The 66,843-nt window shown below is 40.2% G+C and overlaps 1 protein-coding gene across 3 annotated transcripts; it reads right to left on the reverse strand.

Annotated features, from left to right (window-relative positions):
• Positions 1 to 9,559: 9,559 nt before the first annotated feature.
• ZNF484 (zinc finger protein 484) lies at positions 9,560 to 42,514 on the reverse strand. Of its 3 annotated transcripts, XM_030293324.1 has the most exons (5): positions 42,425 to 42,514; positions 37,243 to 37,287; positions 28,776 to 28,902; positions 21,380 to 21,472; positions 9,560 to 14,482 (listed from the first exon to the last, which is right to left on the reverse strand). In XM_030293324.1, exons 2-5 carry the CDS (start codon positions 37,255 to 37,257, stop codon positions 12,168 to 12,170), a joined length of 2,550 nt encoding a protein of 849 aa, XP_030149184.1. In that variant the 5' UTR covers positions 37,258 to 37,287; positions 42,425 to 42,514; the 3' UTR covers positions 9,560 to 12,167. The 3 variants fall into 3 exon arrangements, with proteins under 3 accessions (XP_030149184.1, XP_032451518.1, XP_032451517.1); XM_032595627.1 differs by lacking the exons at positions 37,243 to 37,287; positions 42,425 to 42,514 and having other exon boundaries at positions 9,560 to 13,928; positions 14,313 to 14,482; positions 28,776 to 28,997; XM_032595626.1 differs by lacking the exons at positions 37,243 to 37,287; positions 42,425 to 42,514 and having other exon boundaries at positions 28,776 to 28,997.
• Between the last annotated feature and the right edge of the window lie 24,329 nt (positions 42,515 to 66,843).

A 66,843-nucleotide genomic window follows, 5' to 3' on the forward strand; every position in this document is an offset into this window, starting at 1 on the left:
ATCAGACTGAACAATTGGGCTGGGTAAGAAACATGAGTAAATGCTAAGTATACTGGATGAATCTTTGAGGAGTAAATCAATACCTTATGCCTTCTGATATGATGAACTTAGAATACAGAATCATTTCTATGGTATCCTTGAAAAAAGTTACTCAAATCTAGTCATGAATAAACATCAGACAAAAACAGTCTGAGAGACATTCTACAAAATAACTGGTCTGTACTCTTCATTAAAAATGTCATGCAGGGGGCATCTGGTTGGCTCAGTAGGTTGATGGTCTGACTCTTGGTTTCAGCTCAGGTCATGATCTCATGGTTCGTGGGATCAAGTCCCACATTGGGCTCTGTGCTGACAGCATGGAGCCTGCTTGAGATTCTCTCTCCCTCTCTCTCTCTGCCCCTTCCCTGCTTCTATCTCTCTCTCAAAATAAATAACCACTTTAAAAAATGTCATAAAGTACATAAAAACTACATCACATAAAAAGACAAGAGTTGTAGTAGATAAAAGGAGACATGATAACTGAATGTAATACATGATCTAAGATTTTCTTTAGCAATAAAGTATGTTATTTGAACAAATGGCAAAACTTGAATAAGGTCTGTGGATTGGATAATATTGGATCAATATTAATTCCTGCTTTAGTAGTTATGTTGTGGTTATATAGAATGTCCTTTTTTAAGGAAACACAAACTGAAGAATTTGGGATAAAGAGGAGTCATGTCTACAATTTACTGTCAAAATTTTTTTTAACACTAAAAAAATTTTTTTTTAAGGGGCACCTGGGTAGCTCAGTTGGTTAAGCATCTGACTTGGGCTCAGGTCATGATCTCACAGTTTGTGAGTTTGAGCCCCACATTGGGCTCTGTGCTGACAGCTCATAACCTGGAGCCTGCTTCCTTTCTATCTGCTCCTCCTCTGCTCACACTCTGTCTCTCTCTCTCAAAAATAAATAAACATTAAAAAAATAATAAGTAAATAAATAAATAAATAAATAATAAATAAATAACTTTTAAAAAAGTGATATGTTTATGTGGGGAGAGGGTTGAAGTACATGGAGTTAAATTTTAACATTTGGGAAATCTAGGTGAAGAATACATGGGAATTTTAAGATGTTTTTCAAATTTTCTTTCAGTCTGAAATTATGTCAAAATAAAAATTTTAAAGAAAAAAAAGTATAGCTGAATTATCACTAGCAAAATCAACAGAGAAATGACAGATTAGTAAGAAACATGCAAGGCATACAACAAAGGAATCCTGTCCGAAATATATAAAATCAACAAAAAAAAAGAAGATAATAGGCAAAGAAAATATGCAGGCAGTTCACAGTAAAATAAATAAAAATGGCTTCTAAACACACACGCACGCACACACACACACGCACGCACACACACACACGCAAGAACCCCACCACGTTCATATTAAAATATGGTTAAGGGATGCGTGGATGGCGCAGTTGGTTAATTGTCAGACTCTTGATCTTGGCTCAGGTCATGATCTCACAGTTTGTGAGTTCGAGCTCTGCACTGGGCTCTGTGCTAACAGCACAGTGCCTGCTTGGGATTCTGTCTCTCTTTCTCTTTGCCCCTCCCCAGCCTATTCTCTCTCTCTCTCTCTCTCTCAAAATAAATAAACTTAAAATATGGTTAAAATATGTGCATAGTTACCTTTTTCTCATTTCAGACTCAGAAAAAATTTGACAATCCTTTAACTTCTATAAAGTTAAAATATCCCCAACCCAAAAATCTATGTAAAAAGTATACTGTATACTTTCTGACATGTAAAAACATTAGCTACAAACAAATGCCCATCAAAATGTGATAGGGTGGGGCGCCTGGCTGGCTCAGTCAGGAGAGCACGTGACTCTTGATCTCAGGGTCCTGAGTTTGAGACCCATATTTGGTGTGGTGATCATTTTTTTTAATATGAAAAAAATGTGATGGAGTAAATAATAATGGTACATCCATTATCAATGCATATATAGAATATATACAAGTAACATTTAAAAATGTGATACAGATATGTGTACTAATATCCAGAGTAATTAGCCAGCCATGCTGATTTTCTGCTTAAATTCCAAAGATTAAAATTGGCAGAGGAATGTGGGGATTGCATTTACTGCATATTCTCTTGTAATGTTTTAAATTTTAAGCAAGTGCATATATTATCAGTAATAGATGAACTATATTTTCTCATAGAACTAAATGATATAGCTGTTGTTTTAACAGAATCTATTCATTCTGCAACTGAAATCTATTAATTCTTTCTTTCCAATGTTGATATCAATATTTGCATTTTCTCATCTTATTTCATATGCCATATTTTCTAATACTATGTTAAACAATAATGGCACCAGTTGAAAAACCTAATTGCTGATTTTTAAAAGTTTATTTATTTTGAGAGAGTGTGAGTGGAAGGAGCAGAGAAAGGAGAAAGAGAATCCCAAGCAGGCTCTGCTCTGTCAGAGAAGCCCGACACAGGGCCCAAAATCCCAAACTGTGAAATCATTGACATGAACCAAAATCAAGAGTCAGACACACTTAACTGACTGAGCCACCCAGGAGCCCCCTAACTACTGATTTTAATTCAACTATTTATTTCTCCTTAAAATAATTTGTTGTTGCTATTAGCAAAATAACTACATTTGAGTAGTTTCTAACCATGCCTATTTTATTAGTAAAGAATGATGAATTGATCAAATACTTTTCAGTAAATATTGATATTAAACCTATTGTCTTAAACCTATTGTCTTATGTATTTATTTTTTAATTTGTAAGTTTATTTATGAGAGAGACAGAGACAGCATGAATGGGGGAGGGACAGGTAGCGAGGGAGAGAGAAAATTTCAAGCAGGCTCTGCACTGTCAACACAGAGCTCGATGTGGGGCTTGAACTCATGAAACCTCGATATCATGACCTGAGCTGAAACCAAGAGTTGGAGGCTTAACCGACTGAGCCACCCAGGCGCCGCTCCTTTCTCTTTTTTTATATGTTTATTTTTGAGAAAGAGCAAGAGCAGAGAAGGGCAGAAAGAGAGGGAGACAGGATTGGAAGCAGGCTCTGTGTGGGGCTCAGGAACTGTGAGACCATGACCTGAGCGGAAGTCAGAGGTTTAACTGACTGAGCCACCCAGGCGCCCTGCCTTTCTCTTTTAACTTAGGTTATTCTCACTGATATCCCATCACTTTTGAATTTCAGGATTAAAATCATTACTAGTTTTTATTTTATATACTGCAAGATTCATTCTATGTGCTAAAATGTTACGAGTGTTGCATCTGTGGTCATAAGCTACAAGAGTTAATAAATAATTCCTTATTTTTGCATTATATTTAGTATGATGGCTTTATAGTGATGGCGTATTTTTAAATTTCAATGAAGCAATGAAAAGAAATAAAAATATATTGGGAAATGCTACCTCTAGGATTTGGAATAATTTGAATTAATAAAATTATCTGGTCTCTAAACATACCAAAATCAGATATGAATCCAACTTTTCATGTTTTTTTAAAAATCAGCTTTATTGATATAATTTACATACAATAAACGGCATCAATTTAGTGTTCAATGCATTTGACAGTTGTGTACATTTGCAAAACCACCAACACAATAAAAATACAAAACATTTTCATTATCCTAAAAACATTCCTTGTTCCCCTTTGATGACCATCCCTCCCTTCACCCCCAGCCCCAGGCAACCACCAATCTGATTTTTGTCACTGTTAGTTTGCATTTCCAGCATTTCATATAAATGCAATTATTCAGTATGTTATACCTTTATGTATGGCTTCTTTTACTCAAAATGACTTCAATTTATCTGTGCTGTTGCACATGTCAGTAGTCATTGCTCCTTACTGCTGAATAGCACTGTAGTAGTCATTTATGGATATGCAACATTTTGGATATTTATTCACTTGATGATGGACATGTGAGTTATTTTCAGTTTGAGGCTATTATGAATAAAACTATCCACAATCAAGTATAAGTCTGTATGGGACATAAGTTGTTGGTGCTTTTGGGTTAAATATGGGGAGTGGAATGACTAGGTTGTAATGGTAGCTGTATGTTTTCACTGCTTAAGAGCTTGAAAACTATTTTTCAAAGTGTTTCTGTCATTTCAAATTTCCACTTGCCACAAATGAGTTCCAGTTGCTGCACAACTTCCAACATGTGATGCTGCCAATCATTTTGATTTTAGTCATTGTAATGAGTGTATAGAGGTATCATTGTGATTTTAATTTGTATTTCCTTAATGGCTAATGTTGAAAATGCTTTCTTGTCCTTCTTGGCCACACCACATCTCCTTTCATGAACAACCTTTGAATTTGTTGCAATTTTTTAATTAGATTATTTGCTTTCTTATAATTGGGTTGTAAATGTCCTTAAATTTTCAGGATACAAATCTTTTGTCAGATATCTATTGCACATATTCTCTCCCATCCTGTATCTTGCCTTTTCATTTTGTTAGTAGTGCTTTTCAAAGGATGAGTTATTAATTTTGAAAAGTCAAATTTATCTTTTTTTTTTCTTTTATACTTCATTATTTATGTGTCCTATTTAAGAAATCTTTTCCTAATGTCCTGGTATATTTAAAAAAATTTTTTTAATGTTTCTGTATTTTTGAGGGACAGAGACAGAGCATGAGCTGTGGAGGGGCAGAGGGAGAGGAGACGCAGAATCTGAAACAGGCTCCAGGCTCTGAGCTGTCAGCACAGAGCCCAATGCGGGGCTCGAACTCACAGACTGCGAGATCATGACCTGAGCCGAAGTCAGACGCCCAACCAAGTGAGCCACCTAGGCGCCCCTGTCCTGGTATATTTTAAATGGTTGCTCTGTATAATGATATTTAGCATCTATTGTAAGGTTATCAACTTTTTTCATTTCCTTTTTGATTTGGATCAATTCCCTCTTGCCAGGAAATCATTCATTTACTCTAGGTAGTATTCTCTCTCTTGATCCTATTAATGGATACAATATCAATTGTGCTTCTTCTTACTCATTTCAAATCTTAATGTAAATTTGCTATCTCTTTACCTTATTTAACCTTATGTGGGGGATCTACTGGGGTTTTAAAATATTTTTCTACTTTAAAAGAAAAAGGACGGATTACTTTATACATCTTGATGCCTGAATAAATTTAGGCACGCTTTCAGATACAAGAGAAACCTAGAATAGAATGGCTTATGTAAAATCTGCTTATTTCTATCACCTAGCAAAAGTCTGGAGTTAACTTGCTATTAGTGTTGACTAAATATTGTCACGACCAGTGTCTCTGATTCTTTCCCCTAGGAATGAGAGAAGGTTGCCATGCCACTGCCCCAGGCATCATGTGCAAGGACAGAAGGTGGGTAAATTAATGGCAGCAGCTAAATCTGTCCCTTTTTAGGAAAGCAAAGGTTTTTCCGGAACACACCTATCAGTGTTTTGCTTTTCCTGGCCTGAGTCAGTCACCGGGCAAACTAACAGCTTCAAAAGATGCTAACAAAGTAAGCAATAAGGGAAGAGGATTGGAATTGCTTAGCAAACGCAACACTGTCTAAAACTGTGAAAGTGGCTATCCATGCCCAAGAAACAAATAATCACTTTTCCTAAAGATACACAACATATACCAAAAAAGACACTTAAAAATCTTCTAATATGTGAAGCTTAACTAAGACTAGAAACTCAGAAACTATAATAGACAGACATATTTAAACATGTAAAAAATAAAATTGTGTGAATGAGAAAATATATACAAAGTCAAGAGTCAAGCAATAGTTTTCTTAAGAGTTATTACCATTGACATACAAAAAGCTGTTACAAATTGACAATCCAAATAAATAAATAAATAAATAAATGGTGTATAAAAAGGCAACTCACAAAAGAGCAAGGTATATGGCCAAGAAACACTTAAAGAGGTACATTAATATGTAAATCAAAAGTAGTTATCACTTTGAAATCAGAAAACTTCTCCAAGTTAAAAAGTAACCACTATTTTTAGTATAGGGGAAACCGTTTTATACACTAATGTTGGAAATATGAAATGCAAGTATTACTCCACAGAGATCTGGCAATTTCTTTAAATAAGAAAACACAGATGGGGCGCCTGGGTGGCTCAGTCGGTTGAGCATCCGACTTTGGCTCAGGTCATGATCTTGCTGCAGTTCATGAGTTTGAGCCCCGCTTCAGGCTCTGTGCTAACAGCTTAAAGCCTGGGGCCTGCTTTGGATTCTGTGTCTCCCTGTCTCTCTTCTCCTCCCCGGCTCACACTGTCTCTCTTTCAAAAATAATAAACATTTTTTAAAAATTAAAAAAAAACCACACTCATACGTGTGCACGTATATTAATGGTCTATATGACCAAGTAAAAAGAAAACTATGAAGTTGACAACCATTGCTCATATGGTGACAGACTGTTGCAGTGGCTGGAGTTGCTAGAAGAGTGGACAAAGTCCAAAATTCAATAAATACAACATGTCACATTTACATAGTTTTATGTGTGTCTACACGCACTTTTAATTAAAAGAAAGGCTGATGTCTGGTGGGGACACTTCTGTCAATGAGTTGGCATTGTTCCCCATTGGGGTCTTCATTTGGTGGGCTCCTCTCCTGAGTATTGTCTTCTCCTACCTCTATATTACCTCTACTGCCTTGAGGATCCGCTCCTTAGAGGGGAGGCAAAAGTCCTTCCTACTATGGCAGCACCATGTTCACATTCGTATGGCCCCCTCACTCACTGGGGGAAGACCAGCTGGTCTCCGTCCTGTATGGTGTTGTCATTCCCGTGCTAAACCCCATCATCTGCCCTTGAAAGAATAAGGGCATCAGAAAGGCCTTGAAAGTGGCGGCAGAAAAGGTAGCAGCCTTCAAATCTCATTTCCCTTGACTTGTACTGTTTCTTTTTCTATGATGATTAGTAATAGAAAATTACCCTACTGACACAATCTGGTTGTTTCTTGCCAACATTACTAATAAAACTCTAAGAATTAAAATTTCAATGATAAAACAAATGGGGCAAAATGTTAACAATAGATGAATTTGGGTAAAGGGTTACTATCTATTTTTTGTACTCTTCCTATTCTTGAAACACTTCTATCTGTTCTATGTTTTAAATGATTTCCACATAAAAAGTTTAAAAAGTTTTAAAAAAGGCAATTATTGGGCTGGCCTATTTGTCCCCACTGGTTTGAGACACAGGCATGAAATTTAACCAATAAACAAAATGAATTATATTTCTTGTGAAATTTGCTTCTATGGGAATACTTCTTCCTGTAACAAATTTAGTATCCTCCCAGTATGAAGTTTATGGCATTTTAAGAAAATGATGTATTTGGGTGCATCTGGGTGGCTCAGTAGCTTGAGCACCCAACTTCAGCTCAGGTCATGATCTCACGGTTTTTGAGTTTGAGCCCCGCATCGGGCTCTGTGCTCTCAGTTCATAGCCTGGAGCCTGCTTCAGATTCTGTGTCTCCCTCTCTTTCTGCTCCTCCCCCACTCACACTCTGTCTCTCTCTGTCTCTCAAAAAATGAATAAATGTTAAAAAAAATTTTTTTAAAGAAAATGATGTATTTGAAAAGAAAATTTGATGTATTAAGAAATGATTTAATTCTTCTCCATTGTCTATGATGTCCAGTAAGATACAACTCATGGACAAAGACTTTTTGACATACAGCAACTCTGTAGGATAATTTACAATTGGTTCAAACTTACATGAGAAGCCTTTCTCATTTTCAGAAAATACATAATTTCACTCATGCACAAATACTGAATACTGAAAACTGATTTCTGAATGAAGATATTTTCACACAAAGTGCATTAATTTTGTCTACTTCCAGCAGACATTTTATGATGATTTCTACGTGGTTCTTCAAGGAATTGCTTTTATAGGTTTCTCTCTCCAAAATGAGTTTCCGGGAAACAATAAGCTTTTGGCCTGTTGTTTCTCTCATGTGTGAATTTGCTGATGTTCAGAAAGCTGACTTTTCAGCAGATGATTTTTCTGGTTATTGTATACATAAGGTTTCTCTCCAGCATGAATTCTGTTATATAATGAAGTAATGATTTGTGAATGAAGCCCTACTCACATTTACTAAGATAGAAAACTACTCTCTCCTATGAATCATCTGATATATAAATGTTGGTTTGAGTTAAGGTTTTCTTACATCTACTGAATTCACAGAATAAGATTCCTTTTAAAAATTAAAGTACATTGCTAATTAAATTTACATTGTAAAACTTTTTAAAAAGTTCTGCTGTAAATACAAATGAACTATATTATAGTTCTGGCATAAAAAGATAATGTCTAATTCACACTACTCTCCTTCTTGCACATGCATCCAATCTATACTATCCTTGGAGTTCCATCTAAGTAAATTAGCTCCCCCCATTCCACCCAGAACTGTTCCATCATCCATTCCCCAATTTCCAGTGCCCCTTCAAATATATAGAGGCCCACAAAAGGAAGTCTTCCTTTCTCCTAGATGTTACCATGTTGACAGAAGGTAACATATCTTCTTTTTTTGGCTTAGTAATGTAGAATTGTTGCATGTATGTATGTATTTATAAAGTTTATTTTGAGAGAGACAGAGAGAGAGACAGAGAGAGAGAGAGAGAGAGAGAGGAGGAGGGACAGAGAGGGAGAGGGAGAGAAGAGAGAATTCCATAGGCTCTGTACCGGCTATGCAGAGCCTGATATGGGGCTCAAGTTCACAAACCATGAGATCATGACCTGAGCCAAAACCAAGAGTTGGACACTAACTGACTGAGCCACCCAGGTGCCCACATTTTTAAAAAATGTGCCTGGGAATAAACAGGTTGAGAATCACTATCTCAGTGATCCTTCTAAATTAGTCTTTAAAATCCTTATTTTCAAACCCCTGGGCTCATACACCAGCCTTCATTAACTTAATTTCCTATTCATTACCCAAAGGAAAAAAGCCACACTATTAAAAAAGAAATATGACAGTCTCAATCTCCTTTTGCCAAAGATTGGCAGCTACCATAATAAAGTCTGATACCACCACAGTCAGTTTTCTCTTAGGTTTCAAAGTTTACAAAATCTTCAACAAAACAGTAAATGCCTTAACTTTTAGCCACAAAAATAGGGAATGGTGTCACAAATCAGTGCATTTTCACTTTTAAATTAGCTTGGAAAATTCTGGTAATTTAAAAAATATATTTCTGGACTCCACACTCCTTAGAAAGGAACAGTTATTGGGGTGCCTGGGTGGCTCAGTCTGTTAAGCGTCCAACTTCGGCTCAGGTCATGATCTCACCATTTGTGAGTCTGACCCCACTCAGGCTCTGTGCTGACAGCTGGGAGCCTGGAGCCTGCTTCAGATTCTGTCTCCCTCTCTCTATCCCTGCCCCGCCTCCACTCTGTCTCTCTCAAAAATAAATAAACATTAAAAAAAAAAAAAAACTTTAGGGGGGCCTGGGTGGCTCAGTCGGTTGGGTGGCCAACTTCGGCTCAGGTCATGATCTCGCGGTCCGTGAGTTCGAGCCCCACGTCGGGCTCTGTGCTGACAGCTCGGAGCCTGGAGCCTGTTTCAGATTCTGTGTCTCCCTCTCTCTGACCCTCCCTGTCTCAAAAATAAATAAAACGTTAAAAAAAATTAAAAAAAAAAAAAGAATAAGAAAAAAAAACTTTAAAAGAAAGGAACAGCTATCTCAGGGCATTGAAAACTTCTGCTAATGATTAGACAGAGCAGTACAGACAAGTACTTCCTTTGAGAACTAAAAATGGTGGAAGAAAATATTAAATATACTTAATTTTGTGATGGCACTGGAGAGCTACCAGGAAGTGAGAAAATACAGGAATAGGATTAGAGATAAGACATAACCTCTGGAGTCTGGGACTATTAAAAAGAGGTGTTTGCTAATTTTTAAAGCAAATACCGAAGAAGAGAGGTTAAGACAGTTTTTAACAAATTTATGGACTTAATGGGACAAATACTAAAATTAAGTTCCTTCACAGAATGAGGCACCTAGAAAATCTCTCCAAGTCCTACATCTCTAGGGTGAAAAAACACCAGACAAGCCTTCCCTGGGACTGGAGGCCAGTCTCACACTCTCAGTACAAGACTGGACGAAGACAGGCAGGGGTGCTTATGCTCTTGCCTAGTCCTACCTGTTAGAGTCAAAGGCAAATTTTCTCTGGAAGATGATACCATCCAGACCACCTCAGTGTCTCTGCAGTGCCTAATATATAGTGCCTGGTAGCTGATTTAAAATGACCAGGTATAGGGGAAAACAAGCATTACCAAAATCTGAAACAACGAATGGAAAAAGGTTTACAGAGGGTCTAAATAATGGGGCAATCTCTAGACAAAGCAGAGGAAGGCATGAAGCAGAAGCATACTTGGTATATATAATAGCAAGAAATTTCCCAAAAGGTAAAGAAAAAAACCACCAAGCTACAGATTTAAAAAAAAAAAAAAAACACAGCAAACCCCAAACAAGCACACAGAAAATCACACCTAGGCATGCCACTGTGAAATGCTGGCAGCCGAAGATAAGACAAATTTTGAAGGAGGGAGAGAAAAGGGAAAAAAAAAGCACATTATCTTCAAAGGTACTTACATTGAAAGCTTATTTTCAAAAAAAAAAAAAAAACAGGAAAACATATATGGATTAATATAAATGAACATGGACTCAAATGACTGACCACATCAACTACACACAAAATCCAAATGCATGACATTAATACCATGTAAACCAAGAGGGAAATAAAGGAGCTAATGTTCTAGCTCCTCACCTCATCTGGAAAGTGGAGAGGGGACTCATTTATTTTAGCCTTCAATGAGTGAAGTATGCATACAGTATTAACATCTGATGCAGTAAATTTTAAGGCAAAAAAGAACATCAGTAGCAATAAAAACAGACATTTCATAATAATTAAGTTTCAACTGACCAGAAAGAGTATAACAACTCTAAATCTGAATGTATGTAAAAACAAAGACTCAAAATATAAGAAAAAAATGGGTTGATCTACAGGAGAGACAAATTCACAAATATTCTGGAAGATGAAACACTGCTTTTAGAATCTGTTAGAAAAAAAAAGATTTAAAAAAGTCTGTAAGAATACAGAGGGTCTGCAAACACAATCGGATTAGTTTGTAGACACTGGGAGGGGACAGAGAATTACTCTTGCGAAAGTGCAACCCTGTCTTCTTAGAAAACAAACTCAAATGTGAACAGTAGTGTCCCATAGTCACCTGGCACGTAATGGACATGCAGAGAATGTACCAACAAAACTTCCATGGAAGGAAAGAATTCTAGGTTTTGAAACCCATTTTCTTAATTTGTCTCTTTTCCAAACAGAAATTTTAAAAAATATAGACTTCTGTGGATGAGGCTGACAGTCCAAAGTGCTGACCTCTGGATCTGTGACCTGAGTCCCATGGCCTCAGGGCCAGTCCTGAGGTGACAAGTAAGGAGTCTGTGGGGCTGCTGTCTACCTCATTGGTCACTCTGGGGACACAGCTGGGATAACTTTATGCCTCTTGGGTGTGAGTTACCTAGGCCATGGCAGGGAATTAATAAATACAGGAACATATTGGTTAATAACTAAAGAGGCCTATGAATATTCAAGTAGGCCTGTGGTTCTGATTACCAATCTCAAAGTCAAATAAAAAAAGTGTTTATCCAAATTTCCACACACTAGTAGATACTATAAATAATAAATAAGAGTGGCTTCTTCCAAAAGGGGGGGGGGGGGAAAGTCCTTTCTTTGTGTCTTTAATGTCAATTTTCACAAAAAACCTCTGGCTTCTCTTCATTATAGACCTGAACTGTCTACACTTTTGCCTTGATTTCGGCGTCCTTGGACGATGAAAAAATTTTTTTAGCTCTCTGCTCATTAAGAACTTCCTTTAGTCAATATCGAGTATTTTGGCTACCCAGGGCGTGAGAAGCTCAACAGCCCTGAACTTATGAAGCTGCTTCTCCACAACATGAAACAAGAAAGACTAAGTCCTCTCCTTGCAGATTTGCTATTATTTCCAGGGGCTTGACAATTCCAGTACCTGTCCAGTAACTACGTGTGGCCATCACACATCGCTTAAGCTCTTCCTCCCAAGTATCTCCCGCAAACGTGTAGCTGGACATCAGCTCTGTAATCCAGACATTCCTACTTCTGACCAGAAGTAAGGTGGCTTTGGTTACCTCCTGCTTCTTAGTCACATGGTAGCCTCTCATTCCTTGGTATCCCCACACCATGATTGTGGCACTGGACATGCTACTTCCCCAGTGTCAGATTTCTGATGTATCCTGAGCTGTGGCCTCCAGTTTAAGGCTTTCTTAAAGTCACTGCCTTTATAGGTCTTTTGTTTAGTATGAATTTTCTGGTGTTTAATAAGATTTGATCTGATAGTGAAGGCTTTTCCACACTCAGCACATATAAATGGTTTCTCTCCTGTGTGAATTCGATGATGCTCATGGAGTTGTGACTTCTTAATGAAGGCCTTCCCACAGTCACTGCATCCATAGGGTTTCTCTCCAGTATGAATTCTCCGATGCCGATTTAAGTGTGATTTCTGGATGAAGGACTTCCCACATTCAGTACAAATATAGGGTTTCTCTCCTGTATGAATCCTCTGATGCATAATTAGTGTTGATTTTCTTGCAAAAGCTTTCCCACATTCGCTGCACTCATAGTGTCTCTCTCCAGTATGAGATTGCTGATGTATATGGAGGCCTGACTTCCGAGTGAAGGCTTTTCCACAGTCACTACATTTATAGGGTTTCTCCCCAGTATGAATTTTCTGGTGCGTAAACAGATTCGATCTGTCAGTGAAGGCCTTTCCACACTCAGCACATCTGTAGGGTTTCTCTCCTGTGTGAATTTGCTGATGCACATGGAGTTGTGACTTCTTAGTAAAGGATTTCCCACAGTCACTGCATTCATAAGGCTTTTCTCCAGTGTGAATTCTCTCATGTGTAATAAAATGTGACTTGTGGAAGAAGGCCTTTCCACATTCAGTGCAAACATAAGGTTTTTCTCCTCTGTGAATTCTCTGATGCATACTTAGTGTTGACTTCTGGATGAAGGCTTTCCCACACTCAGTGCATTCATAATGTCTCTCTCCAGTGTGGCATTTCTGATGTATCCTGAGCCGTGACTTCCAAGTGAATGATTTTCCACAATCACTGCATTTATAGGGTTTCTCTCCAGTATGAATTTTCTGGTGTTTGATGAGATTTGACCTGTCAGTAAAGGCCTTCGCACATTCAGTACATATATAAGGTCTCTCTCCAGTATGAATTTTCTGGTGTATAATGAGATTTGTCTTGTGAGTGAAGACTTTCCCACATTCTGTACATATAAAGGGATTCTCTCCCGTGTGAATTCTCTGATGCACATGGAGTTGTGACTTCTTTATAAAGGATCTTCCACAGTCACTGCATTCGTAAGGTTTCTCTCCAGTATGAATTCTCTCATGTGTAATAAAATGTGACTTCCGTATAAAGGCTTTCCCACATTCAGTACATACATAGGGCTTTTCTCCCGTATGGATTTTCTGATGCATACTTAGTGTTGATTTCCTTGTGAAGGCTTTTCCACATTCAGTACATTCAAAGTGTTTCTCTCCAGTATAATTTTTTTTATGTATATTGAGGTTTGAATTCTGAGAAACATTTTTCCCACATTCACTGTATTCATAGGGTTTTTCTCCAATATGAATTCCCTGGCATCTGAACAGATCTGACTTCTGGATAAGGGCTTTTCCATATTCACTGCATTTACAGTGATTCTCCTCAGTGTGAGTTTCCTCATGACTTGACTTGAGGCAAAAGTCCTCCTCATATTCAGTGCATCTATAGGGTTTCTCTCCTGTAGAAGCCTTCTGAGGTACAGCAAGCTGGGGCTTCTGAGTGAAGACTGTCTCATATTTGCTGCATTCATGCTGTTTCTCCTCAGTATAGATACTTTGATGTGCAAAGAGGTGTGACCCCTGGGTGAAAATTTTTACAGAATCAGAAAATAAATTGAGATTCTTCCCAGTATGAATTTTGTGATGTTGAATGAGAGCTTGCTTATGACTCAGAAGTTTCTTACACTGATTATATTCACAACCATTCATTTCTGTATGAGAATTCATAGGAGTGAAAATATTACCATATCCAATAATCTTATCAAGATTTTCTATTGCATTGTTTCTATAATTACATAAGCTTACAATAGGCTTCAAACTCCTTCCAAATGAGTCATAGTTCGGGAGTCTTTTTCTTGCAGGAACAAGGTATGTGTTTACATGATCAGTTTTCCCAGTGTCCTTATATTCACAGTCTCTCTCATTAGCTACTGTTTCCTTGTCAACAAAGGCGACATGACTTACACTTTTGTTCTGGTATTCCTCACATCTCTCCGTCTGTTTGTCATCTTGCCACAATTCTTCTAAAATGGAATAATATGGGTCATCTCTTGTAAAGAGATTAATTCTCTCAAACCGTATTGAAACTTCTTCAGATGTTCCCTGCTGTAAAGTTTCAAAACCAATATCCCCATCTAAAAAAGAAGGAAAAAATAAAAGACACAAAGAAGAGTTAAGAACATAGAAGGGATAATATATACAGGTGATTTAGGGTGAATACAGAGAACTGTGAGAAGCTTATATAAATTTAACAAATATGTATGCAAATATATAAAACATAAATAATACAGGATTTGTAATAGATTTATATGTGGGACAGCAGTAAAATGAACCCTTACAGTACATTTATTAAACAAGCAGTGGCAGCTAGATGTGCCAGGCACCGTCCTAAGTTCTATACTACCTCACGTAATCATCACACCCTTTCGCGCTTGGTGTCACCCTTGTCTTTATTTTACAGACGAGGAAACTGAGCCACAGAAGAGTCAGGTAATTTGCCTAGATCAAATGTTTAGGAATTGGAGAAGATGAGCCTCAAACTGAAGCCATGTCAGCTCCATGTACATTAGCAGAAATACACAGTAAGGTGTCAGAGGGGCAAAGTGACAAACTATGTGGCTTAAAAGAAGCGTATGGGTCTAGCTTCTTATCATCCTCATTATTCTTATCCTATCATTCTAGTTATCCTTCATCCACTAATCTCCCACTTTCTCTTTCCCTATTAATCACTGTGCCCTAAACAGCAATTTATTTATGCACAGTGAAACTACTGCAGCTTCAGTCATTCTGACTTAGCCAAATGGCAAAAAATATCCATGATTCGATTCTTTGTTCTGGTTTGGGGTGCAGAGATACATGCACTCAACAGGAGGCATATAACAGCAGACAGGGGTGGCTTTCTGAAGCAGGGCCTGAAAGCTGTCAATCAAAACCTGTCCTCTTCCTTTCTTTGGTTTACAAACCCACCGAGAGAAGAATTTGTCATGTGTTAGATAATAGGCAGTAACGTCAGTTGGGATCCATATACCTATGACAGGATAAACGTGGTGTTTTGAACAATGAAATCTATTAGTAGCACCTAAGATGAACTAGTAAAAAAATATGGAGGTAGCACATCCAAGTAAGGTTAGAATAAACTAAAGGCTTGAAGAAATATAGACATGGTTTTGAGTAAGAGGAGGAGGGCATCTAAGTGATATTTTCTAAAAGAGAAAAGTTAGTAAAAAGAGCAGAAAGAATTATTTGAGAAGATGTATCACAGGGAAAGTAAAGAACCACAATAGAACATGATGAAATTTTGAAAGGTGAGCTATCTACTCTTAGCATGCTGCACTGGACCTGCTCTTCCTTCATATAAGCGGCCACCAGATGGACCCTTAAATGCAAAAGCCATCAGTCATTCCCCTGAGTATTCTATACAAGGGCCGATGCTTGCTTGAGACACACAATCAACAGTGACAGCATTAAGATTCGTTTCCCTGAGCCGAGCCTAGTGATGATCACAATGTATGCTGGAATTGAGACCCTTCATTTCAATCTGAGACACACAACTGTCTCTAAATGGCAATTATAACTTTCAACTTGGGTTGGTTATACATATGACAGAGGCTCATAGGACTCAGCAAATGTAGCATAAAGCAGCAAAGTTCTAAGTATGTAGTCACCAGCAGGCAGGTGAAACTGATAGCAAAAGAGAAAAAAAAAAAAAAAGACCCCTGTGGCACTGGTGATCATCTTGACATCCTGCTCACTGCACCAACTGTTAAGCTGCCTGCAAAGAAAGGATGGACCCCCACCCCAAATTTGGTTCAGATGTCAAGACTGAGGATGTAATACACACACCAAGGTATGAACAGGTTCATTACTTAGCACAAGCAGTCAGGCTGACCACTCCTGTGCAGCTTCCCACCAGCACCGAGGGAGGGAGCACCTGTGCTTTCTTGTAGATTTGCCCAGATGTGGGGCAGAAGGCAAGGAGAGAGGGGTGAGGCTTAGGAGATGTCAGCAGTCAGACATCAAAAATGAAGTCAGATGTGACACCTAAAGCACAAGCCACAAAACCAAAATCAACAAGTGGAATTGTATCAAACTTAAAAGATTCTGTGCTCACAGCAAAAGAAACCAACAACAAAATGAAAGGAAAGCATACAGAATGGGAGAAGATATTTGCAACCATGTATCCAATAAGAGGTTAAAATCCAAAATAGATTTAAAAAACCCTGTAAGACTCACTAGCAAAAAACCAAATAACCTAATTAAAAAATGGGCAAAGGACAAGAATATTCTATCTAGCAAGGCTGTCATTCAGAATAGAAGGAGAGGGGATGCCTGGATGGCTCAGGTCATGATCTCACAGCTCATGAGTTCAAGCCCTGCATCAGGCTCTGTGCTGACAGCTCAGAGCCTGGAGCCTGCTTCAGATTCTGTGTCTCCAGCTCTCTTTGCCCCTCCCCTGCTTGTTCTCTCTCTTGTTATTTCCCTCTCACTTTCTCTCTCTCTCTCTCTCAAAAAAATAAACATTAAAAAAATTAAGAAAAAAAAAAAAAAAGAATAGACGGAGAGATAGAGTTTCCCAGGCAAACAAACTTAAAGGAGTTCGTGACCACTAAACCAGCCTTGCAAGAGATCCTAAGGGGTACTCTGTGAGTGGAAAGCAAAGACCAAAAGTGATAAAGACAAGAAAGGAACAGAAAAATCTGTAGAAACGACAAAACAAGTAATAAAATGGCACTAAATGCATATCTACCAATAATTACTCTGAATGTAAATGGATTAAACGCTCCACTGAAGATACAGGATGTCAGAATGGATAAAAAAATAAGACCCTACAAGAGACTTGTTTTAGACGTAAAGATAGCTGCAGATTGAAAATGAGGGATAGAGAAACATTTCCCATGCAAATGGACCTCAAAAGAAAGCCACAGTAGCAATATTGTTATCAGACAAACTAGATTTCAAACCAAGGGCACTATATCATCATAAAGGGGCCTATCTAACAAGATCTAACAATTGTAAATATTTATGTCCCCAACATGCAGGCACCCAAATATATAACACAATAACAAAAGTAAAGGAACTCACTGATAATGATACCATAATATAGTAGGGGACCCTAACACCCCACCTACAGAAAGGGACAGATATCTAAGCAGAAAATCAACAAGTAAGCAATGGCTTTAAATGACACACTGCACCAGATGGACTTAACAGATATATTCAGAACATTTCATCCTAAAGCAGCAGAATACATACAGTTCTTCTCAAGTACATATGGAACATTCTCCAGAATAAATCACGTTTTAAAATACGTGGAAACAAATGAAAATGAAACACGATGGTCCAAAACCTTTGTGATGCAGCAAAGGCGGTCCTAAAAGCAAAGTATATACCAATACAGACCTACCTCAAGAAGAAAAATCTCAAATACACAACCTAACTTTACACCTAATGGAGCTAGAAAAAGAACAACAAGCAAAGTCTAAAGCCAGAAGAAGAAAGGAAATAATAAATATTAGAGCAGAAATTATATAGAAACAAACAAACAAACAAAAAAGACGATACAATGGATCAGTAAAACTAGGAGCTGGTTCTGTAAAAAAAAATTAATAAAACTGATAAACCCCAAGCCAGACTTATCAAAAAGAAAAGAGAGGACTAAAATAAATAAAATCACAAATAAAAGAAGAGAAATAACAACTAACACCAAAGAAATACAATTACAAGAGATTATGGAAAACTATATGCCAACAAATCGGACAACCTGGAAGAAAAGGATAAATTCCTAGAAACATAAACCACTATAACTGAAACAGGAAGAAACAGAAAACTTACACAGACCTACAGCCAACAAAGAAACTGAGTCAGTAATCAAAAAACTCACAACAAACAAAAGTCCAGGGCCTGATGGCTTCACAGGGGACTTTTTTTTTTTTTAAGTTTAAGGGGAAAGTGGGTGATGGGCATTGAGGAGGGCACCTGTTGGGATGAGCACTGGGTGTTGTATGGAAACCAATTTGACAATATATTATATGTAATATTTAAAAAATTCTCTCTCTCCTCTTCTGCCCCTCCCCCACTTGTGTTTTCTCTCTTTCTCTCTCCCTCTCTCTCTCTCTCTCTCTCTCTCTCTCTCTCAAAAAAAAAAAGATATATGACAGGCTGACTGGTACATGAAAAGATGCTCACTCATCATCAGGGGAATGTGAATTAAAACCACAATGCGAGGGGCACCTGGGTGGCTCAGTCGGTTGAGCATCCGACTTCGGCTGAGGTCATGATCTCACAGTCCATGAGTTCAAGCCCTGCATCAGGCTCTGTGCTGACAGCTGAGAGCCTACAGCCTGCCTCGGATTCTGTCTCTCTGCCCCTCCCCTGCTCATGCTCTGTCTCTCTCTCTCAAAAATAAATAAAAACATTAAACACACACACACACACACACACACACACACACACAATGCAATATCACTTCATGCCTGTTGGAATTTCCATCATCAAAAAGACAAGAGATTACAAATGCTGGCACAGATGTGGAGAAGAGGGAACCCTTGTGTACTGTTGGCGAGAGTATAAACTGGTACAGCCACTGTGGAAAACAGTACAGAGGATCATCAAAAAATTAAAAATAGAACTGTCATCTGATCCAGCAATTACACTTCTGGGAATATATCCAAAGGAAACAAAAACACTCATACAAAAACATATCTGCAACCCCACATTCCCTGCAGCAATATTTACAATAGTCAAGACATGGAAACAACCTAAGTGTCCATTGATGAATGAATGGATAAAGGTGTAGTGTACATATACAACAGAATATTATTCAGCCATAAAAAAAATGAGGAAATCCAACCATTCGCAACTACGTGGATGGATCTGAAAGCATTACGCTAAGATAAGTGACAGAAAGATAAACACTACATAAGTGATAATCTCACTTACACGTGGAATCGAAAAAAACCTAAATTCATAGAAAGGAAATCAGACTTGTGGTTACCAGAGGCAGAGGGTAGGAGAAGGGGACTGGAGGAAGGTGGTCAAAAGATACAAAACTCCAGTTATAAGCACCAAGGACATGATGCACAGTATGGAGACTAGAGCTAACATTCCTATACAGCATGTAGGAAAGTTGTTGAGAGTGATCCTGAGTTCTCATCACAAAGAAAAAACAATTCTCCCTTTTTTCCTTCTTTTCTTTTTATTGTATCTATATGAGCAGATATTGTATCTATATGAGCATGTATAAACAACATGATGGTTTGATTTGCATATACTGTGAAATGAACCATAGGTTTATCTGAACCTATGGTTCATTTCACAGTATATGCAAATCAAACCATCATGTTGTTTATACAGTGATATATGTCATGGATTTCTCAATAAAATTGGAAAAATAAAGTCAGAATCTATTAGATATATGATGAGATGTTCAAAATATTTTATTAGAGAAACACAAATTAAAGTTAATAACTAGAAATTATAATCTATTGGATTAGCCAAATTATTAGAAATTCTTAGAAACTGGGGCAGGGATGGAAAGAAACTGATTCCTTGTACACTCATGGGACTGTAGAAAAACACATTCAATCTAGAATAATGTGGTCATACTTCATCAAATAAAATATTGTAACCCAATGATAAAGAAGCCCCATTACTCTTCCTCAAGAAATTCTCATTACCAAAGAATAATTCATGAAGAAATTTATTCCCGTACTAATTGTAGTAGCTGGGAGGCTGGACAAGTAAAATGTGATGTCTCTCCACACTATGGGATGCTATGCATCAGTTAGAAGCAATGAACTAGATGGGGCACCTGGGTGGCTTAGTCGGGTCAGCATCCGACTTCAGCTCAGGTCATGATCTCATGGTCCATGGGTTCCAGCCCCGTGTCGGGCTCTGTGCTGACAGCTCAGAGCCTGGAGCCTGCTTCGGATTCTGTGTCTCCTTCTCTCTCTGCCCCTTCCCTGCTTGCACTCTGTCTCTCTCTCTCTCTCTCTCTCTCAAAAATAAATACACATTAAAAAATATTTTAAAAAAAAGAAGCAATGAACTAGAAAAACACATTGCAACATGAGCCAATTTAGTGCTAAGAGGAAAAAAAAAGAAACTGAGTAGGACATATAGCACAGTACCCAGAGTACCATTTCTACAAATTAAAAATACCAACAATTTAAATTTTACAAACACTCACAAATTCAAGGTTTGAGAGCCAACATATCAATTACATTAGAACAGTTACCTTTAAGGATAAAAACAAATATGGGGACTGAGAATTAAAAGAGAGAAATAAAGAAACAAAATGGGGGAGGGGAATGTTAGGTACACTGATAATGACATTAACTACAAACCAAGGAATATAATTAACTCAATTTCCTGTAAACAAAGTACAGAAACTTTTTGTAAAATGTCAAAATAAGTAAATTAGTTAGAAAGGTGAAGTCAGTGTTGTGTTACACTAGCCAAGTAAAAAGAAAATGTCAGGAAACAGAAACTAATGTCATAAATAGTAAAACGCTGCCCCCCAAATGTAGTAATGGTACTCTCTAAGTCAACAGCTGGAGGAGAGACATGGGACATGATACAGGAGGGCACCTCTAAGTGACAATTCAGAAGCATTAAGGGGAAAGAGAGAAAATGAAAAGAAACCAGCAATAGTGTAACCCACAGTAATTTTTTAAAAAGGTAAATCAATGAGTATCTAAATGTGTAAGAGAAGAATTTAAGACCATGATGTGATGGAGGTAAAGAGAATAGAAATGCTAGAGAAAGGGAGAAAAACCATAAAGCAGGATCCTAGATCCAAATTAAGAGCAATTATAGAACATTCCCTCCTAGAAAGTCAAGGAAAGAAAAGGACACTGATACGGGAAGGGGCCTTAAGGTAGGAATGGCCTTCAGATATCTAGGGACTGCACCCACACCACCATGCAGTTCCAAAAGTGCAGAATGTTACAGAAATGTCCTACTGACAGTGCCCCACAAGCCCAGCTGCTGCCCATACAACACACTCTCCATGCTCGCAGTCCCCTACTCACTGAGACAATTGTGACTTGAAATGTCACCATCCAGCACACATGGCTCTTCTTGTTCCAAGTTGAAAATGACTTCTGGTTTCGGAACTTGACACCCTATCAACAGAAAATGACAAAAGACTTGCTTTCAGAGGCCATTCAATGAAGCATTCCGTTTACTTTTCAGAAAAGTTCATGCAGAATAGAGGTATATTCATAACACACCAAATGGACAATTACGAACATAGAACAAATAGGATAAGCTATTACACACTTCAGATGACCTGCAGCCATTTTTTATATGAAATTTATTGTCAAATTGGTTTCCATACAACACCCAGTACTCATCCCAACAGGTGCTCTCCTCAATGCCCATCACCCACTTTCCCCCCACCCCTCAACTCCCATCAACCCTCAGTTTGTTCTCAGTATTTAAGAGTCTGTTATGGTTTGCCTCCTTCCCTCTCTGTAACTCCCCCCACCCTTCCCTCCACTCTGGTCTTCTGTTAAGTTTCTCAGGATCCACATATGAGTGAAAACATATGTGATGTCTTTCTCTGCCTGACTTATTTCACTTAACATAACACTCTCCAGTTCCATCCACGTTGCTACAAATGGCCAGATTTCATTCTTTCTCATTGCCAAGTAGTATTCCATTGTATATATAAACCACAACTTCTTTATCCATTCATCAGTTGATGGACATTTAGGCTCTTTCCATAATTTGGCTATTGTTGAAAGTGCTGCTATAAACATTGGGGTACAAGTGCCCCTATGCATCAGCATTCCTGTATCCCTTGGGTAAATTCCTAGCAGTGCTATTGCTGGGTCATAGGGTAGGTCTATTTTTAATTTTTTGAGGAACCTCCACACTGTCTTCCAGAGTGGCTGCACCAGTTTGCATTCCCACCAACAGTGCAAGAGGGTTCCCGTTTCTCCACATCCTCTCATCTATAGTCTCCTGATTTTTTTCATCTTAGCCACTCTGATTGGCGTGAGGTGGTATCTGAATGTGCTTTTGATTTGTATTTCCCTGATGAGGAGTGACGTTGAGCATCTTTCCATGTGCCTGTTGGCCATCTGGATGCCTTCTTTAGAAAAGGGTCTATTCACGTCTTCTGCCCATTTCTTCACTGGATTATTTGTTTTTCGGGTGTGGAGCTTGGTGAGTTCTTTATAGATTTTGGATACTAGCCCTTTATCTGATATGTCATTTGCAAATATCTTCTCCCATTCCGTCAGTTGCCTTTTAGTTTTGTTGATTGTTTCCTTTGCAGTGCAGAAGTTTCTTTATGTTTATGAGGACCCAAAGTTCATTTTTGCTTTTAATTCCCTTGCCTTTGGAGATGTGTCAAGTAAGAAATTACTGCGGCTGAGGTAAGAGAGATTTTTTCCTGCTTTCTCCTCTAGGGTTTTGATGGTTTCCTGTCTCATTCAGGTCCTTCATCCATTTTGAGTTTATTTTTGTGAATGGTGTAAGAAAGTGGTCTAGTTTCATTCTTCTGTAGGTTGCTGTCCAGTTCTCCCAGCACCATTTGTTAATGAGACTGTCTTTTTTCCATTGGATATTCATTCCTGCTTTGTTAAAGATTAGTTGGCCATACATTTGTGGGTCCAATTCTGAAGTCTCTATTCTTTTTTTTTTTTTTTTTAATTTTTTTTTCAATGTTTATTTATTTTTGGGACAGAGAGAGACAGAGCATGAACGGGGGAGGGGCAGAGTGAGAGGGAGACACAGAATCGGAAACAGGCTCCGAGCCATCAGCCCGGAGCCTGACGCGGGGCTCGAACTCACGGACCGCGAGATCGTGACCTGGCTGAAGTCGGACGCTTAACCGACTGCGCCACCCAGGCGCCCCCTGAAGTCTCTATTCTATTCCATTGGTCTATGTGTCTGTTTTTATGCCAATACCATGCTGTCTTCATGATTACAGCTTTGTAGTAGAGGCTAAAATCTGGGATTCTGATGCCTCCCGCTTTGGTCTTCTTCTTCAAAATTACTTTGCCTGTTTGGGGTCTTTTGTGGTTCCATACATATTTTAGGATTACTTGTTCTAGCTTCGAGAAGAATGCTGGTGCAATTTTTATTGGGATTGCATCGAATGTGTAGATTGCTTTGGGCAGTATTGACATTTTAATAACATTTATTCTTCCAGTCTGTGCGCATGGAATGTTTTTCCATTTCTTTGTATCTTCTTCAATTTCCTTCATAAGCTTTCTATAATTTTCAGCATACAGATCTTTTACATCTTTGGTTAGGTTTATTCCTAGGTATTTTATGCTTCTTGGTGCAATTGTGAATGGGATCAGTTTATTTCTCTTTCTGTTGCTTCATTATTGGTGTGTAAAAATGCAACTGATTTCTGTATATTGATTTTGTATCCTGCGACTTTGCTGAATTCATGTATCAGTTCTAGCAGACTTTTGGTGGAGTCTATCGGGTTTTCCATGTATAATATCATGCCATCTGTGAAAAGTGAAAGCTGACTTCATCTTTGCCAATTTTGATGCCTTTGATTTCATTTTGTTGTCTGATTGCTGATGATGCTAGAACTTCCAACACTATGTTAAACAACAGCGGTGAGAGTGGACATCCCTGTCGTGTTCCTGATCTCAGGGGGGAAAGCTCTCAGTTTTTCCCCATTGAGGATGATATTAGCTGTGGGCTTTTCAAAAATGGCTTTTATGATGTTTAAGTATGTTCCTTCTATCCTGACTTTCTTGAGGGCTTTTTGAAAGAAAGGATGCTGTATTTTGTCAAATGCTTTTTCTGCATAGATTGGCAGGATCTTTGCAGATCTTTTCTTTTATTAATGTGATCTATCACATGGATTGATTTGCAAATATTGAACCAGCCCTGCAGCCCAGGAATGAATCCCACTTGATCATGGTGAATAATCCTTTTTATATGCTGTTTGATTCGATTTGCTAGTATCTTGTTGAGATTTTTGTAGCCATATCATCAGGAATATTGTTTTGCTGGGTCTCTGTCTGGTTTGGGAATCAAAGTAGTGCTGGCTTCATAGGATGATTCTGGAAGTTTTCCATCCCTTTCTATTTTTTGAAACAGCTTAAGAAGGATAGGTATTATCTCTGCTTTAAATGTCTGGTAGAATTCCCCTGGGAAGCCATCTGGTCCTGGACTCTTCTTTGTTGGGAGATTTTTGATAACTGATTCAATTTCTTTGCTGGTTATGGGTCTGTTCAGGTTTTCTATTTCTTCCCATTTGAGTTTTGGAAGTGTGTGGGTGCTTAGGAATTTGTCCATTTCTTCCAGGTTGTCCAGTTTGTTTGCATATAATTTTTCATAGTATTCCCTGATAATTGCTTGTGTTTCTCAGGGATTGGTTGTAATAATTCCATTTTCATCCATGATTTTATCTGTTTGGGTCATCTCCCTTTTCTTTTTGAGAAGCCTGGCTAGAGGTTTATCAATTTTGTTTATCTTTTCAAAAAAACAACTCTTGGTTTCATTGATCTGCTCTACAGTTTTTTTAGATTCTATATTGTTTATTTATGCTCTGATCTTTATTATTTCTCTTCTTCTGCTGGGTTTGGGGTGTCTTTGTTGTTCTACTTCTATTTCCTTTAGGTGTGCTGTTAGATTTTGTATTTGGGATTTTGCTTGTTTCTTGAGATAGGCCTGGATTGCAATGTATTTTTCTCTCAGGACTGCCTTCGCTGCATCCCAAAGCGTTTGGATTATTGTATTTTCATTTACATGTTTCCACATATTTTTAAATTTCTTCTCTAATTGCCTGGTTGACCTATTTACTCTTTAGTAGGGTGTTCTTTAACCTCCATGCTTTTGGAGGTTTTCCAGACTTTTTCCTGTGGTTGATTTCAAATTTCATAGCATTGTGATCTGGAAGTGTGCATGGTATGATCTCAATTCTTTTATACCTATTAAGGGCTGTTTTGTGACCCAGTATGTGATCTATCTTGGAGAATGTTCCATGCGCACTCGAGAAGAAAGTGTATTCCGTCACTTTGGGATATAGAGTTCTAAATGTATCTGTCACGCCCATCTGATCCAATGTATCATTCAGGGCCCTTGCTTCTTTATTGATTCTCTGTCTAGATGATCTATCCATTGTTGTAAGTGGAGTATTAAAGTGTCCTGCAATTACCACATTCTTATCAATAAGGTTGCTTATGTTTGTGATTAATTGTTTTATCTATTTGGGTGCTCCCAAATTCAGTGGGTAGACACTTATAATTGTTAGCTCTTCCTGATGGATAGACTCTGTAATTATTATATAATGCCCTTCTTCATCTCCTGTTACAGCCTTTAAAGTCTAGTTTGTCTGATATAAGTATGGCTACTCCAGCTTTCTTTTGACTCCCAGTAGCATGAGAGATAGTTCTCCATCCCCTCACTTTCAATCTGAAGGTGTCCTCAGGTCTAAAATGCATCTCTTGTAGACAGCAAATAGATGGGTCTTGTTTTTTTATCCATTCTGATACCCTATATCTTTTGGTTGGAGCATTTAGTCCATTTACATTCAGTGTTATTACTGAAAGATATGGGCTTAGAGTCATTGTGATGTCTGTAGGTTTCGTGCTTGTAGTGGTGTCTCTGGTACTTTGTGGTCCTTGTAACATTTCACTTACAGGGTCCCCCTTAGGATCTCTTGTAGGGCTGGTTTAGTGGTGATGAATTCCTTCAGTTTTTGTTTGTTTGGGAAAACCTTTATCTCTCCTTCTATTCTGAAGGACAGACCTGCTGGGTAAAGGATTCTCAGCTGCCTATTTTTCCTGTTCATCACATTGAAGATTTCCTGCCCTTCCTTTCTGGCCTGCCAAGTTTCAGTAGATAGGTCTGCTACTACCCTTATGTGTCTACCTTTGTATGTTAAGGCCCGTTTATCCCTAGCTGCTTTCAGAATTCTCTCTTTATCCTTGTATTTTGCCAGTTTCAGTAGGATATGTCATGCAGAAGATCGATTCAAGTTATGTCTGAAAGGAGTTCTCTGTGCCTCTTGGATTTCAATGCCTGTTTCCTTCCCCAGATCTGGGAAGTTCTCAGCTATGATTTGTTCAGGTACACTTTCAGCCCCTTTCTCTCTTCTTCTTCTGGAATTCCTATGATACAGATATTGTTCTGCTTGATCGCATCACTTAGTTCTCTAATTCTCCTCTTGTACTCCTGGGTTTTTATCTTTTTCTCAGCTTCCTCTTTTTCCATAATTTTATTTTCTAATTCACCTATTCTCCCCTCTGCCTTGTCAATCTGTGCTGTGGTCACCTCCATTTTATTTTGCACCTCAATTATAGCATTTTTTTAAATTCATCATGACTATTTTTTAGTCCCTTGATCTCTGTAGCAATAGATTCTCTGCTGTCCTCTATGCTTTTTTCAAGCCCAGTGATTAATTTTATGACTATTATTCTAAATTCTTGTTCAGTTTTATTGCTTGAATCGGTTTTGATCAATTCGTTAGCTGTCGCTACTTCCTGGAATTTCTTTTGAGGAGAATTCTTCCGTTTCATCATTTTGGCTAGTTTTCTGTCCCTTATGTGTTTTAAAAGCTTGTTGTGTGCTCTGCAACTGCGAACACCGCTATATTAAAGGAGGCTCATATATACTGTCCAGAGCCGGGCCCTTCAGGAGGTGTTTTTTAAGGGATTGTTACTTGCTCTCTGTTTTTGTGACTTCGGTTATTTTATTACCCTACTCGTAATAATATTTTGGACCCTCCACCAGATGTGCTTTGATTTATTCCTTGGAGTAGCCCTGTAAAGGAAAACAGACAGACAAACAGGAGACAAAAACACCAAATACACAAATAACACAAACAAACAAAAATCTAAAGACTAAAAACAAAACAAAAAACAAAAAAACAGACTACAAGAAAAGAAGAGGGTGGAGGTGGTGTTGATGGAAGAGCACATACAAGGACAGAAATGACAGGAGTGGGGTGGAGCGGGGGGGAGGGGGAAGAAAAAATAAACATTGATTAGGCAGAGAGACTAAAAGGCTTAATCCAGAGAGAGAGAAAGGAAAAAAAAGAAGGAGGCGGGGAAAATGAAATGAAGATAAAGTTACCCAGAGAAATTATATGGCTTAATTATTTCAGAGAGAGAGAAAGGACTGTAAAGAAGGAGGTGTAGAACATGTATCAAGACAATGGATTAAATATGTCTGTTTAGACAGACCAATAACCAGAGTTATTGGGAGGGAAGAGATAAGGAGGAGAAATGGAGAGGGGGAGGGAAGAATTATCTATATATCCATAATTGACCTAGTTAATCCAGGCAATGCTGCACCGCTTGTCAGGGTAGCTGTCCACAGGGTTTGTGCCCCTCTGGTGGATAGCAGTTACCCAGTGCAAAGGGGCGTGGTTTGGCGTTTTCTGGACCCACCTCCACTATGGGCCCAGGAGTGATCCCTGAGGCCCCGCCTTGGTGGTGGTGGGGAGTGGGGGAGGAAATGGTGATCCCCCAGTCTCTTCTCTACAGAGCTGGACCCGGTGGACTCAGTTTGAGTCACCCTCACTGTGCCACGGGCACAGACAAGAAAGAAGGTCCTTCTCACTCTGCCAACTCCCCTGACCCTGCACTTGGCTAGGATTCAAAGTCCCGCCCTGTGCACTCTGGCACTGGGGAAGTGCCTCTCAGTGCCGCGATATGTGGTCCCCGCTGGCTTTGTCTGTGCCACAGCCACTTCAGGGAGGACCACCTTCTCCTACTGCGCACACAGCCACTGCCCTCACCATGAGCCCCCAGGGCTCCACAGCACTTCAGGCAAACGGCCGCCTTTTCCTCCTGCAGACTGCGCCCTCAGCCTAGCCACTGTGCCCAGGGGTGGCAGACGCAGGCAGGTTCTGTACTATCGCGCAGCTCTCCAGGGAGGGAACCACTTTCTCCAGCTGCGGGCTGAGCCCCTGACCCGCACCCAGGCCTGGCTCCCCTCCTCCCTAGGTGCGTGAACAGGGAGCCGGCCCCAGTTCAAAGAAAGCCCCGCAGTTACAGATTGGATCCCTCCCAGTCTCAGTCCGAGGTCTTTCTCCTGTCCAGATACCGTCCTACACTTCCCTAGCCACTCTTCTCTTCGTTTTGTCTCTCCGCAGAAGGGGGTCCCTCCCCTCCATGTCCACGCGGCCTTTTTTTTTTATCTCCCCTAGTTCACAGTTACCCACCTATCTTTTTTCCAGCTTTCCCATTTTCATCCTAGTAGATTCAGTCTCTTTTCCTCCCAGGTTCTGGTGTTCAAAGTCCTTTGGCTTCCACACTTCTTTGTTTGAGAGATGCAGGAAGTATGGATTCCCCCTACTTCTCCACCATGTTGGCCCCTCCCAGACCTGCAGCCTTTAGAATTCCCACATATCACAGAAATTCCACAGATTTAAAAAATTCCACTGAGAATGCAAATATACTCAAACAGGTACAGCCTTATCCCCAGGGGAGCTGTGCTTACCCACTGAGATCAAGTTGAAATAGTTTTCCAGCATCACATCCCTGTACAGGCTTTTCTGAGCAAGGTCCAATCGTTGCCACTCCTCCCTGCTGAAGTCTACCATTACATCCTTGAATGACACTGACCCCTGCAAAAACACATTCCTATTCAATGTGAAGAATGGAAACAAGGTATTTAGGAACTTACTTTTAATAACTTTCATCATGCTACAACATATAAAGTTCTCACTAAACACCTATATTTTATATCATTATTTGATGGAAAATAAATCTCATTAAAAATATCATGCTGGTGGGGCGCCTGGGTGGCGCAGCCGGTTAAGCATCCGACTTCAGCCAGGTCATGATCTCGCGGTCCGTGAGTTCGAGCCCCGCGTCGGGCTCTGGGCTGATGGCTCAGAGCCTGGAGCCTGTTTCCGATTCTGTGTCTCCCTCTCTCTCTGCCCCTCCCCCGTTCATGCTCTGTCTCTCTCTGTCCCAAAAATAAATAAACGTTGAAAAAAAAAAATTAAAAAAAAAAAAAAAATATCATGCTGGTGCCTGGGTGGCCCAGTCAAGATTAAGCCTCCGACTTTGGCTCAGGTCATAATCTCGTGGTTCATGAGTTTGAGCCCCACATCGGGCTCTGTGCTGACAGCTCAGAACCTGGAGCCTGCTTCAGTTTCTGTGTCTCCCTCGCTCTCTGCCCACCCCCCCCCACCCCCATGCTCTCACTCTCCCTCTCAAAAATAAGCATTAAAAAAAAATATAACCACAGAATCTGCCCCCAAAGCCAAGAGCACACTTTACACACTGTATGTTAGCCAATTTGATAATAAATTATATTAAAGTAATAAAAATAAATAAATAAATAAATAAATAAATAAATAAATAAATCATGCCATTCTTTCTGTGGTACTGATAATATTCTGGGTTGTTTTGGTCATGTTTTTTTGGTATGCTGTGGAAATTCATAAAACTTTATGATTTGTGCATTCTTTTCTATGCCATATGTCATTAAAACTTCATTTAAAAGATAAAATATATTCTGCCGTTCATTTTGCACTTACCAATTCACTGAATAAGTCCATTCTTTCTTTAAAAAAGATAATTAAAATAGGCACTTTTTTTTTTTAACTGTGGTACTAGCATAAAGAGAGACAAATAGGTCAATGGGATGTAACTGAGAATCAAGAAATAAACCCTCATATTTATAGTCAACTGATATTCAACACAGGTGTCAAAACAACTTAAAATCGGGGAAAAAAAGGATAAAAGAGTGAAGTTGGACACCTACCTCATACCATATTAAAAAAAAATAGCTCAAAATGGGTCAAAGGCCTAAATGTTCTTATATTTAGCCAAGTTTACACTTTAGCTAAAAGGGTAAATCCTTGTGATGCTCGATTTGGCAATGATTCCTGGGATATAAAGTCAAAAGCACAAGCAACTAAAGAAAAAAGTAGAGGAGCAAGTGGATGGCTCAGTCAGTTAAGCATCTGACTTCAGCTCAGGTCATAATCTCGCAGTTCATGAGTTCAAGCCCCCCCGTCAGGCTCTGTGCTGACAGCTCAGCACCCCAACTTATACTCTGTCTGTCTCTCTCTCTCTCTCAAAAATGAGTAAACATTAAAAAAAGTTAAAAAGAAAAAAATAAATAGGACTTCATCAGAATTAAAAACTTTGTGCTTAAAAGGATATCATCAAGAAAGTGAAAAGACAACCCAAAAACTGGAACAAAATTTTTGCAAATTATATGTCTGGTAAGTGACCTGTATCTAGAATATATAAAGAGCTCCTGTAACTCAATAAAGCATAAACAATCCAATTAAAATGAATAAAGGACCTGAACATACATTTCTCTAAAGATCCACAAATGGGAAAAAGCACATGTAAAGATCCTCAGTACCTTTAGTCATAAAGGATATAGAAATCCAAATCATAGAGATACCCCTTCAAATTCACTAAGATGACTATAATAAAAAAGATATTTAGTATTGTTAGTCATCAGTGGTATATTTCCACGAGAATGGCTTCAATTAAAAAAAAAGATAATAATAAATGGTTAGTGTGGAAGTGGAAATATTGGAACCCTTGTACAGTGATAGTGGACATGTAAAATGATATAACCACTTTGAAAAACACAATTTCTCAAAAAGTTAAACACAGAGTTACAACATGACCCAAAAGGTCCACTTCCAGGTATATACCCAATAGAAATGAAAACATTTGTCTACATAAAACTTGCACATGACAATTCATAGTAGCATTATTCATAATATTCACAGTGAAAAGGAATAACATATTGTAGTCTGAGAAGACAGAGGGGCAATGTGGGGCAGAGGCAATATTTGAGAGGTATCAGTGAACAACATTAGCCCAAAGATTCAAGAAGCTCCTCAAATCCAACTTTATAAAACTGCAAAGACTATAAAAAATGGTAACAGTAATATCTAGTGATGTTTAAAATACATGTCAAATCTAGGGCGCCTGGGTAGCTCAGTCGGTTAAGCATCCGACTTCAGCTCAGGTCATGATCTCATGGCCAGTGAGTTCAAGCCCCGCATCCAGCACTGTGTTGACAGCTCAGAGCCTGAAGCCTGCTTCGAATTCTGTGTCTCCCTTTCTCTCTGTCCCTCCCTCGCTCATGCTCTCTGTCTCTCAAAAAGGAATAAACATTTAAAAAAATAATAATAAAATACATGTCAAATTTAAATGCATGAAAATAAGAATGCAAAGATGAGAGGTGGTAAATGGAATTAAGATGATTTGGTATCCCAGAATTATTGAGAAAGGGGTAGAAATAACGACTTAAAGATGAATACTGTAATACGTAGGGTAAAAAAAAAATGTATACAATGAGCAAGTTAACAAAGGAAAAAATTAAATTTTGAGTAATCTAAAAGAAGATTAAGAAAGGAATGTAAAAATAATATTAAATAGATGGTTCAAATATAAAATTAATAGTAAGATAGTATATATAAGTGCAAGTATATCAGCCATTACATTAAATGTAAATGGACTTGGGAGCCTCAATGGCTCAGGTGATTAAGCATCTGACTCTTGATTTTGGCTCAGGTCATGATCTCACAGTTGGTCCTCTCTCTCCCTCTCCCTCTCTCTCTGCCACTCCCCCAATGGTGCTCTCACTCTCTCAAAATAAATAAACATTTAAATGTAAATGGATTAAACATTCAAGATAAAGCAAAGATTGAATAAATACCACTTGATCATGGTGAATGATCCTTTTAATGTATTGTTTTTAAAAAAAATTTATTGTTATTTATTTTGAGAGAGCTAGAGAGCAAACAGTAGAGGGACAGAGAGAGAGGGAGACAAAAATCCCAAGCAGGTTCTGTGCCATCAGTGCAGAGCCAGATGCGGGGCTCAAACTCACAAACTGTGAGATCATGACCTGAGCCAAAATCAAAAGTCATACATTTAACCCACTGAGCCACCCAGGCACCCCCTTTTAATGTATTGTTGAATGTAGTTTGCTAATATTTTGCTGAGAATTTTTGTATATGTTTCATCAGGGATCTTGGTCTATACTTTTTGTAATGTCTTTGTCCGGTTTTAGTATCAGGGTAATGCTGGCCTTTTAGAATGTATTTGGAAGCTTTCCTTCTTCTTCTATGTTTTGGAATAGTTTGACAAGAGTAGCTTTAACTCTCCTTTACTTTTTTTTTTTAAGTTTATTTATTTGAGAGAGAGCAAGCAAATGGGGAAGGGGTAGAGAGAGGAGAGAGAGAAAATCCCAAGCAGGCTCTGAGCTCTAAGCACAGAGCCCAATGCAGGGCTCTATCTCACAAACTGTGAGATCATGACCTGAGCAGAAATATGAGTCAGGCGCTTAAGCTACTGAGCCACCCAGGCACCCCTTAAACTCTCCCTTAAATGTTTACTAGATGGAGCACCTGGGTGGATGAGTCGATTGAGCATCTGACTTCATTCAGCTCAGGTCATGATCTCAGTCGTGAGTTCGAGCCCCACATAGGTCTCATGGCTGTCAGTGCAAAGCGGGCTTCAGATCCTCTGTCCCCCTCTCTCTGCCCCTCCCCCACTTGCACTCTCTCAAAAATAAATAAACATTTAAAAAATAAAAAATAAAATAAATGTTTGCTAAAATTCACCTGTGAAGCCATCTGGTCCTGGACTTTTGTCTGTTGGGTTTTTTTTTTTTTCATTATCAATTCAATTTCACTACTAGTAACTGGTCTGTTTAGATTTTGTATCTCTTCCTGATTCAGTTTTAGAAGATTATATGTTTCTAGGAATTTATCCACTTCTTCCAGGTTTATTCCTGGGATACAAGAATGGTTTAATATCCACAAATCAATCAACATGATACACCACATTGACAAAATAAAGATAAAAATCATGTAGTCATCTCAATAAATGCAGAAAAAGCATTTGACAAAATTTAATACCTGTTCATGAAAAAAACAAAAGTAAGACTTTCAACAAAGCGGGTTTAAAGGGAATATATTTCTGGGCACCTGGGCGGCTCAGTCAGTTGAGAGTCTGAATCTTGATTTCAGCTCAGGTCATGATCCGCGGGTTGTGGGACTGAGCCCCACACTGGGCTCTGTGCTAAGCATGGAGCTTGCTTAAGATTCTCTATCTCTCCTTCTGCCCCTCCACTTCCCTGCTCACACTCTCTCTCACTCTAAAATAAAATAAGTAATTAAAAATAAAGGGAGTATAGCTCAACATAATAAAGGCCGTAAATGACAAACCTACAACAAACATATACAATGGTGAAAAACTGACAGCTTTTTCTCTAAGATCGGGGGCAAGACAAGGATGTCCACTCTCATCACTTCTATTCAACACAGTACTGGAAGTCTAGGCCACAGCAGTCAGAAAGGAAAAAGAAAAGGCATCCAAGTTGATAAGGAAGAAGTAAAACTGTCATTATTTGCAGATGACATGGTACCATACACAGAAAATCCTAAAAACTCCACCAAAAAAATATTAGAAATAATAAATGAATCCAGTAAAGTTGCAGATACAAAATTAATATACAAAAAAAAAGATATTGCTGGGGTGCCTGGGTGGCTCAGTCGGTTAAGCGGCCGACTTCAGCTCAGGTCACGATCTCGCGGTCCGTGAGTTCGAGCCCCGCGTCGGGCTCTGGGCTGATGGCTCAGAGCCTGGAGCCTGCTTCCAATTCTGTGTCTCCCTCTCTCTCTGCCCCTCCCCTGTTCATGCTCTGTCTCTCTCTGTCTCAAAAACAAATAAAACGTTAGGGGCGCCTGGGTGGCGCAGTCGGTTAAGCGTCCGACTTCAGCCAGGTCACGATCTCGCGATCCGGGAGTTCGAGCCCCGCGTCAGGCTCTGGGCTGATGGCTCAGAGCCTGGAGGCTGTTTCCGATTCTGTGTCTCCCTCTCTCTCTGCCCCTCCCCCGTTCATGCTCTGTCTCTCTCTGTCCCAAAAATAAATAAAAACGTTGAAAAAAAAAATTAAAAAAAAAAAACAAAAAAAAAAACAAATAAAACGTTAAAAAAAAATAAAAAAAAGATCAGACTTGCATTAAAAAAAAAAAAGATATTGCTTATGTTTCCATATACTAATATAAAGTAGCAGAAAGAAATTAAGAAAACAATTCCATTTACAACTGTATCAAAAAGACTAAAAGCCTAGGAATAAACTTAATGAAAAGAGATGAAAGACCTGTACCCTGAAAAACAATAAAGCATTAATGAAAGAAAGAAACTAAAGACAATACAAACAAATGGAAAGATATACCATGCTTATGGATTGGAAGAATTAATATTGTTAAAATTCCATATTACCCAAAGCAATCTATAGATACAATGTAATTCCTATAAAATGCCAATAGTATTTTTTACAGAACTAGAAAAATACTAAAATTTTTATGGAACCACCAAAAAAACCCAAGTAGCAAATGCAATCGAAGAACAAAGCTGGGGGTAGCACATCCAATATTTCAAGAGATACTACAAAGCTACAGTAATCTAAACAGTATAGTACTAGCACAAAAAACAGACACATATCATTGGAATGGAATAGGAGGCCCAGAAATAAACCCAGGCTTTATATGGTCAATTAATCTACAACAAAGGAGGCAAGAATATACCATGGGAAAAGCCAGTCTCTTCAATAAATGGGTGTTGGGAAAACAGGACAGCTACATGTAAAAGAATGAAACTGAACCACTTTCTTACACCATACCCAAAAATAAATTCAAAACGGATTAAAGACCTAAATGTGAGACAGGAAACCATCAAAATCCTAGAAGAGAACACAGGCAGTAACCTCTTTGACATCAGATTTAGCAACATGTTTTTAGATATGTCTCCTCAGCCAAAGGAAACAAAAACGGTAATAAACTGTTGGGGCTATTGTCAAAATAAAAAAACTTCTACATAGTGAAAGAAACAATCAGCAAAATGAAAAGGCAACCTACTGAACAGGAAAAGATATGTGTAAATGGTACACTGAATAAGGGGTTAATATCTGAAATATACAAAGAACTTATACAACTCAACACAAAAAAAAACCCACAAATAATCTGGTTAAAAATGGATAGAGGACCTGAATAGACATTTTTCCAAAAAATGAGATATGGGGCACCTGGATGGCTCAGTTGGTTGAGCACCTGATTCTTGATTTCAGCTCAGGTCATGATCTCATGGTTCATGGGTTTGAGCCCAAGTCGAGCTCCATGCTGACAGCTCAGAGCTTGGAGCCTGCTTGGGATTCTGTATCTCCCTCTCTCTCTGCCTCTCCCCTGCATGCACTGGGTCTCTGTCTCTCAAAAATAAATAAACATTAAAAACATCTTTTTTTAAGTTAAAATGCAAAGAAGAGATAAATATTATTGGAAAAATATATAAGAATATGCTTACTATAAAATAAGTCCTCCTTCAAAAAAAAAAAAAAAAAAAATCAGTGAACGACTTCCACTCCTGGAAAGATGGGAACAAATGCACTCATCTCTCCTCATTCCACTACGCCCATCTAGAAACCCTAGACATCATCCATAAACAATCTGAGAATACTCTGTAAGGCTAAAGAATAAGAGACAAACTGGCTAGGGACCTCAGGAACCAAGGAACTACACAACATTAGTTCCCGAAGACTGCCTCATACAGCCCTGACAGGTGCTAGAACATTCTACAACCCAGAATCACCAAGAGCACACAAAGAGAGCTCAAAGAAAAGTCTGCTCTCTCTAGCTAAAAGATCAGCAAAGGGGCAACCTAGAAGGCAGAAAAATTTTAGGCAAAATATACTCTAGCCAAACACAACAGATTAAAAACCCAAAGAAACAAAAAACTTTGGGCCTGACCCCACGCCCACCAGTAAAGACCCAGGGAGTGGCCTAGACTCCCACTCTTGCCTGGCTGAACAAAGATGCCCCTCCACATTCCAATGGTGTGGTGTGGGAAAAAGCAGGGGGGAACTGGAACTTTCATTCATACACAGTAGTAATAAAATAAAATTAAAAAAAAAAGACCAATATTTCTCATTAATATAAGTCCTCAACAAAGTATGAGCAAATAAAATACATAAAAAGAAGTATATACCGGGGTGCCTGGGTAGCTCTGTCGGTTAAGTGTCTGACTTTGGCTCAGGTCATTATCTCGCGGTTTGTGGATTCCAGGCCCACGTCAGACTCTGTGCTGACAGCTTGCTCAGAGCCTGGGGCCTGCTTCAGATTCTGTGTCTCCCTTTATCTCTGCCCCTCCCCTGCTCGCCCTGTCTCTCGCTGTCTCTCTCTCAAAAATAAATAAACATTAAAAAAAAAAAAAGTATATGCCATGATCAAATGGGGTTTATTCAAAGGTTGCCAAGGCTGGCTCAGTATGTGAAAATCAATGTAATCCATCATAGCAGTAGGCTAAGGAAGTAAAATTCCACAACCATGTCAACTGATGCAGAAAATCAAAATTCAACACCTATTCATGATAAAACCTCAAAACTTTGTTTCACAAGGTAGTCCTTGGACAAGCAGCAATGACACCCTGTTGGAATCCCAACCCTATTAAATAAGAATCTGAAGTCACGTGCCAGCGAGAGAAGCACCGCTCTGTAATGACGGAAACCCTGTCAGTGTATTTCTAACAGTGTTCTTGTTGAAGACACTGTTCTGTCTCCATTCATCTGAAGAGCCATCAGAATTTTTCTCAAGCATCAAGAACCAGGCAATCTTTACTACAGATGAAATAAATTACTTATCAACAATATAAACCAGTATCTCATTTTCATTATTGCTATGTCTTTCACGGAGACCAGAGACAATCTCACAGTTCAAAGTTCATAGCTGTATAAAATCACAACTCGCATATATCTATACTCCAAGCTTGACTTGGAGTTGATAGTCGCTTCTTTTTTTCCCTCTGATCTTGGTTTTTATTCATTTATACTTGTCCATCTTACGATATGGGTTATTAGATGCTTCCTAAAATCCACTAGAAAACAAAACAACGAATAAATAAATGAACAAATAAGAACTCACCAGGGACTTGGTCATTTCTGGCTCTTCTGGGAAAGAGGCAGAGATCTGAGAAGAGATGAACAGAGTGACCAATGAGAGAAGGAAGTGTGCCAGAGTCCCACACATGGACATATACATCATTTAGCATCCATGCACCTGACCCAAAAAACTCATTTCCAGGACATCATAAAAAATCATCCTGAATTGCACAAAAATTTAATTTATTTTTTTAATGTTTATTTATTTTTTGAAAGAGAGAGAGAGAGTGGGGGAGGGGCAGAGAGAGAGGGAGACAGAGGATCCCAAGCAGGCTCTGCACTGTCAGCACAGAACCCGACATGGGGCTCGAACTCATGAAACGTGAAATGATGACCTGAGCCGAAATCGGATGCTCAGCTGACTGAGCCACCCAGGCACCCCTGCACAAAAACTGAAAAGCAGAAATTTCACCACAGCATGGCTAACAACAAAATTAAAAGGCTAGAACATACTGATACCCAATAACTATAGACTCTTTAAATAATTTGTGGACCATCCTGAAAACATAAAGACACATAAAATTAAATTACAGTAGAAAAATATGTTAAACGGCCAAGTAAAAGTAAAAAGATGTACCAAATAGTATGGTTTCATTTTCACTGAACAATGTGTGTACATACACATGCACACATACACGCATAGACACATATATGAGTGCATTCATACACAAGGAAGAAAATTGTCTGGGAGGAAATATACTACCATGTTAACAGATATATTATTTGGGTGGTGATAAAATTATAGGTAATTTTTATATTCTTATAAAACAAAGTAACTTTTTTTTTTTAATGTTTGTTTCTTTGGGGCACCTGGGTGGCTCAGTTGGTTGAGCCTCCAACTTAGGCTCAGGTCACGATCTCACGATTTGTGGGTTCAAGCTCCGTGTCAGGCTCTGTGCTGACAGGTTGGAGACTGGAGTCTGCTTCAGATTCTGTGTCTCCCTCTCTTTCTGCCCCTTCCTCACTCATGCTTTGTCTCTTTCTCTCTCTCAAAAATAAACATTAAAAAATTGTTTTTAATAAATAAAAATAAATGTTTATTTTTGTGAGAGATATGAGCGGGAAGGGGCAGAGAGAGAGAGAGAGAGAGAGAGAGAGAGGAGAGGTAGAGAAAATCCCAAGCAGGCTCGCTGCTGTCAGCACAGAGCCCAATACAGGGCTCGCTCCCACGAACCCTGAGATTGTGACCTAAGCTGAAATCAAGAGGCAGACAGTCAACTGAGCCACCCAGGCGCCCCTGGAAGCAGGTTCTAATCAAGACACACACATTGGTCATTGTGTCCCTTTGACCCTAGACCTATCCTCCCCAATATTTTTTCATGACAGACTTTTAAAATTAATTTTTGCTTTGAACTTTTATATTAAAAGTATTCCTATTAAATATACTTTTCATGTCTAAACTCTGCCAGCAAATATTGGGCCAAGGTGGACTGGAGTCTGAAAAAGAGATTCTGAAGGCTCACTATGTGCTCTGATACCAGGGATCTGTGGAAACACAAAGAGATCCTGCAGAGACAGTGCCACATGGTGACAGCCACTCAGCTGTCCTCCCAAGAGCCTCATACGGTGTGGGACGGGTGGTACAGGGGAACAACGAGAATTTGGAGCCAAATCAATGTATGTTTGAATCTCAGTTCTTCCATCTTCTAGCGTGACAACCTAGAGAAGTCACTTCAATCTGTTTCCCCATCTTCATACTTTTTAGATAAACAAACTTACAATACTTGAAAAGCACTCAGACAGGTGTGGCATATAAATACTCACTAAAATTAGTTACTGATATTATTACAATCAGTAATCCACGTAGAATGCAACCACTGTACCAGATGTCATCTGACTTCACAGCCCCCCCAAGTAAGTCATCACCAACCCCGACCCCCAGTTCCTCACTCGCACTCCACAAGTGGCTCCACTGTCAGTTGCTGCACACTGACCTCCTGCGAGAGCCATTACTCACACCTCAGAATCACTGGTTCCCATACCCTGCTGCTCAAAGACCCCAAATCATTCATTCCACAGTCCCTGATCACAGAGCCTCCAACACTCTAACCTGATCGTTCTGGCTTGCCACCAGTAAATTCCATGCCCCACAAAGGAAAAGTTCCTCCTATGTCTTTCCTCTATTCTCGATACTTCTGGTCATCAAATGTGTGTGTGTGTGTGTGTGTGTGTGTGTGTGTGTGTGTGTTGGAAAAGGTCGGGGGTGGGGAAGGAATCCCTACGCTAAGCAATTCTGCAACACCAGCCGAATGTCCTACAATTTAGCTCAATTCTGGCATCATCTGCTTGGAGTTAGCATCAGATCACACAGGTTGAGGGCTCACTCTTATGAGAGTGCCCCCTGCCCCAACTTCAAATGCCAATCATAAGCCCAGGCTGTTACTTGTGCTTATTAACTGGCTGTAAATCAGAGGTTCCCAGGACCCCCAGCTCGGGTTCCATTAATTTGCCAGAGCAGCTCGCAGAACTCAGGATAACATTTGATTTATTGGATTACCGATTGATTATAAAATGACATACCTCAGGAACAACCAGATGGATGAGACGCATAGAGCGAGGTATATGGGAAGGGGTGCCGCACTCTCCCAGCATCTCTATGTGTTCAATCCAGAAGCTCTCCAAACTCCATCCTTTTGGGGTTTTATGGACGCTTCATTATGTACAGATGATTAATTAAATAACTGGCCATTGGTGACTGACTCAACCTCCATTCGGGGCATGGGTTTCAAGTTCCAACGCTCTAATCACATGGTTCACTCCCCTGGCAACCAGCCCTCCTCGAGTGGTTATGGAGAGACTTTCGAAAAATTACTTCATTAACGTAAACTCAGGTGTGGTTCAAAAGAATTTATTAGGAATGATGACAACATCCATTTCACCTTCATCTCTCTGGAGCAATTTCTGGAGTCAGGAACAAAAGGTGCCCTGTGGCTCTTATTATTTAGGAAATGACAAAGGTTTTAGGAGCTATGTGCTGGGAACCATGGACTAAGACTAAAATACTTATTTCTTATTATATCACAATATCACATGCCCCCATTGCTGGCCTCCACACTTTCATCACCACCCACCATGCATCTTCATCAATCATCCCAAGAGTCCCAATCCCAGATGCACCTGCACTGGCACCAGGTACCCAAGCACACTTCCCACCACTCACACCACTACTAGGCCTGTACCATTAGCCTTCCCCACAAACTTACGCACACACACGCACACGCACACACACACACACAGAGGAAGGAACCCAATCAATGATCAAATCTGGGGATATTCTTGAATTTTAAAGATAATCAAAAACACATAAATCCAAAGCACATGTGAAATAACAGATTATTTAGAGAAAATTTTCAGAAAATCAAGATGCCTCATCTGCAGTAAATTAAATGATATCAGAAATGTATCTAAAAGGCCTTTTCTGGGGCGCTTGGGTGGCTCAGTCGGTTAAGTGCCCAACTCTTGGTTTTGGCTCAGGTCATGATCTCATGGTTCGTGAGTTCAAGCTCCATGTTGGGCTCCATTCTAATGGTGCAGAGCCTGCTTGGAATTCTCTCTCTCTCCCTCTCTCTCTGCCCTTCCCCTGCTCTCTCTCAAAATAAATAAATAAACTTAAAAAAAAATCTTTAAAAGGCCATTTCTCTGTGAAGGCTAGAGAAAGACATTTTCAGAAATAAAAGTACTTGCAGAGTATCTCTATCTTTACCTGGCAAAAATACTTTAAAAAGTATTCCAAATAATGTAAATTGAATCAGATGAGATCTCCCAAAGAAAAATACTGTTCAGCAATAATTTTTGCAAGAGATATGATTATAAAAAAGGACAAGAGTGGTGATGGGATGAGGCCATTAAAGGTAAAATTGATAATATTCTATGATAAAACATTTCTAATTAAAACATAAGAAAAAACGTAAGTTATATGGGGTGTAGAATGGAAACAATGAACAGAAACTTAATCACTACAATGAAAGTAGAAAGTATGAAACAGAAAAAAATGGGGCAGTTGGTTGAAGTGGCTCAGTTGGTTGAGCTTCTGACTTATTTATTTATTTATTGTTTAATTTACATCCAAGTTAGTTAGCATATGATGCAACAATGATATCAGGAGTAGATTCCTTAATGCCCCTTACCCATTTAGACCATCCCCCCCCACCCCCAACCCCGCTGACTCTTGACTTCTGCTCAGGTCAGGATGTCATGCTTCCCGGGATCAAGACTGGTATGGTACTGTGCTGACAGGAGCCTGCTTGGGATTCACTCTCCCTCTCTCTCTGCTCCTTCCCTGCTCATGCTTTCTCTCTTTCTCGAAGGAAGGAAGGAAGGAAGGAAGGAAGGAAGGAAGGAAGGAAGGAAGGGAAAAATATGGCGCCTGGGGGGTTCGGCTGGTTAAGCATCCAACTTGGGGTCTGAGTTCTGAGTTCCAGCCCCGCTTCGCGTGAGCTCAAGGTCTGCTTCTGGCTCCAAGCTGACAGTGCAGAGCCTGAGTGGGATACTCTCCCTCTCTCTCTTCCCCTCGCTCACTCACACACTCGTATCAAAAAATTAAATAAACTTAAAAAAATAAATAGTAACAAACTGATAAGCTTAAAAGACAAAATCAGTTAAGATCTCAATCTCTCACCCCTCATATCCCTCATTCCTCATTCTCAACAGCCACCCACCTCTACTGACCCCACGACCCCATGTCTCCCCGCAGATCCACCGTTAGAGATCCCACCATCTCGATCTCTCCCTCACGGATCCACCTTCAGGACCCCGCCGTCCCCATCTCTCCCCGGTTCCACCCTCAGAGATCCCCCCGACCCCATCTCTCCCTCACGGATCCACCCTCAGAGATCCCACCAACCCCATCTCTCCCTCAATGATCCACCGTCAGAGATCCCCCGACCCCGACCCTCTCTCTCCTTCACGGATCCACCTTCCGGACCCCACCGACCCCATCGCTCCCCACGCAGATCCACCGTCCAGACTCCACTGACCCCATCGCTCCCCGCGGATCCACAGTCCAGACCCCATCGACCCCATGACTGCATCCACTGCCCGCCCCCGTCAGTGGCCGGATTGCTAACCACGGACCTCAGCGACGCTTCGTCACTCATCTCCCGATGCTCCCATCGCAGCACTCACCTACCCCTCACCCACGCCCTCTCAAAACAGCGGCCGTTTACCTCAGGTGGTGACTAAATCTGGCCGACTTCCCTTCTCGCTCAGCCCCTCTCTCTGCGGGATTCCTCACGGGGCCGCCCGGGTGTGCGCATGCTCAGCAGCGGTTTCTTGGCCCCAGCTCGCGAGTACTTAACATGGCTCGCTGCTAAAAGCGGCTCCCTCCAAATGGCTGGCCCGCGCCAACATGGCGGCGCCCATTAGGCGCCCAGGCGTGCGGGCGGCCATGTTGAAGTGATGTAAAGACCGTGGAGCTCAGAGTTGTCTCGGGAAACGTGGTTGGGCGGAGGTGCTCCTCTGGGACTCAACCAGGAAACAACCAGAGCGAGACAACCGGGAAACAACAACCGAGACCCTTCCCCTCGCTCCCGTGTACTCAATGCCACCATTTGAGACAATCAGCAATTATAGAACGCTTCACCCCAAAAGAGGAAGGTACACATTTTATTCAAGCACCCACGCAGCATTTGCCAAACTAGGTCACAACCTGGGTCATAAAACAAGTCAAATTTAGTAAAATTTAAATCATACAGCCTAGTCCTCTGGACACAGAATCAAACTAGAAATCATCAGAAAGACAACAGGAAATTAACACTTGTAAATTAAGTGGGGGTTTTTTGTTGTTTGTTTGTTTAAGAAAGAGCGCAAGCTGGGAAGGAGCAGAGAAGGAGATAGAATATCTGAGGCAGGCTCTGTGCTGACAGCAGCAAGCCCCATGCAGGGCTCCAACTCACAAACCATGGGATCATGTCCTGAGCAGAAGTCCAGCACTCAACCAACTGAGCCACTCAGGTGCCCCTAACACGTGTAAATTAAGCAACACAGTTCTAAATAATCCATGGGCCAAAGAAGAAGTCTTAAGGAAATTTTAAGAATACAATGAAATAGGGGCACCTCGGTGGCTCAGTCGGTTAAGCGTCTGACTCTCAATTTCAGTTCAGGTCATGATCTCACGGTTTGTGGGATCCAGCTCTGCACTGGGCTCTGCGCTGACAGTGCAGAGCGTGCTTGGGATTCTCTCTCTCTCTCTCTCTCTCTCCCCGTGCCCCACCCCACCCTCGCATTCACACGCATGTTCTCTCTCAAAATAAGTAAACATTAAAATATATATTTTGAATTAAATGATGAATATATAACTTATAAACACTTGTAAGATGCAGTAAAAGTAGTGTTTAAAGGGAAATTTATGGAATTGATTGCATAGTTTAGAAGGGAAGAAAGAACTAAAATCAATAAACTTCCATCTTAGGAAATTAGAGAAGAGCAAGGTATTAAATATTATTATTAAAATGATATGGATATTAAATATTAAATATTGAATTCAATATTAAAAGGACAAAAAAGGAATTTTTTAAGAATTTAATTTTTTATAAGTTTTAACTTCATAGCAAAATTGAGAAGGTACAGAGATTGCCCAAATCCTTCTAACTCCCATACATCCACAGCCTCCTCCTATTAATATCCTCCTCCAGACTTGTACATTTGTTACAACTGATAAATCTACATTGATGTACCATAATCCCCTAAAGTCCATAGTTTACATTATAGTTCGCTCTTTGTGTTATATAGTCTATGAGTTTGGACAGATATATAATGACAAGTATCCATCATTATGGTACCCTCTGTGAATATCCTCTGTTCTCTGCTTACTTCTCTTCCCCTACCTCAACCCTTGGAAACGATTTACCTTTTTTCTGTCTTCATAGTTTTTACTTTTCCAGAATATCATATAGTTTTCCAGAATGTCATATACTATCCTATAGTATATAGTACATAAACTTTGGCTTCTTTCACTTAGTAAATTTTTCATGGCTTGAAAGCTCATTTCTTTTTAGCACTAAATAATACTCCATTGCTGGGGTGCCTGGCTGGCTCAGGTGGTAGAGCAGGTGACTCTTGATCTCAGGGTTGTAAATTCGACTCCCATGTTGTATGTAAAGATTACTTAAAGTTTATTTATCCATTCACCTGCCAAAGGACATCTTGTTTGCTTCCAAGTTTTGCAATTATGAATAAAGCTGCAATAAATATTTGTGTGGGCATAAGTTTCCACCTCCTTTGGGCAAATACTAAAGAGTGCAAATGCTGAATCATATTTTGAGTGTATTTAGTTTTATGAGAAACTGTCAAACTGTATTCCAAAGTGGTTGTGCTATTTGCATTCCCATCAGCAATAAATGAGAGTCCCTTTGCTCCACATCCTTGCCAGCATTTGGTTTTTGTCAGTATTCTGGATTTTCGCCATTCTAATATAGTGTAATATTGTCTCATTGTGGTTTTAATTTGCATTTCCCTGATGACATATGATGTCAAGCATCTTCTCATTTGCTTACTTGCCATCTATACATCTTCTTTGGTGAAGTGTCTGATAAGGTCTTTGGACCGTTTTTAAAAATCAGGTTGTTTTCTTATTGTTGAGTTTGAAGAGTTATGTCTTTTGTATAACAATTTTTTGTCAGATGTGTCTTCTGCATATATTTTCTTCCAGTTGGTGACTTGTCCTTTGATTCTCTTAACATTGTCTTTTGCAGAGCAGTTTTAATTTATTTTAATGTTTGTTTGTTTGTTTGTTTATGAGAAAGAGAGACAGAGAGCCCACAACAGGGGAGGGACAGAGAGAGAGAGACACAGAATCCAAATCAGGCTCCAGGCTCTGAGCTGTCAGCACAGAGCCCAATACAGGGCTTGAACTCACAAACTGTGAGATCATGACCTGAGTAGAAGTCAGACACTTAACCAAGACACCCAGGTGCCCCAAGTTTTAATTTTAATAAAGTCCATCTCACCAATTATTTCTTTAATGGATAGGCCTTTGGCATTGTAAGAAGTCACTGTCATACCCAAGATCATCTAGGTTTTATCTCATGTTATTTTTTTTTAAGTTTATTTATTTTTGGGAAAGACATAGACAGTGTAAGCAGGGGAGGGGCAGAGAGAGAGAGGGAGAGAATCCCGAGCAGACTCCATGCTGTCAGAACAGAGTCTGATGCAGGGCTCAAACTCATCGAAACCATCAGATCATGACCTGAACTGAAACCAAGAGTAGGATGCCTAACTGACTGAGCCACCCAGGCACCCCATATTCTACGTTATCTTTTGAGAGTTTTATCATTTTGCATTTTACATATAGTTCTTTGATGAATTTTGAGTTACTTCTTGTGAACAGAATAAGGTCTTTGTCTATGTTCTTTGGGAGTGTGTGCACATGCAGATGTCCAGTTGCTCCAGCACCATTTGTTGAAAAGACTACCTTTGCCTCATTGTATTGTATTTGCTTCTTTGTAAAAGAGCAGCTGACTATATTTATGTGGATCTATATGTGAAACTGTAAAAGATCTATTCATCTTGCAGCTGCCCAAGAGATACTTTTGTCCACGGCCCCCTTAATATACCATTTCTGGTCAATCTGGAGTTGTCAGCCCCCCCCCCTTTTTTTTCAGTCTTAAGGTTATAGTAAATGGAGTGTTGAAGTCTTCAACTATTGTTGTGGGGCTGTATTTCTACCTTCGATTCTGTCAATATTTCCTTCATAGCTAGGCCTCAATGTTATTACTAACTGGTCTGACACAGCTACATCATTTTGTTGTCCCGTAGGACATAACAATCTTACAGAATACTAACTTCAGACAAGATTATTCTGAGACCATGATAAATTGCAACACAAAAAGGACATTTCATGTTGTCTAAGCACAGACAAAAACAAGATTGCTGTGCCATCCACAAAATAATCATCACATTGCCTTACTTTCTGACAGTATCCAACCTACAGCAAATCTCCCCCTCCCTGAGACTCTACCGCAAATCATTCGAAGTCCAAGAGCCAAGTAGGCTCTTTCTAACTCCTCTGAGATAACTCATGGTTCCCCATGATGTTCTTCCTTACTGCAACATAAATGCTGTTTAACCACAGGTGTGATCCTAGTGGTCTTTAACTGAAGAGTTTTGAAAGGGTTCCTGGGGGCGCCTGGGTGGCGCAGTCGGTTAAGCGTCCGACTTCAGCCAGGTCACGATCTCGCGGTCCGTGAGTTCGAGCCCCGCGTCAGGCTCTGGGCTGATGGCTCAGAGCCTGGAGCCTGTTTCCGATTCTGTGTCTCCCTCTCTCTCTCTGCCCCCTCCCCCATTCATGCTCTGTCTCTCTCTGTCCCAAAAATAAATAAATGTTGAAAGTGTTCCTGGTGAAGAGGTCCCTGGGCACTGGGTCAAGATAGGGAGGTCATACCTTTGTATGCATGAGCCTGGAAGGAAATACAGATTAGAAACATGATCAAGAGAACAAAACCTATGGGGCGCCTGGGTGGCGCAGTCGGTTAAGCGTCCGACTTCAGCCAGGTCACGATCTCACGGTCTGTGAGTTCGAGCCCCGCGTCAGGCTCTGGGCTGATGGCTCGGAGCCTGGAGCCTGTTTCCGATTCTGTGTCTCCCTCTCTCTCTGCCCCTCCCCCGTTCATGCTCTGTCTCTGTCTGTCCCAAAAATAAATAAAAACGTTGAAAAAAAAATTAAAAAAAAAAAAGAGAACAAAACCTATGAATTTTATACTTAGTAACCTCAAACTGAGTACATACCTGCTATTTGCAAAGGCTGTTTCCACCAAAGGAATGGCTGATTTAAGATTTAGGGGAGTCAAAGAGAGGGGCTTGGCAAAAAAGGGGTCAAACAGTGGAACTCCTAGGAGGTCAGAAGCCATCGCCTGCCTCTTGGGAGTTCTGAGGTCAGACAAAGTCTGACTTCCCACAAGATGCCAAGCTCCTCCTTTGCCTTTAGTACCTACTCATCCAGTTTCCCTTTTTGCCTCAACTTCCTGGAAGCTGTATTTTTCACATGAAGCTACATAAACATATCTTAGCTACTGTTTTCAGTTTCCTTATTGTTAAAGAAAAAATTAAATAAGTTATTGACACTACTTAAAACAGGAAGGCATGTTTATTCCGGACTATAATGATAGGTGTGAAGGACTACTACAAAGGGCTTTTGCTGGAGGAGAGACTCGGGTCAGCTCTGAATACAAGGATAAGGGGGAGGGGGGTAGTTTATGGCCAAGGAGCAGAGTGAGGGCGAGTGGATGAAAATTTCCTGGGTCTGAGGAAACAAGGCCAGGGGGATTCTTCCTACGAACTCACCAGGACTCTTGTTGAAAGCATGCCAGGATAAGACACGGAGGGTGAGGATGAGTAACTGATCGGATAGCAAAGGTGAGCAGACACCAAGGGTGGCCGATTTTCTTTAAACTGACTCAGTAGGATTCTCGCTAAAATTGTGGAGCCCAGTGGAGATGAAGGCGCAGAGGAGCCCCACTCGGGCTCGGTCAGGGAGACTTTGTGGCCATCTTGATGGGCCCGGAAATCCAGGGAGATAAATACAACACAGGGTCCTTACCAGTTGGATTGAATGCTGGGTTCGTGAGCCTCTCTGAGAACCGGCCTTCCTCCTCTGGGAAATGAGTCACGCACAGAATGTGCCCTGCACGAGCCCCGCCACCTGTGGCTCCCACCTGGCCTGGCCACCAGCAGCCCCCCCAAACCCCACCCCGCAGCGGCCAGACTCTTCCGAGGGGGGTCTTCCCTACGTCCACCCACTCCCTCCAGCCCACATCGGGGCCGCTCTGTCCGCTCCCGCCAGCGAGGATCTCGGGTCCCCGCGAGGCGGGCGGCAGCGGGCGCCCAGGTCCTGGACGTTGGGCGCCGGTCGCTATCCCCTCAGGGAGCGCGCGCCCCGCCTCCCGGCCTCCGTAGTTCCGGCGCGGGTGGCTTCCCGTAGGCCCAGAGTCCCCACCTCCCGGTCTCCGTAGCTCCAGCACCGGATGCACATGCCCGGCCTCGGGCCCCTGCACTTCCGGCGGTGGGCGCGGGCGCCTGTGGGTCTGGCGGGGCGTGTTTGAGGGCGCTGGAGTGACCTCCTATGGTATTTGTCTTACTCCGAGTGATATATTTAACAATACATAAACATATTTTATTTACACTTTTAAATCGTGGTGTTTATAAGCAGTTGATAGAAGCAGTTGTGTGTGCGCCACAGGAGTGAATTGTCATCGTTACGTGAAACTTACATAAGAAATTCCGGCCTGTGTTACAGTTTTATGTAATGTATTGAACAGCAGACACATTATGTGGGAAGTGTCTGCATATGGAATCGAGCACTGTGTGGCTCCATTTGTTTTCACTTTGACAAGCTCCATAGTCCACAGTGAACACCATTATAATTAAAAATTATTTTCCTTGGGGCGCCTGCCGGGGCTCAGTCGGTTGAGCGTCTGTCTCCCGATTTTGGCTCAGGTCAAAAAACCCGGAGTTGTGGTTTCGAGCTCCCTGTCAGTTTCGTGCTGAGCCTGGAGACTGCCTGGGATTCTCTGCCTCTTTCTGCTCCTCCATCCACTCGTGTGCTGTTTCTCTTAAATAAACATTTTCCTTAATGCTCTTTGAAATACATCAATATGATAGCTCCTTCATGGCGTGAATTTTTTAGTTTAAGAAGATTTGAGCTACATTGTTCACCGTTCCACATTCAGTACCTTTGTAAGATTTTCTCACCTGTGAGAGTTCTTCCAAATAAAAGCCATCTAGAATAAGCACATCCACAGGCCTCCCCTTACGCTGAATCCTCTTATGTGTGAGTTCTGGTTTCGGACTCAGTCTTCTCCATATTTGTTGTTTTGATGGGGTTTTTCGCTGGTATGAATTAAATGAACCTTAATGAAATGGACATTATAGGACGAACTTTCTAGCATCCACTATGTTAAGAGGGAATATCTCCATTGAGAATATTTTGCTGTCTAATGGGGTCTGGCTTCATGACGAAGGGTCTCCCATAGTCATAGTCATGGTGTTGTTTTTCACCAGTATGTATTAACTGATGCTCAGTGAAGTGTGATTTCTGGGAGAAGACTTTACAATACCCAGTTCATAGGGCTTCTCTCCAGAATGAATCCTCTGATGTCTGATGAGTTTTGATTTCCAGCATTCAGCACACTCATAGGAAAATTCATAGTATGAATTTTCCGATGTGTTTTGAGACCTGCCTTATGAGAAAAGGCTTTTCCACATTCTGCACATTCATATGGTTTCTCCCCAGAATGTTCCTCTGCTGTCTGAATGGTTCTGGCTTCAAGCTAAAAGCTTTTCCATACTCAGGGTGCCTCGGTGTCTCAGTCAGTTGAGCATCCAACTTTTGATTTCAGCTCAAGTCATGATCCCAGGGTCATGAGATGGAGCCCCATGATGGTCTCCATACTGAGCATGGAGACTGCTTGGGATTTTCTCTCTCTCTCTCTCTCTCTCTCTCTCTCTCTCTCTCTCTCTCTCTCCCCCTCTCCCTCTCCCTCTCCCCCTCTGCCCTTCTTATGCATGTGCCTGCTCTAAATTATTTTTTAAGGTTTATTTATTTATTTTGAGAAAGAAAGAGAGCCCGGGGTAGGGGCACAGAGAGAGAGGGGAGAGAGAATACCAGGCAGGCTCCATGCTGTCAGGACAGAGCCTGACATGAACCCAGAGATAATGACCTGAGCCAAAATAAAAAGTCTGATGCTTAATTGACTGTGCCACCCAGGAGCCCCTCTAAAACAAACAAGCAATAAACATACATAATTTCCCACACTCATTACATTCATGGGTTTTCTCCCTAGTATGAGTGACCTGATGGTGAATGTGGGGTGCTTTCAGGGAGGTTTTACCACATTTATTACATTCATATAGTTTCTTTCTAGTATGAACTGTCTGATGCTTTCAGAGATCTGACTTACATGAGAAGTTTTTTCCACACTCAGCACATTTATAGGATTTCTTCCCAGTATGAATTTTCTGATGTGCCTTGAGATGACCTTACAAGAAAAGCTTCTTCTACATTCTGCACATTCACAAGGTTTGTGCTCACTATGACTCCTCCGAAGTCTGACAAGTCTGACTTACTTTTAAAGTGTTTTACACATTTCGCACCATGAGGTATCTCATCAGTATGAGTTAACCTGGTGCCCTGCAAGATGTGCTGAGAGAAGTCTTCCAATATTTAGAACATTCATAAGGTTTTATGAGGGTATGATTTCTCTGATGGATACCGAGTTCTGGTCCACCACCTCTAAGTTGACTTAAAAGCTTCCGTGGTTTGTCACAACATGTCAATCATCCCTTGAGAACTGATCCATAATCTCAAAAGGGAATAAATACTCTTCAGAAATTCCCACTTTTGTGACTTCAGGTCTAAATTCTTCATCTGAAAGGAAAAGGGAAAATTGGCTCAACAAGAAGTACAAAATCAGAAACCAAGCAATGGAGCACACAGTTACAGGTGCTGCTCTTGTATCATTGGTTCAGTGCTTGGCACATAGTTGGTGCTTAACAAATAATTTGAAAGAAATCACTATCTTATCCTAGTAGGGCTACTGTTCACTGAATCTGTATTGACCATTATTTATTTCTTATTTCCTTCCCTACTGTCCTCATCTCAAGACACTTCTTGTCTTGCCTCTGAAAACATATTTCTCTTTAATTCTAATATTAAGTGACTTCTATGTTCTGTGACTATTACAAAGTTAGTATGTTCTCATCTTATTTTTATTTGCTTAAAACAAACAAGACAAATCAACCAATAACCCTGCTAGATCATGCCGCCACACTGTTCAAATTGCATACGTTATTTCTGTGCTCAAAGCCCATCTGTAACACCCATAGGCCGACAGACCCAGTTATTTACACTATTTCACTAGTACCTGAGAAATACAGTCTCTTCCCACAGAATCAGAGTACTGGTTGTCCAACATGCTCTATTCCAGCCAAACACGACAGAAGAAACTGCCCCAAGGACAGGCCAAGTGGGGACACAAAGCTTCTAACCTCGGCACCCGGATGTCCCCTCCCACCACCTCCAAAGTGGCGCAGAGAGAGCCAAGTAGGAAGCTAAGACTTTAACCCCACCAGCCTCTTGTTGTGGTGTCAGGAGAAACGTGTGGGGACCTGGCAGTAACGATGTGGCCTCACATCCTGGAGCAGTGTCGGATAAAGCCAGCTGAAACAGCAGTTTTAGATAAGATCCAGAGTCTTACAACAGAATACAAAATATCTGGGTTCCAATAAAAAAAATCACTCATACCAAAAGCCAGGAAGATATCAAACTGAATGAAAAAAGACAACAGATAAATGTCAACTCCAGGATGACACAGAGATGTTAACATTACCTAGCAAAGAATAGAAAGCAGCTTTGATTAGGGGTGCCTGGCTGGTTCAGTCGGTAGAGTGTGTGACTCTTAATCTTGGGGTTATGAGTTCAAACCACATGTTGGGGGTAGAAATTACTTTAAAAAAAAAGAAACAAAAAAATAATTAAAAAAAAGCAGCCTTAATTAAAATGTTTCAGTGCCCAATTATGAACACAAGCAAAACAAATGAAAAATAGCCTCAGCAAAGAAATAGAAGAAATAAGGAAGAAACAGATGGAACTTTTAGAACTTAAAAATACAATAACTGAAATAAACAGTCCAGTGGCTGGGATCATGAGTAAAATGGAGGACACAAAAGAAAGTCAATAAAATGAAAGATAGGGGCGCCTGGGTGGCGCAGTCGGTTAAGCGTCCGACTTCAGCCAGGTCACGATCTCGCGGTCCGTGAGTTCGAGCCCCGCGTCGGGCTCTGGGCTGATGGCTCAGAGCCTGGAGCCTGTTTCCGATTCTGTGTCTCCCTCTCTCTCTGCCCCTCCCCCGTTCATGCTCTCTCTCTGTCCCAAAAATAAACATTCAAAAAAAATTAAAAAAAAAATGAAAGATAAAACAATAGAAATTACATAATCTGAACCACAGAGAGAAAATAAACTGAAACAAGCAAACAAACAAACAAACAAACAAAACCACCAAGCAGAACCTCAGTAATTTACAGGACTAATAACTAGGTTCTAAAAATTATGTGACCAGAATCCTGGAGGGAGAGGAAAGAGGCTAAGGAAGAAAAATGACATAATCATATCAAATGATGCAGAAAAAGCATCAATATCAACACTCATTTATGATTAAAAAACTCAGAAAAATAGGAGTAGAGGGGAACTTCCTCGACTTGGTAGAGTAGCTACAAAAACCTATAGCTGACTCTGTAGTTAATGATGAAGGACTGGACGTTTTGCCCAAGACTGGGAACAAGACAGGGATGTCCACCGTCAACATTGTTGTTCAACACAGTACTGGAAGTTCTGGCCAGTGCAGCAGAGTAAGAGATGGAAATAAAAGGCATGCATATGAGAACAGAAGAGATAAAGCTGCTGTTATTTACAGGTGAAAAGATGGTTTATGTAGAAAATTCTAAAGAACCTATAGGGTAGGAGGATGCAAAATCAACATAAAGATTAATTGTATTTCTACTATTAGCAATGGACACGTGGACGCTGAATTTAAGTACAATACCATTTACAGTTACTCAGAAAATGAAATATCTAGGTGTAAATGTAATAAACATGCACTAGATGTGTATACTGAAAACAACATAATGCTGGTGAAAACAATTCAAAAAAGATCTAAATAAACAGACATCTTGTGTTCCTACACTGGAAGAGTCAATAAAGAAGTAAATTCTCCACAAAATGATACATAGGTTTAATGTGCTTTCTATCAAAATCTCAGCAAGAATTTTTGAAGATACAGACAAGATTTTCTACAATTTATATGGAAAGGTCAAGGTAAAACATTTTGGAAAGAAGAGTAAAAGAAGAATCACTCTACCTGACACTATGGGTTACTGTATGGTTGCAGGAATCACAACTTCGTGGTTCTGGAAGACGAATAGACACACAGACCAACAAAATAGAAGGGATGATCTAGAAATGGACCGACACAATGATGTCAACCTGATTTTTGAAAAAAGCAGCTCAAGGGAGAAAGAGCAGCCTTCTCGTCGAATGGCGCTGGACAACTGGGCGCCGTGCGGTAAGAGACACACTTAACGAGTCGAGGTGTGGACTCTGCGCATCCTAAACAAACAGCAGGGCTTCACCTGGCTCCTGAGGCATGACCTGGAGACCCTCGGGTTACCCTGCCTGATGAGACAGCCTTTGGGTACCTTTGGCCTTGGGCCATATCAGATAGTTTACGATAAAATGTGATTTACTGTGATTTACTGCATCAGCGTGACCTCTGGATGACCTGAGGATGGAATAACTAAGGGGAGGTGCATGGTCACAGACCCCTAGTAAAAATCCCAGACACAAGCCATGGTGAGCTTCTCTGTTGGCAATGCTGTGTGCAAGTTGTTGCACACTTGCCGTGTATACAGCTCCACTGGGAGTGGGCAACTGGGCTCCACCTTTTGTACCTTTTACCTCTGCTGATTTTAAACTGTACACTTTTGCTGTAATAGTCGCTATGAATCTCACAGCGTTTCTGAGTTCTGTGAGTCCTTGTGAATTACCGAATCTGAAATAAAGAAGGATGAGAGGGTGGGGTTGATGAATCTTTATGACTCTGGGGTGGCTACTGGGTCATCCATGGTGTGAAGCAGTGGCCATTTTGTAATTAGCTGATAGAGGTTAAAGTTATTAGTGGAATTTAGAAATGATAGCCCCAACTCCCAAAAAGTTGACTCAGTAGGTACATAATGAAATATAAAATAACATCAAGCAAGCTAAATATCCAATCTCATGGTCACTGTTGTCTATTGTAGCTGATATTAAATAAAGGTGAGCACAGGGACAGACTACCAAGCAGTGCTGGGCTGGGACTCTGGCCAGTTGGAGCTATAGCCACCGGCCTCAGGGCCATGACCAAAGGGAAGAATGATCTTGAACAACAGAAAATCAGAGTTATTCATAAGTAAATGGAAAAAACAGGGGTGCCTGGGTGGCTCAGTCGATTAAGTTTCTGACTCTTGGTTTTGGCTCAGGTCATGAATTCATGGTTTGTGAGTTTAAGTGTCACGTCGCGCTTCGCACTAACAGCCTCTTGAGATTCTCTCTCTCTTCCTCTGCCCCTCCCCCCTCCCAAAATAAATAAATAAACATTAAAAAAGAAAAAAGAAAATGGGAAAAACAAAGGAGAAAGTCCAGGGATTCATTCTCAAAAGGTGAAATTGTTTAGACAATTACTAAGAAATGGGATGAGCAAAGAACGTATTGACAGGGACAACACAGAGGTTTTAATGCAGCATGATCACAGGTGGGTGGATCAATGTGAACCCTGATGGTTCCCCAATTGACTCTGTTTACTCAAATTTGAGTACAAATTTGGGAAAACCTTTAACACTGGAAATTAAAGATGACATTGAGTAACATGACAAGTCATCTGGGGCAATGATCCAGCAAACTAATCAGGACAAGGATGAAAGGGCAAAGCCCCCTGGCTTAGCCACCAGCTGGAGACCCTAGATCATAGACACATGTGGGTAAATTGTCCAGGCGGTATGGAGACTTTTCTAGGGTTCCTTGGCATGGTGTTCCAATGCAGTGGGATTCCCAACCCTGGTGTGATAACCAACGGGGCTACAGGTGATTGGGAATGGATACGGGGGTATCTTGCTGGGATTAAGATAAAAGCTGGGATAAGAATTGGAATGTTGAACAGACGTCATGCAAAGTGGTTGAGTCCCATTTGCTTGAGTGTAATTTTGGGATGGATATTATGTCTGACTAAGGAACACTTCCCTACTTAGAATTGTAAAACAGAAGGCAGGTATGTTTACCCTCTGGCCAGTATTAAGTGGACATGCAAAATAGGTAATGACAGAATTTTCCATGCCCACACAGTTTGTTAATTTCAACAACATAAAACACCTGGTGGGCAAAAGAATGTACCGCTTTAATTAATGACAATTGAGAAGCCCGAGTGCTGGTACCAACAAATTCAAATAGTGCTGTGTGACCCATGGAAAAGCGGGAAAAGCATGGAAAAGCAGGGAAAGCAGGGAGCCAGCAGGCTGACCACAGTGTAGGGTGAGAGCTCATGAGCACCACCCAGTGGTGATTGCTGGGATTTGGGAGCAGAAAATCTCCGGAAGCAGTGATACAAAAAAGGCATTTGGAGTACTTAATAGCTTGCCACCAAGCACTAATTGAAACTACCCCTAACACCGAATGACATAAAATAATTTTGGAGTCTGAAATACCCCAAATGACTCGGGCGATGTCAGAGACACACTTCAATAGGGAAGGAAGCGCCCATTTTCTTCAGACCAAAAGACCCATATGAGGGCCAATAGCATCCAAATCAAAAACAAAAACAGATCCTATGGTGCCCAATAATGAAAATACACGTCGTATATTTTATTCATTGCCTAGAAATACCATAAAAAATAAACACAAACTTAAAACACCAGTAAGATTCCACTACACACAAATTAAATGGCCAGAATCAGTAACACTGACAACACCCAATGCTGGCGAGGATGTGGGAACCTTATTCAAGGCGGGTGGGAATGCAGACCGGTGCAGCCACTCTGAAAGTGCTTTGACAGTTAGTTTCTTACAAAACTAAACATCCTGTTACCATGTGATCCAGCAATCATGCTTCTCATTTACCCAGGAAAGTTGAAAACTTACGCTCACACAAAAACCTGCACTTGGACGTTTACAGAAGCTTTATTCATAATTGCCCAAACTTTGAAGCTACCAAGACTCCCTTCATGGGGTGATGGACAATTAAACTATGTATCCACACAATGGAATATTATTTATCAATAACAAGAACGAGCTATCAAATAATGGAAAGACATGGAGGAAACTTAAAAGCACATCACTAAGTGAAAAAAAAAAGCCAGTCTGAAAAGGCTAATACTGTATGATTCCAACTGTATGACATTCTGGGAAAGATAGAACCTCGCAGCCAGTGGAAAGGTCAGTGGTTGCCAGGGGATGGGGGACAGGGAGGAATGAAGGGGAGGAGCACAGAGGATTTTTAGGGAGTGAATATACCTTCTGTGATACCATAATGATGCATACATGTCCTTGTACATTTCTCCAAACCCACAGAATGTCCACCATGGAGAGTGATGATAATGGGAAGAAGCTCTGAGTGGGGGGATGAGGGGATGTGGGAAATCTCTGCACGTTCCCCTCAATTTTTCTATAATCCTAAAACTGCTGTAAGGAAGTATTAATTAAAAAAAACGATTAAATGTTACCACAAACTAATAATTTTTCAAAAGAAAAAAAAATACCACAAACTGAGCATCTAAAACAACAGAGACTTACTGTCTCTGAGGCCCGAAGCCCAACGTCAAGCTGTTGGTGGGGTTGGTTTCTCCTGCAGGGTCTGTTCCTCACTTCCCTCCTGGCTTCTGGTGGTTTGCTGCCCATCCTCGGGGTTCCTTCCTTGTTTGTAAATCTCTGCCTTCCTCTTCACATAGCATGTTCCCTATGTATGTCTCTGTGTCCAAATTTCCCCTTTTCAGAAGGACACCAGTCTTAATGGATCAGGGGCTAACCCTATTCCAACATGACCGCATTGTAACTAATCACATCTACAATAATCCTATTTCCGAAAAAGGTCACATCTGAGGTACTGGCGTTAGAACTCAACATATATGAATAACAGACTATTATGCAGCCATAACAAGAATGAAATCTTGCCATTTGCAACAGCCTGGATGGACCTACGAGGTATGATGCTAAGTGGGATAAGTCACACAGAGAAAGACAAATACCAAATGATTTCACTCATATGTGGAATCTAAAAAATAAAACAAATGAACAATCAAAACAAAACAGAAACAGACTCATAGATACAGTAAACAAACTTTGGTTAACAGAGCAGGAAGAGAGCAGGGGGTGGGTGAAATAGGTGAAGGGGGTCTAGAGGCACAAGCCTCCAGTTTATAAAACAAGTCATGGGCATGGAAAGCACAGCGGAGGGAATGTATACAGGGAATGTAGTCAATTGCATTGTAACTTTGGTGATATATGGCAACTGGACTTCTCACAGGGATCATTTCATAATGGATAAAAATATTGAAGCACTATAATGTACACTTGAAAGTAATAGGATATTGTAGGTCAATTTTCTATCATACTTTGATAGAAAAAAAAAGAATACACATGGCTGGCAATAGAATGTTAAAAAATGTGTTACTGTCTAGTTCAGAAATAGAGGTAATCTTTCATAGTTCTGAAAATGTCAAAGAATGGATAGAGTTGGGAGTAATATAAATATTCATTTTTTTTTAAATTTTTTTTTCAACGTTTATTTATTTTTGGGACAGAGAGAGACAGAGCATGAATGGGGGAGGGGCAGAGAGAGAGGGAGACACAGAATCGGAAACAGGCTCCAGGCTCTGAGCCATCAGCCCAGAGCCCGATGCGGGGCTCGAACTCACGGACCGCAAGATCGTGACCTGGCTGAAGTCGGACGCCTAACCGACTGCGCCACCCAGGCGCCCCTAAATATTCATTTTTATAATAGTTTTAGACCCGTAAAAATGAATCTGTACAAGAAGACAATTATGTAGATATTTAAAAAATTAAAACTAGGGTCTTCTCTGTCTTATCTAGATATTTTAGCCAAAGGCTACCTCATCAGATTACCTAATGTGAATACACTACTGATTCTCTTGTCTTGCTAATGCAGTATTGTGTTATGATTGTTGAATTACTATCAAGATAACTGATAGATAGAGATAATGGATTACACACATACGTTGCTCTATAATGTGTTTCAAAGAAAAATAAAAAATATTCAAAATTTTGAAAACAAAATTAAAAAAGAAAAAAGAATGAAAACCAAATGTATATTTCTTTTTCACTTTTAATTTTTTTTTTTAATTTACATCCAAATTAGTTAGCATATAGTGCAACACTGATTTCAGGAGTAGATTCCTTAGTGCCCCTTACCCATTTAGCCCATCCCCCCTCCCACAACCCCTCCAGTAACCCTCAGTTTGTTCTCCATATTTATGAGTCTCTTCTGTTTTGTCCTCTTCCCTGTTTTTATATTACTTTTGTTTCCCTTCCCTTATGTTCATCTGTTTTCTCTCTTAAAATCCTCATGAGTGAAGTCATATGGTTTTTGTCTTTCTCTGACTAATTTCACTTAGCATAATACCCTCCAGTTCCATCCACGTATTTGCAAATGGCAAGATTTCATTCTTTTTGATTGCTGAGTAATACTCCATTGTGTGTGTGTGTGTGTGTGTGTGTGTGTGTGTGTGTGTGTGTGTATACCACATCTTCCTAATCCATTCATCCATCAATGGACATTTGGGCTCTTTCCATACTTTGGCTGTTGTTGATAGTGCTGCTATAAACATGGGGGTACATGTGTCCCTTCGAAACAGCACACCTGTATCCCGTGGATAAATGCCTAGCAATGCAATTGCTGGGTCATAGGCTAGTTCTATTTTTAGTTTTTTGAGGAACCTCCATACTGTTTTCCAGAGTGGCTGCACCAGCTTGCATTGCCACCAACAATGCAAAAGAGATCCTCTTTCTCTGCATCCTCGCCAACATCTGTTGTTGACTGAGTTGTTCATGTTAGCCATTCTGACAGGTGTAAGGTGGTATCTCATTGTGGTTTTAATTTGTATTTCCCTGATGATGAGTGATGAGCATTTTTCCATGTGTCAGTTGGCCATCTGGATGTCTTCTTTGGAGAAGTGTCTATTTCTTCTTTTGCCCATTTCTTCACTGGATTCCTTGTTTTTTAGGTGTTGAGTCTGATAAGTTCTTTATAGATTTTGGATACTAACCCTTTATGTGATATGTCATTTTCAAATATCTTCTCCAAATCTGTCGGTTGCCTTTTAGTTTTGCTGACTGTTTCCTTCACTGTGCAGAAGCTTTTTATTTTGATGAGGTCCCAGTAGTTCATTTTTGCTTTTGTATCCCTTGCCTCTGGAGACGTGTTGAGTAAGAAGTTGTTGCAGCCAAAATCAAAGAGGTTTTTGCCTGCTTTCTCCTCGAGGATATTGATGGCTTCCTGTCTTACACTGAGGTCTTCCATCCATTTTGAGTTTATTTTTGTGTATGGTGTAAGAAAGTGGTCCAGGTTCATTCTTCTGCATATCACTGTCCAGTTTTCCTAGCACCACTTGCTGAAGAGACTGTCTTTATTCCATTGGATATTCTTTCCTGCTTTGTCAAAGATTAGTTGGTCATACGTCTCTGGGTCCATTTCTGGGTTCTCTATTCTGTTCCATTGATCTAAGTATCGGTTCTTGTGCCAGTACCATACTGTCTTGATGATTACAACTCTGTAGTATAGCTTGAAGTCTGGGCTTGTGATGCCTCTTGCTTTGGTTTTCTTTTTCTTTCTTCCTTTTTTTTTTAACGTTTATTTATTTTTGAGACAGAGAGAGACAGAGCATGAACAGGGGAGGGGCAGAGAGAGAGGGAGACACAGAATCTGAAACGGGCTCCAGGCTCTGAGCTGTCAGCACAGAGCCCGACATGGGGCTCGAACCCACGGACCGTGAGATCATGACCTGAGCCGAAGTTGGATGCTTAACCGACTGAGCCACCCAGGCGCCCCTGGTTTTCTTTTTCAAGATTGCTTTGGCTAGTCGGGGTCTTTTCTGGTTCCATACAAATTTTAGGATTATTTGTTCTAGCTCTGTAAAGAATGCTGGTGTTATATTCATAGGGATTGCATTGAATATGTAGATTGCTTTGGGTAGTATCGACATTTTAACAATATTTGTTGTTCCTATCCAGGAGCATGGAATCTTTTTCTATTTTTTTGTGTCTTCTTCAATTTCTTTCATAAGCTTTCTATAGTTTTCAGTGTATAGATTTTTCACCTTTTTGGTTAGATTTATTCCTAGGTATTTTATGGTTTTGGTGCAACTGTAAATGGGATCAATTCCTTGATTTCTCTTTCTGTTGCTTCATTGTTGGTGTATAGGAACACAACCGATTTCTGTGCGTTGATTTTATATCTTGCCACTTTGCTGAATTCATGAATCAATTCTAGCAGTTTTTTTGGTGGAATCTTTTGGGTCTTCCATATAGAGTATCATGTCATCTGCGAAGAGTGAAAGTTCGACCTCCTCCTGGCCAATTTGGATGCCTGTTATTTCTTTGTGTTGTCTGAGTGGTTATGGGTCTGTTCAGGTTTTCTATTTCTTCCTGTTTCAGTTTTGGTAGTGTATATGTTTCTAGGAATTTGTCCATTTCTTCCAGATTGCCCATTTTATTGGCATATAATTGCTCATAATATTCTCTTATTATTGGTTTTATTTCTGCTGTGTTGGTTGTGATCCCTCTTGTTTCATTTTTTATTTTATTTATTTGGGTCCTTTCCTTTTTCTTTTTGATCAAGCTGACTAGTGTTTATCAATTTTGTTAATTCTTTCAAAGAACCAGCTTCTGGTTTCATTGATCTGTTCCACTGTTTTTTTGTTTTTTTGTGTTTGTTTTTTTTTTTTTGGTTTCAATAGCATTAATTTCTGCTCTAACCTTTATTATTTCCTGTTTTATTCTGGTTTGGGGTTTTATTTGCTTTTTTTTCCTTAACCTTAAGGTGTAAGGTTAGGTTGTGTATCTTAGATCTTTCTTCCTTCATTAGGAAGGCTGGATTGCTATATACTTTCCTCTTATGACAGCCTTGTTGCATCCCAGAGGTTTTGGGTTCTAGTGTTATCATTTTCATTGACCGCCATACACCTTTTAATTTCCTCTTTAACTTCGTGGTTAGCCCATTCATTCTTTAGTAGGATGTTCTTCAGGCTCCAAGTATTTGTTACCTTTCCAAATTTTTTCTTGTGGTTGATTTTGAGTTTCATAGGGTTGTGGTCTGAAAATATGCATGGTATGATCTCGATCTTTTTGTACTTAGTTAGGGGTGATTTGTGTCCCAGTATATGGTCTATTCTGGAGAACGTTCCATATGCACTGGAGAAGAATGTATATTCTGCTGCTTTAGGATGAAATGTTCTGAATATATCTGTTAAGTCCATCTGGCCCAGTGTGTCATTCAAAGCCAATGTTTCTTTGTTGATTTTTTGGTTAGATGATCTGTCCATTGCTGTGAGTGGGGTGTTGAAGTCTCCTACTATTATGGTATTACTATCAATGAGTTTCTTTATGTTTGTGATTAATTCATTTATATATTTGGGTGCTGTCACATTTGGTGCATAAATGTTTACAATTGTTAGGTCTTCTTGGTGGATAGACCCCTTGATTATGATATAATGCCCTTTTGCATCTCTTGATACAGTCTTTACTTTGAAGTCTAGATTGTCTGATATAAGTATGGCTACTCCGGCTTTCTTTTGTTGGCCATTAGCATGATGGATGGTTCTCCATCCCCTTATTTTCAACCTGAAAGTGTCTTTAGGTCTAAAGTGGGTCTCTTGTAAACAGCGTATAGATGGATCTTGTTTCCTTATCCATTCTGTTACCCTATGTCTTTTGATTGGAGTATCAAGCCCATTGATGTTTAGAGTGAGTACTGAAAGTTATGGATTTATTGCCATTATGCTGCTTGTGGAGTTGGAGTTTCTGGTGGTGTTCTCTGCTCCTTTCTGATCTTTGTTGATTTTGGTATATATATATATATATATATATATATATACACACACACCAAGAAAGATGAAGATGGTATATATATATATATATACATATACCAAGAAAGATGAAGATGGTATATATATATATATATATACATATATATACACAAATATATACAAATATACATATATTTATATATAATTATATATATTATATGTACATGTATATATACATATATATGTATATATAAAATATACAATATTTTATATACATACAATACACAAATATAATATATATATACACATAATATATATATATGTATATTTTCATCTTTTCTCCCCTCAGAGAGTCCCCCTTAAAATTTCTTGCAGGGCTGGTTTAGTGGTCACAAACTCCTTTAATTTTTTTTTTGTCTGGGAACCTTTTTATTTCTCCTTCTATTTTGAATGACAGCCTTGCTGGATAAAGAATTCTTGGCTGCATAGTTTTCTGATTCAGCACATTGAATATATCCCGCCACTCCTTTCTGGCCTGCCAAGTTTCTGTGGATAGGTCTGCTGCAAACCTGATCTGTCTTCCCTTGTAGGTTAGGGACTTTTTTTTACCTTGCTGCTTTCATGATTCTCTCCTTGCCTGAGTATTTTGTGAATTTGACTATGATATGCTTCGTTGATGGTTGGTTTTTGTTGAATCTAATGGGGGTCCTCTGTGCTTCCTGGATTTTGATGTCTGTGTCTTTCCCAAGGTTAGGGAAGTTTTCTGCTATGATTTGCTCACATAACCCTCTACCCCTATTTATCTCTCGTCCTCTTCTGGGACCCCTATGATTCTGATCTTGTTTCTTTTTTTTTTTTTAATTTTTTTTTCAACGTTTATTTATTTTTGGGACAGAGAGAGACAGAGCATGAACGGGGGAGGGGCAGAGAGAGAGGGAGACACAGAATCGGAAACAGGCTCCAGGCTCTGAGCCATCAGCCCAGAGCCTGACGCGGGGCTCGAACTCCTGGACAGCGAGATTGTGACCTGGCTGAAGTCGGACACTTAACCGACTGCGCCACCCAGGCGCCCCAGATCTTGTTTCTTTTTAATGAATCACTGATTTCTCTAATTTTTAAATCGTGCTCTTTTGCCCTCTTTTTTTCTGCTTCATTATTCTCTATACGTTTTTCCTCTGTATTGCTGATTCTCTGTTCTGTCTCATCCATCCTTGCCACCATAGCATCCATCTGTGATTGCAGCTCAGTTATAGCATTTTTAATTTCATTCTGACTAGTTTTTACTTCTTTTATCTCTGCAGAAGTCTATTTTTGACTCCAGCTAGTATTCTTATTATTGTGATTCTAAATTATGGTTCAGACATCTTGCTTGTGTCTGTGTTGGTTAAATCCCTGGCTGTCATTTCTTCGTGCTCTTTCTTTTGTGGTGAATTCCTTCATTTTATCATTTTGAAGGGAGAAAAGGAATTAATGAGGTAGAAAAATTAAAATTAAAAAATATTAAAATTAAAAAATTAGGGGCGCCTGGGTGGCGCAGTCGGTTAAGCGTCCGACTTCAGCCAGGTCACGATCTCGCGGTCCGTGAGTTCGAGCCCCGCGTCGGGCTCTGGGCTGATGGCTCAGAGCCTGGAGCCTGTTTCCGATTCTGTGTCTCCCTCTCTCTCTGCCCCTCCCCCATTCATGCTCTGTCTCTCTCTGTCCCAAAAAATAAATAAATGTTGAAAAAAAAATTAAAAAAAAAAAATTAAACACACACACACACACAAAATCCAATAAATGAAGCTAGAACCTAGGTGTGTTTTGGTCTGGGTGTTGAAGGTGGTTTGACAGATTAGAGGAAAAAAGGGGTGGGAAGGAAATAGTTGGAGAATTTGAAAAAATGAATACACTGAAGTAGACTAAAATGAGATGATGAGAGTAAAATAGAATTTGAAAAAATTTACATAAAAGCAAAAATATAGTAAAAAATTAAAGAAAAATATTTTTAATAGAAATTGAAAGTAAAATGAAGTTTTTCTCTTTCTGTATTTAAGAAAAAGAAATGAAAAAGATAAAAAAGGAAAAGAAACAGAAAAAGAAAATCGTTTGAAAATTTGAAAAAGTGAATACACTGAAGTAGACCAGAATAAAATGATGGGAGTAAAACAGAATTTGAGAAAATTTACACAAAAGTAAAAAATATAGTAAAAAATTTAAAGAAAAAAGTTTTAATGAAAATTGAAAATAAAACTTAATTTTTTCTTTCTGTATTCAAGAAAAAGAAAAGAAGTGAAAAACAAAAAGAAAATGGAATAGATGGACCTGCTAATAGATTGAAATAGGACTGAAATTACTTCGTTTTCCCGTAGAAGTCAGACTGTGAAGCGCTTTATAGTTTATAGTCCATAAACTAAGTAGGCGTTAAGACTTGTGTTCTTGAAGAGGATGTTGGCCCAATTGGGTGGAGCTCAGTGTAATGGCTCCATTCTCCACTAGATGGCGCTGCTAGCCTACTGTGGTGGAGTGTTGTGGGGTTCATAGGTGCGTATGCGCATGCGCGGGAGCAGTGAAAATGGCCGTCACCCAGCTACCCAGTCTGTAGTATCGGAACTCTCTCCCCAAACAGCAATCCCACACCCATCCTCTGTCTTCAGCTTTTGTCCACTCCCTACTTTTTCACTGTCCGTGACCAAACCCCAGGTGGTACCTCTCTCCTGAGTTTTGTCTCAGATGCAGCTGTTTTCCCAGCGCCTTATTTCTGAAGCACTGCGGCTTTGACCTGTTCCGCCCCTCTGTGGGGGTGGGTCTCACCAAGCAATGGCCGAATGAGCAATGGCCCAAGGTCGGCTGCACCCAGGAATGCTTGCTGGATCCTGCTGCTGCCAGTGCCCCAAGACTGCAGCCAGGTGCCAACTTGCCCCAGAAAAAGTTTGCGAGATAGTGTAGGAGCAGCTTTTCAGGGATTATGGAAAATCACAACACACATCTGGCACCAGGCTTCTCCCTTAACAACCTTGTTCCAGCACCAGTGAATGTGGCCATTCTCTGGGGTCTGCTGGGACCAGGTGGCTTCAACAGTCTCTACCAAATATCCTTCCAGCAGTGGAACTGCTTTTCCCCGTGTGGCCTGAGAACCTCCTGGACCCCACTCTGTTCCTGGGGATTTGCCCTTCCCACCAGAGCACCACCAGGTATCGAGCTACGGAGTTCAGCCTTTGCATACCCTTTGTTTACAGTCTTAATGGAATGTAAACCCTCTTCTTTCCCTTTTCTCCTTTCTCCCTTTTTAGTTTAGTCCCTGTGGCTGTTTCCAATTTTCCACTTTCTCTCCAGCTGCTTTTGGGGAGGGATGCTTTTCCCATATTCTTCCCCCACACCCCATCTGCATCCTCTCTCTGCCCACAAAAGCAACTCCCTTCCCGCTGCTTCTCATTCCCCAAGTTAACCTCTCCACGCCACGTACCTACTGAATTCTGTGGTTCAGGTTGTGCAGATTGTTGTGTTAATCCTCAGATCTATTTTCTAGGTGTGCATGATGGTTTAGTGTTGGTCTGGCTGTATTTCATGGATGTGAGACATACAAAAAACTTCCATGCTTCTCTGCCATCTTGGCTCCTCTGTCCCAAATGTATACTTCTTATTATAAAAACAATATCACAAAACAGAGTGGGAGAAAAATTTATAAGTCATATATCTTATAAGAGGCTTGTATCCAGAGTATATAAAGTACTGGTACAACTCAACGGTTAAAAGACAAATAACCCAATTTATGGGGCACCTGGGTGGCTCAGTCGATTGAGTGGCCGACTTCGGCTCAGGTCACAATCTCGCAGTCCGTGAGTTCGAGCCCCGCGTCGGGCTCTGTGCTGACAGCTCAGAGCCTGGAGCCTGTTTCAGATTCTGTGTCTCCCTCTCTCTGACCCTCCCCCATTCATGCTCTGCCTCTCTCTGTCTCAAAAATAAATAAACGTTAAAAAAAAAGACAAATAACCCAATTTAAAATAAGCAAAAGATGAATAGACAGTTCTCCAAAAAAGATATAAAAATGGCCAATAAATACATGAAAATGTGCTCAATATCATTAGTTATCAGGATATTGAAACCAAGATCACGATGAGGTATCACTTCACCCTACTAGGACAGCTGTAGTCCAAAGACAGATAACAGGGAGTGCTGACAAAAATGTGAAGATGGAATCCTTATACAATGCTAGGGAATGAAAAATGGCACAGCTCCTTGGGAAAACAGTTGTAGACGTTTCTCAAAAAGTTAAGCAGAGAGTTATCATATGGCCCAGCAATTCCACTCCTGGGCAAGTACCTAAAAGAAATGGAACCACAAGTCCAGGAGGAAATCTGTATGTGAACACTTGTGGCAGCAATGCAGCAGAGGTGAAAGGTAGAAACAAGGCCAGGACAGCTGCCACTTGGCACCTGATGAGGTCAGATGGAATCCTGTAGGGCTGGGTGGCATCCGGGAGATGCATTGGACCTTGCACGCAATGACGAGCTGCACCAATGGTTAGTGGCTGACTGGAACACTGGCAACAGGTCAGTGCCTTTTTCAGGGTTATGTCTACCCCACACTGGCACTGTTGATTAGATTAATGGCCTTATGTAAATATGTCTTATGATACAGACACCTCATGGGAAGGGACCCAACTGATGGTCCAGACAGAGAAGGATAAATAAAAATTTAAGACACCGGACTCCCTCCCTGATAGAATAATGGAGAAGAGGGGGAAGAAGACAGGCAGACACTGGAATTCCTAAATCTACCTCCCAAGGACGGACAGCAGACCAGTGCCCCACGTACTCCCTGCTCTGCCTCTGTCAGAAGCTGAAAATAAAACTAATAACAAGGGGAAAAACTGCTCCTCTCCAAGCAGCCGGATTCTCTTTAGTTTCTTGTTGCAGTTCTTGGGTCTTATTTAAACTGTGCTGCTTGGAGGTTGCTTTTCACAGACCAGCTTGGATACGTTGGCGACCATGCTCTGGGCTTGTCTACACTGCTACTGTTCCCTGAAAATACTCGGCATAAGGGCAATCATGTC

This window comes from Lynx canadensis, chromosome D4 (genome assembly GCF_007474595.2).
Source record: "Lynx canadensis isolate LIC74 chromosome D4, mLynCan4.pri.v2, whole genome shotgun sequence".
NCBI lineage: Eukaryota > Metazoa > Chordata > Mammalia > Carnivora > Felidae > Lynx > Lynx canadensis.

What these genes read in the sequence shown, in the direction of transcription:
- ZNF484 (XM_032595626.1), bottom strand. Translation starts at nt 28,980, where the DNA reads ATGATGAAAGTTATTAAAAGTAAGTTCCTAAATACCTTGTTTCCATTC. An exon ending in TTTCAACTTGATCTCAGTGG is followed by an intron (nt 21,473 to 28,775) that starts GTAAGCACAGCT and finishes TTCTGTTGATAG; the next exon opens with GGTGTCAAGTTCCGAAACCA. An exon ending in TTCAAGTCACAATTGTCTCA is followed by an intron (nt 14,483 to 21,379) that starts GTGAGTAGGGGA and finishes CTTCTTTTTTAG; the next exon opens with ATGGGGATATTGGTTTTGAA.